The sequence below is a fragment of the Cetorhinus maximus genome, chromosome 21 (genome assembly GCF_964194155.1).
Source record: "Cetorhinus maximus chromosome 21, sCetMax3.hap1.1, whole genome shotgun sequence".
NCBI lineage: Eukaryota > Metazoa > Chordata > Chondrichthyes > Lamniformes > Cetorhinidae > Cetorhinus > Cetorhinus maximus.
In genome coordinates, this window is record NC_135899.1 from 6,024,548 (window position 1) to 6,096,636 (window position 72,089).

General features: G+C 44.1%; 1 protein-coding gene across 1 annotated transcript; it reads right to left on the minus strand.

Moving 5' to 3' along the window:
• Nucleotides 1-14,490: 14,490 nt before the first annotated feature.
• LOC144695593 (zinc-binding protein A33-like) lies at nt 14,491-30,606 on the minus strand. Its single transcript, XM_078566489.1, has 6 exons — nt 30,054-30,606; nt 29,870-29,965; nt 29,543-29,776; nt 28,188-28,210; nt 27,975-28,090; nt 14,491-15,217 (listed from the first exon to the last, which is right to left on the minus strand). The coding sequence occupies exons 1-6, from the start codon at nt 30,459-30,461 to the stop codon at nt 14,628-14,630; spliced, it is 1,467 nt and encodes a 488-aa protein (XP_078422615.1). The 5' UTR covers nt 30,462-30,606; the 3' UTR covers nt 14,491-14,627.
• Nucleotides 30,607-72,089: the final 41,483 nt, after the last annotated feature.

Below are 72,089 nucleotides of genomic sequence, written 5' to 3' on the forward strand. Positions count from 1 at the left end.
TCCCATTGTCTCTCTGTCACAGAGTTGCCAGGTCCAAGACTGTTCATGTCAACTCTGCCCTGAAAAGTGGCGCAAAAGGAGCCACAACGAATTTTTGTTATTGAATATTTTTCATAAATAAATAATAACCTCCATGGAGACAGACATTAATTTCTGTACACTAAATGCATCATATTTATCAAATTCATCAAGAACAAAAGTCATCTCTATAAATTTGTACAATTTCATTCAGCTTTTTCACAGAACAGAAAGGAATTCTGCTGAACAGCAGAACATGCACTGAGTGTGTTTTCAAATCCATAAAAACCACCTCCTCCTCCTCATCATCAGAACCAAATAACACGTCTCAATCTGCTTCTTGAATGGTATCCGCTTATGGAGCATCAACATTATCTTCATCAGCAATCATGTTGGCATCGACCAGATCATTCCACAAATAATCATCTTCTGTCCCATCAAGTGCATTGGATAGCCCACATTTGTTGAATGATTTGATGCCAACCTCCATTCTGATTTCATCCCAGGCCTCCACAACCCATTCACACAGGGTTGCTAACATCAGAGCCCGTATGGTGAATGTCTTCTCTCCTCCGATCATGCAGTCATTTCACTTTTCACTCATGCTCTCCTTGAAGGGCTTGTTTAGAGAGACATCCAATGATTGAACAAGTTTGGTTAGACCACCAGGAATCACTGCAATATCACAGTGTTATGATCTAACTTCAACAACAACATCATTGACACGGTGTGACCTGAATATGTCTCAGATGAGGAAACTTTCTTCTTCATGTAATTCTCCTGGTCGGAAACTCCAAACTTTCCGCAGCTATATTTTCAAACCACATTCATCCATCCATCCTTAATCGTGAACATGGACGACTACTCCTTTGCTGTTTTGGGAGGATTTTTCATTTGAATAACACCATTGGCTCAAGTTTTGTCCTGTCGGACAGACAACTGTGAATCTACCCCTTTCCTGGCCAGTTCTCTTCACTAACACTATTTTCTCTCCAACTTTGCTCACTGCTTGACTGGGGCATGTAAAAATTCACAGGAGGCTCATCCATGTTCCCAATTCAGATCAATCTGTATCCGTTCTTATTTTGATGTTTGACTATAAACTGCTGAAATCTGATAAACCTGTCATTAGGTTCTGCTGGGAGAAGCTGTGAAATCTTGGTCTTCTGTTCCAGTACAAAGTTGTTTCTCTTCATCAACCTGGGAGAAAATCCAGGTCTGGCTTTGAAATCTGTAATGCCCAATTTTCTTGCTTCTTTCAGGGTGAAGATTTGAAAAGTTCTGTGAGAATCTGAGAGTCCATTCTGGTGATTTTCATTGACATATTTTGCAGCAATGCGAGCGCACCAGTGAAGTGGTAGACTTGATATCACATGTTGATGTGTGCAGGCACGAAGAAATGAACAGCCGCCTTCAATGGTGTGCTAGTCCATGATTCTCTCAGTGAATGAGTAGGTTTGCACCAGGGCTAAGATAAAAGCAAAATACTGCGGATGTTAGAAATCTGAAACAAAAACAGAAAATGCTGGAAACACTCAGCAGGTCTGACAGCATCTATGGAGAGAAAAACAGAGTTGACATTTTGAGTCTGTATGACTCCTCTTGAAGAAGAATCATACAGACTCAGCACTTACTCAGCAATAACCTGTTCACCAAAACTTCACCAAGAGTACTCAGGCCTTGACCACATTACAGCCTTGGTCATAACTTGGAGAAAAGAGCTGAATTTACGAGGTGAGGTGAAAGTGATGGCCCTTGACATCAAGGCAGCATTTGACTGTTTGTGGCAGATGGTAAAGTTGAAGCCAATGGGAATCTGGGGGGGAATTCTCCACTGCCTCAAGTCATACCTTGAACAAAGGAAGTTGATTGTTGTTGCTGGAGACCAATCACCCAGTTCCAGGGCAATGGCCTCGGAACAACCATCTTCAGCTGCTTCATCAATAAGCTTCCCTCTGTTATGAGGTCAGAAGTGGGGATGCTTGTTGATGATTACACACTGTTCAATAACATTCTAACTCCTCAGTATTAGAAAGTAAACAGTGGTGTATTGGTAATATCGCTGGACCAGATGCCCAGGGGACATGGGTTCAAATCCCACCATGGCAACTAATGGTATTTAAATTCAATTAATGAATATGGAATATAAAACTAGTCTCAGTAACAGTGACCAGTACTTGTGACTTCAGGTCCACTACAATGTGTTTGACTCTGAATTTCCCTCTGCAATGGCCTAGCATGCCACTCAGATCAAGGGCAACTGGGGATGGGCAACGAATGCTGGCTATGCCAGTGATGCCCATATCCCATGTCAGAACTAAAAAAAAATGAAGCAAACCTTGGCCAATATTCATACTTGGACAGATAAGTGGCAATTAACATTCAGACCACAAAAGTGTAGTCAATGGCCATTTGCTAATTCAGAAAATCTAGCCATCTCCACGTGACATTCAACGGCATTACAACCAATGGGTACCTCATCACCAGCATCCTGGGGTTACCATTGATCAGAGACTTAACTGGATGAGCATCCCAGAGGCTAGGAACTTTGCAGGGAGTAACTCCCCAAAGCCTATGCACCACAAAGGAGGCACAAGTCAGGAGTGTGCTGGAATACACTCCACTTATCTATATAAGTGCAGCTCCAACAGCATTCAAGAAGATTCAACACCATCCGGGGACAAGCAGTCCACCTGATGGGCACTCCCTCCATCACCGCAAGCATTCATTCCCTCCACCACCAGTGCAGTGTGCATCATTTAAAAGATGCACTGCAGTCACTCCCAAGGCTCCGTTGACTGCACCTTCCAAATCTGTGACCTCCAACTCCTAAGAGAACAGGGCAGCAGACACATGGTGACACCAGCATGTGCAACTTCACCTCTAAGTCACACACTATCTTGACCTGGAAATATTTGTCTGTTCATTCAACGTGGCTGTGTCAAACCTTACTACTCCCTCCCTGACACCTTCCGAAGGTGCTGTCGGAAACCCTTGGGTGAGTTGCTATAATGCAGTAAATGGTGCACACTGCTGCCACAGTGCGCTGATGGAGTAAATGTTTAAGATAGGATCCATTTCCCCTCCAACTCCACACGCTATTACACTTCAATGTGACATCAGTTTCCATCATTCTCTGTATCACCTTGAAAGACAGGCATTCTATGTAAATGCAATGATTGGATTAGCCATTTCCAATTGTTCAAAGGGCACATCAATATTCTATTGCAGGTTAGCAGTATTAGAGAGAGGGAGCACAGTCAGGTTATTGCAGCAGTAACATTGAGCAGTTTATGACCTTAATCTATTAACACTGGGTGGAGTTTATATACTATGAATTTAATTGATTCGAATGCTGAATAGATGAATTTTGTCACCAAGTGGAAATGATTGAGAAAACCTTAATACAAAATCAGATGTTGATGTGTTAGCTTGTCTTTACTGGCGTTTCAGTGTCCTCAGAATCAAAATGTTGGTCCATTTGAGCAAACTCTATCTGGCCTTGATGACGATGTCGACATTCCCTTATTTGTTGTTTGAGACGTTGTTATGTAGGAAAACTTGCAGCATGTATGTACTGAACAACAATGACTCTATTTCAGAAGTTACTCATTTCAATGGAACATTTAGGGACCTCTGGAGGTGCTTCTTTCCTTTTTTAGTCTTGTTAACTCTTTTATTCTCGATCTTTTGCTTTTACTTTCAGAACAACAGTTAACATGTACTGCAGCAGTTCAAGAAGGCAGCTCACCAACGCCTTTTTAAGGGCATTTAGGGATGAGTAAGAAATGCTGGCTTGGCCAGCGACGCCCACATCCTATGAATGAATAAAGCAAAAACAAAAGGGGTATTTTTGATTTGAACAGATTTGTAAAAAATGAAAAGTTTATAAATCTGGCCTCTGAACGGGAGCAGCAACAACAAGTTTCATTTAAATAGCACCTTTAACAGTAAAATGTCCCAGGTTTCTTCACAGAATCAATAGCAAACAAAATCTCAATCTGAACCTCCTAAGGAGATATTAGGACTGGTGAACTATCCAAATAAAGATATATTCCTTTCTAAAAGGAAGATTCTATGAGAAGAATAAACTATCCGTCAATAACTAAGGAGGTTTAAGATGTTATCAAATTGAATGGAAAAGCATGGAACATTGTGAAGATTAGTAGGAGGCCAGAAGATTGGGAAAGCTTTAGAAGTCAGTGAAGGATAATGGGAGAATAATAAAGAGGGAGCAAATATACTATGAGAGAAACGAGCAAGAAATATAAAAACAGACAATGGGGCCTCCATATGAAAGGGAAGAGATTATCTAAAGTCATTGTTGGTCCCTCAGAGGATGAGGCTGGGGAATTAATAATGAAAAACAAGGAAAGGCAAAGACTTTGAACAAATATTTTGCCTTCACCGTAGAAGACAATAAAAACATTCCAATGATGGCGGAAAAACAGGAGCAAAAGGGAGAGAGGAACTTAAAACATCATTATCAGTAGAGAAAAAGTACTTGGAAAACTAATGGGGTTAGAATCTGAGAAGTCCTCTGGGCCTGCTGGCCTGCATCCTCGGGTCTTAAAAGAAGTGGCTGCAGAGATAGTGGGTTCATTCTTTGTAATCTTCCAAAATTCCCGAGATCCTGGAAGGGACCCAGCAGATTGGAAAACTGCAAATGTAACATTCCGATTCAAGAAAGGAGGGAGATAGAAGTCAGGAAGCTACAAGTCTGTTAGCCTAACATCTGTCACAGGAAAAGCTGGAAACCATTATTTGGGAAGTAGTAACAAGACGTTTGGAAATTCATAATAAAATTAAACATAGACAATGTAGCTTTATGAAAGAGAATTGGTGTTGGTAAAATTTATATCAGTTCTTTGATAATGTAATGGGCAAGGTGGATGCAGCAAACCCAGTAGATGTTGTTTATTTGGATTTCCAAAAGACATTTGATACTAGCCACATAAAAGTTACAATGTGTGATCTCATGGTGTTGGGAGTTATATATTATCATGGATTGAGGATTGGCTAACTAACAGAAAGCAAAGATCCCAAGGTTTAATATAAGCATGGAAATAATGAAAGGGTGTTAAAAGAAACAGTATGCCTGATTCGGGACATTAAAGGGGACTTGCATGTAGAGGCTGGAGAAATAGCGGAGGTGTTGAACGACTACATTGCATCTGTTTTTACAAAGGAAGAACTTGCTACCCAGACTGAGGTGAAAGAGGAGGTAACTGGTACACCAGAGGAACTTACAATTGAGAGGAAGGAGGTGTTGGAAAGGTTATTATTTACTTAAAATAGACGAAGTATCAGGACCGGATGAGATGCATCCAAGGGTGCTGAGGGAAGTGAGAGTGGAAATTGCAGAGGCACCAGTGATAATCTTCCAGCCTTCCTTAGTCACAGGTGCCAGAGGATGGGAGAACTGCTAATGTTACACCCTTGTTCAAAAATATGTGCAAGGATAAAGCTGGCAACAACGGACCAGCCAGTTTAACTTCAGCGGTAGGGAAACTTCTGGAAACTATAGTATGGGATAAAATCAATAATCACTCAGACCAGTGCAGGATAATTATGGAACGCAAACGTGGATTTATTAAGGGAAAATCATGTTTAACTAACTTGCTGGAGTCTTTTGAGGAGGTAACAGGGAAGGTTGGTAAAGGAAATCCTGTTGATGTGGTGTATATGGATTTTCAAAAGGCATTTGAGAAAGTGCCACACAACAGACTCGTAAGCAAAGGTTCTAGGTCATGGAATAAAAAGGAAAGTAGGCACTTGGATAGGAAATTGGCTAAGGGACAGAATCAGAGAATAATGATGAATGGTTGTTTTTCAGATTGGAGGAAGCTTTATAGTGGAGTTCTTCAGGGGTCAGTGTTGGGACCCTTGCTCTTCCTGACATATATTAATGACCTAGACTGTGGTGTTCAGGGCATGATTTCAAAATTTGCAGATGATATGGAGGTTGGAAATGTCAATTGTGATGGGGACAGTCTTGAACTTCAAAAGGACATTGACATGTTGGTGGATTGGGCAGACAAGTGGCAGATGAAGTTCAATGCAGTGAAGTGTGAGACGATTCATTTTGGCAGGAAAGATGTGGTGAGACAGTATAAAATAAAGGGAGAAACTCTAAAGGAGGTGCAGGAACAGAGGGACCTCAGTGTGTATGTACATAGGTCATGGAAGATGGCAGGGCATGTTGAGAGAGCAGTTATTAATACATATAGTATCTTAGGCTTTATTAATTGGGGCATTGAGTGCAAGAGTAAGGTCATGTTCAACTTGTATAAGACAGTGGTTAGACCTCATCCGGACTACTGCGTCCAGTTCTGGGCGCCATACTTGAGGAAAGACATGAAGGCATTGCAGAGAGTACAGAGGAAATTCACAAAAATGATTCCTGGGATGAAGAACTGGGGCCCTAACAATATGCCGGTAATAGTGCTAAAGATTTGTGCTCCAGAAGTTGCCGTGCTCCTAGCCAAGCTGTTCCAGTACAGCTACAACATTGGCATCTGCCCAGCTATTTGGAAAATTGCCCAGGTATGTCCTGTACACAAAAAGCAGGACAAATCCTACCCGGCCACTTACCGGCCCATCAGCCTACTCTCCATCATCAGTAAAGTGTGGAAGGGTCATCAACAGTGCTATCAAGTGGCACTTGCTTGGCAATAACCTGCTCGCCGATGCCCAGTTTGGGTGCACCAGGGAAACTCAGCTCCTGGCCTCTCTGGTTCAAACAAGGACAAAAGAGCTGAACTCCCGAGGTGAGGTGAGAGTGACTGCCCTTGACCTCAAGGCCACATTTAACCGAGTGTGGCATCAAGAAGCCCTCTTAAAACTGGAGTCAATGGGAATCAGGAGGAAAACTCTCCACTGGTTGGAATCATGCCTAGCACAAAGGAAGATGGTTGTGGTTGTTGGTCAGTCATCTCAGCTCCAGCACATCACTGCAAGAGTTCCTCAGGGTAGTGTCCTTGGCCCAACCATCTTCAGTTGCTTCATCAATGACCTTCCTTCCATCATTTCACCAGGGTGAGTAAGCCTTTAGTGATACTGAGGGACACATAGGCCAGCCAAACTCTACTGTTGGGAAAAGGCATGACCTTCCCACCAGAGTGTGCAGTAAGTGCCAAGGTGCTGGTAAAGGCGATTGAAGGAGGGTAGGTGCCCATCCCCTTATATCGGGAGGATCTGGAGTGTGACCTTGTGTCAGTGGACGACGCACTCCCGTTTGTCTGTGGATGGGGTTGACCTGCTCCTTGGCAATGCCCTGGTGGGATCAAAGGTAATAGCGTCCCCAGTGGTCTCAGAGAAGCCGACTGAGTTCAGGGAGACAGAACAGCTGCAGGAGAAAGTGCCTGGCATTTTCCCTGACTGTGTGGTAACATGATCTATGGCCAGACCCATCTCCGTCAGTGGAACGTGAAGTGCTACAGCAGATAGAAGACCCAACAGCCTGGTTATCTGAAACCTTTCTCAGGAGTCTATAAGACCCTAAGGAGCTGAGCAACTGTTAAAAACATTAGCTCATGCAGCTCACTGAAGCTGAGGCAGGACCAGTCCCTGAATGGTACTACATTAAAAATGAGGTGCTGATGAGGACATGGAGACCCCCTCAGAGACCTGCAAATGAGGAGTAGACAGTGATCCACCAGGTAGTGGTCCCGCCGAGGTACTGTGGGGTAATATTAGGGTGAGCTCACAAAATTCCGATGGCTGAGCATGTCGGTAAACGCAAAACCCAAGCCCGCATCAGCCAGCATTTCTATTGGCTGCACCTCCACAGGGATGTAGTACGGTTTGGCAGAACCTGCCACACCTGCCAGGGTGTGGGAAAACCCCATCCTACAATAAGAGCTGTACCTCGGATTCCTGTGCTGTGAAACTAGCCACTCGTTTTAATCCCACTTTCCACCACCTGGTCCGTAGCCTTGCAGGTTACAGCATTTCAGATGCAGATCCAAGTACCTTTTATAAGATAACAACAAAAAAACTGCGGATGCTGGAAATCCAAAACAAAAACAGAAATACCTGGAAAAACTCAGCAGGTCTGGCAGCATCGGCGGAGAAGAGCAAAGGTGACATTTCGAGTCCTCATGACCCTTCAACAGAACTAAGTAGAAATAGGAAAGGGGTGAAATATAAGCTGGTTTAAGGGTGGAGGGTGGGGGGGGGGTTGTTGGGACAAACAAGCAGTGATAGGAGGAGATAACCAAATGATGTCACAGACAAAAGAACAAAGAGTTGGTGATATTATCTAAAGGAATGTGATAATTAAGAGTGGAGAGAGCAGGACAAACAAGGTAGCTCTTGTGGGGGTGGGGTGAAATAAACAATGGGCAGGATACATTTAAAAATAATGGAAATAGGTGGGAAAAGAAAACTCTATATAAACTATCGGAAAAAACAAAAGGGAGGGGGAAGAAACGGAAAGGGGGTGGGGATGGAGGAGGCAGTTCAAGATCTAAAGTTGTTGAACTCAATATTCAGTCTGGAAGGCTGTAAAGTGCCTAGACAGAAGATGAGGTGCTGTTCCTCCAGTTTTATATGAGTTGAGTGTTTCAGCCTCAAACACCAGCTTAGGCAGTAAATTCCAGACGCCCATCACCTTCTGCATTACCTCACACTTGTCCGAATTCCATTTGCCACTTTTCTGACCACTCATCCAAACCATTGATATAATTCTGGAGACAACAGCTGTCCCCTTCACCATCAACTACATGGCCAATTTTTGTGTCATCTGCAAATTTCTCAATCATATCTCCCACACTTATGTCCAAATCATTAATATATACAACAAACAGCAAGGGCCCCAACACTGAGCCCTGTGGAACACCACTGGAAGCCGTTTTCCATTCACAAAAACATCCATCGACCATTACCCTTTGTTTCTCGTCACTGAGCCAATTTTGGATCTGACCTGCCACTTTCCCCTGTATCCCATGGGATCTCACTGCTCTGACCAGTGTGCCATGTGGAAGTCTTCAGTGTATCAGCTGCAGTCACAGAGGGCACTAGAACTGTACCACCAGACCCTAAAACCAATGATCAGGTCATACTGCCACAAGTACCTCCATGACTGCGATAAAGGACTAGGTTTTCTTCTGTTCGCTGCCAGGGACTCACCCAGTGAATCCTTCAGGTTTACTCTGTTTGAATTAGTTTACGGGCACCAAGTGCGAGGGACTCTGAAACTAATCAGTTGAGATGGAATCTGATAGAGGTGTATAAGATTATGAGGGGCATAGTTGGGTGGATAGGAAGGCACGTTCTCCATTAGTAGAGGGGTCAATAATCAGGAGGCGTAGATTTAAGGTAGGAGGTAGAAGGGTAAGAGTGGAGTTGAGGAGAAATGTTTTCACGCAGAGGGTGGTAGGAGTTTGGAACTCTCTGCCTGAAAGGGTGGTTGAGTCAGAAACTCTCGTAACAGTTAAGAAGTATTTAGAGATTCACTTGCATCACCCTAGCCTCCAGGGCTATGGGCCAAGCGCTGGAAAATGGGATCAGTGTAATCAGATCTTTGTTGACCGGCACAGACATGATGGGCTGAATGGCTTCCTTCTGTGCTGTAAGCATCTATGACTCTATAATCAAGGAGAGGTTTTTCAATAGAAGGAGGAAGTCTCCATGTCGGACTATGTAACAGTGTTCTGAGAGTGACTCGTGAGAGTCTTTGATGTGGCCCAAGAACACTTAAAAAGCAGTTATGAAGAGACAGGCAGACAAACATGCCAGGGCCTGAACCTTTCAGCCTGGAGATTACATGTTAGTGCTCCTACCAACACCAGGTGAATACTTAAAAACCCGCTTCAGTGGCCTGTAGAGAGTAGCAAAGAAGCTCAGGGAAGTAAATTCTCTGACTTAGACCCCGGATTAGTGGAAATAGCAAAAGCTGTGTCATGTCCACATGATAAAGGAGTATCACAGCCGAGAAGGGGACAAGCAGTTAACCATCTGTCCCATTGCCATCGATCAGAGGATGAGGGTAGCAGTGGGGATGAATTGGAGGGAGATGTGGGTGGGGCCCACATTGAACCCCATACTGCCTGACTAGCCAACACGGAGATACTAGTGAACGTAGACTCCTTATTCGCCCACCTAAGCTCAGATCAGTGAGCAGACTTGATGAGACTGCTCACTGCATTTAAAGGCTTATGCAGAGACAAGCCAGGCTGCACCACACTAGCTCGACATGATGTGGGTGTGAGAGAGGCCCCTCCAATAAGGTAACATCCCTATTGTCTTGGCTCAGAAAAGCTGGCCCAGTTCAGGAGGAGGTTAACTGCGTGCTGGAGCACTAACTAATAGAGCCCAGCAGCAGTAGCTGGAGCTCTCCAGTTGTGCTGGTGTCCAAGCTGGATAGCTGCACAGGGTTCTGCATTGACTACCGAAGAGTTAATGCAGTGACCAGAGCCGACTCCCACCCGATACCCCAGCTGGAAGATGGCACAGATAGGGTTGGTAAAGCAGCCTACATTATAAAGGTAGATTTACTCAAGCGATGCTGGCATGTTCCCTTGACTGCCCGCGTGAAGGAAATCTCCGGATAGGTTATACCAGTGTTGGGTTATGCCATTTGGAGTTACATGAATGCAATATAAATAGTTAAAGATATTGTTTCATGTTGTTGATAAAAAGTAGGATAGCACACCTGGGGGGAGGTGTAGTATAAAGGGTTAACGTGTAGTATATAGGATTAATAGATGGGATGTCGTAATGTATGACATAGATGATGATGTGCCACTGACACGAGCCAGTCATGAATTAGACTCTCAAAAGAGAGATTGGAATCATGCCTAAGCTATGTGACTACTCTGTAATCTGTTTAGAAGTAGTACTAATAAACAATTGTTAAACAGATACTAAGGTATGCCTACAGCCTGTCAACGAACCAAGTCCCACGCCTGGTGTCCAAGACAGATAAACCCAATCTCAGAACATGGTGGCACTTCAGAACAGGTGGGTGTCAGTGGCAAAGCCAGTATTTGTTGCCCATCTTAGAATTCTTTGAGGAGGTAGTGAGTAGGTTAGACAAAGGAGAGCTAATGGATGTTATCTACTTGGACTTCCAGAAGGCCTTTGACAAGGTGCCGCACAGGAGGCTGCTCAGTAAGATAAGAGCCCATGGTGTTAGAGGCAAGGTACTAGCATGGATAGAAGATTGGCTGTCTGGCAGGAGGCAGAGAGTGGGGATAAGGGGGTCCTTCTCAGGATGGCGGCCGGTGAGTAGTGGAGTTCCGCAGGGGTCAGTGTTGGGACCACAACTTTTCACTTTATACACTAATGATCTAGATGAAGGAACTGAGGGCATCCTGGCTAAGTTTGCAGATGATACAAAGATAGATGGAGGGACAGGTAGTATTGAGGAGGCGAGGAGGCTGCAGAGGATTTGGACAGGTTAGGGGAATGGGCAAAGAAGTGGCAGATGGAATACAACGTGGGGAAGTGTCAGGTCATGCATTTTGGTAGGAAGAATAGACTATTTTCTAAATGCGGAGAGAATTCAGAAATCTGGAGTGCAAAGTGTCTTGTGAGTCCTAGTCCAGGATTCTCTTAAGGTTAACTTGCAGGTTGAGTCGGTGGTTAGGAAGGCAAATGCAATGTTGGCATTTATTTCGAGAGGACTGGAATATAAAAGCAGGGATGTGCTGCTGAGGCTTTATAAGGCTCTGGTCAGACCACATTTAGAATATTGTGAGCAATTTTGGGCCCCGTATATCAGGAAGGATGTGCTGGCCCTGGAGAGGGTCCAGAGGAGGTTCACGAGAATGATGCCAGGAATGAAAGGCTTAACATATGAGGAACGTTTGAGGACTCTGGGTCTATACTCGATGGAGTTTAGAAAGTTGAGGGGGGATCTGATTGAAACTTACAGAATACTGAAAGGCCTGGATAGAGTGGACGTGGGGAAGATGTTTCCATTAGTAGGAGAGACTAGGACCCGAGGGCACAGCCTCAGAGTAAAGGGAAGACCTTTTAGAACAGAGATGAGGAGAAACTTATTTCGCCAGAGAGTGGTGAATCTATGGAATTCATTGCCACAGAAGGCTGTGGAGGCCAGGTCATTGAGTGTATTTAAGACCGAGATAGAAAGCTTCTTGATTGGTAAGGGGATCAAAGGTTACGGGGAGAATAGGGTTGAGAAACCTATCAGCCATGATTGAATGGCGGAGCAGACTCGATGAGCCGAATGGCCTAATTTCTGCTCCTATGTCTTATGGTCTCGTCCCTAATATCTACACAGACTAATGGAGCCATTCACTGGCACAAACAGTAATTATTTAATGTTAATGAACAGATCGACAGAATCGTCTCGCAAAAAAAAAGACGGTGCACTGCTCCCACCAGGTGACCAACTTCGGTAATGCAGGAGAAAATAAACCTGTGGAGTCCCGGTCACGGCCCGCAGGTGGCGATGTTGCTCCATGCAAAATAGGATTTTAACGTTTAAAAAGTTTTTATTCAGCTGCCTTCATCAACATCGATACACAGGAACCCTGGAGATCTATCATCAGACAGTAGTGACTGAAGTCCTGATATCGTCCTTCAGGAAGTAAATGAAACTGAGTGATCTAATTGAGCATGGAAATAAATTCGAAGGCCTGAATGGCCACCTCCTGTTCTTACTAAATAACATAAATATTCTGAGAAATTACTCGTTTAAAAATAAATTCATAAACAGTTTGTTGTTTAAGGTTTACTGTTTTGCTGACAAGTAGTGTTGTTGCTCCAAAAAACTACATTTATACAATCTAACAATTTGATCTGTCAACTCTGTTTCTCTCCCCACAGACTGGATCTGCTGGGCATTTTTCCTGCACTTGCTGGTTTTATTATTAATTTGATTGGCTGGTGAAAAGAACAGGGAAACTGTTGGATCCCAGTCATCAGTTTGTTGGATTCTGTTCGCACGCTTGTTGTAAGTGGTGGCCGAGTTGGTACTATTGATATAGTTAAACAACAGACACTTCATAGGTGGAAAATCTTGGTTTATTTACGAAGATACTTAGAAGCAACTAATCATTTACTTACTCTATAAAATCTTTCCCGCCGAACATCTCACGACTGACTACAAAGGGAGCCAACGTGACTCTGTTATTGGTATTAAGATCATGTGATCTTCCTTGACAACATTCTTCTTAAAGGTATATTACACCTTATGTTACCACAGAAACATCATGTTGCAGTATCACCAGGGGCCATTAGGTGGTGCCGCTGCACGGTTGATTGATCTTTGTATAGCTCAACATCACCATTTTCTGGCTGCAATTTGCACTACAATGAAATGAAATGAAGTATTTGGATGTGCATTTGCGATGCCATGGCAGACAAGGCTATGGGCCTAGTGCTGGAAAATGGGATTAGAATAGTTAGGTACTTGTTTGACCGGCGCTGACTCGATGGACCGAAGGGCCTTTTTCTGTGCTGTAGACCACTAATGACTCTATGCAAAGGAAAGTTAAACAATGTGGGAGGAATTTTCACTTTGGTCACAGTACACAAAATAGCGTTCGTGGATCAGCCACGTGTTTTACACCCAGCATTGCAGTAAACATGTGATTTCTGCTCTTTAAAACCAGGATTTCTAAACTCCCCGCATCCTTGATGAAGCTAATTTGTGTATTTGTCATTACTCATGATATGAGGTGCTGAATACCTGAGGAATCTTCTCATTTTCACAATACAATATCAACCTGATTTTTTTAATACAAGTAACAGTGGGAGTGATGGGAAAAGGCTGATGGAGCTCTTGCCGGATCCACACATTTCCCTGAAGAATATTAGAAAAATATCAAACAATATTTTCATCCTATAACATTTCAGGGACATTGAGCAGAGATAATGATTAGGGAACAGCTTTGAGCACCTCTGCTCTGCTCTGCCAGTGTGATCCTCTCAGTTGGAAGGTGGAACATGGCAGGAAGTGTTGGAGTTATCAAGTGTGTAGGTGATAGTGGCAGGGGTAAGGCACTGGGTGTGAGCTAGGTGCGGGTGGTGATGGGTGATGTTCCAGAGAGTCATAAGTGAAATAAAGGGAAAGTGGGGAAACGGGAGACAGAGGAGCAGAGAGGGAAAGGGGTAGATGATCGGATTGGTCCTTTAGGGTGTGAGGAAGGAGTGTGTCAGTATTAAACTGAGAGGGAGTGTGGAAAGAGAGTCTCAGCATGAACTCTGGGGAAAGGGTCAGCTTGAAGTGAGGGAGTTGAAGAGAGAAATATGTAAATTCCCAAAGGCCATGGAAATGCAGTATTGTCACCCTTCAATATCTGGATTTCACTCTCAGGTTTTCATGTTCTGGGTGCAGAGTGAGAAATGGAAACACAGAAGAAATCCCAGCTACAAACTGGGAAACAGGTGAAGAGATGGAGGATGGGACTGGGTGGTTTCACTGACTGAAGCAGGGAGTAAATGAAGGAAGGAGAGAGACAAGATATTTAATTTATATTTTATTTTAATCCTCTGACTTTTATATTTGTATTGGTTTTATTTACAGTCTGATTGGGATTTTACAATTTGGAAATTAAATGACACTTTTAGTAACAACCTGTTGTCAATGGTGGTTTCTAACCCCCAGCCCATGACCTCTGACCCTAACCAGGCGGTTAGGTCATTGTGAGGTCAGGGATGATGTAGACCCCCCCCCCAGAGGCCCCGCCCCTTTCCCGGATCCAGTCAGAACCGGAGCAGATTCTCAGAAACTGGTTTTCATCCCGAGTCCAGAAGAAAGGATAAAGTTTCTCAGTGAATTTATTCCCAGTGAAGCTGTGGAGATGGGACTTGGTGTCCGCGCTGTAAAATGAAACTGTCCCAGACTCAAAACTGAGATAAACTCCCACCTTCCCGGGGATCTGACCGACAGGGAGACGGGATCCAGGAGAGGAGTTTATATAAAACTGATCCCCAACCCGCCCAATGGTCCAGAATCCAGTCTCCGGGATCAGACTGACCCCGTCCTTCCTCTCCACAGACTCTGCGGCTACTCCCAGAATCCAGCACCGATTCCCCTTCACCTCCACCTCCCAGTAATGTCTCCCCGATGTGAATCCCTCTGATCCCAGGGCACAGGGACAGTCTATAAACCTCTTCCCGGTGTCAGGGAGACTCCACCGGGTCCGGGTCCATTTCAAACTCTTCAGATCCTCAGACACCTCGAGCCGGGGATTCGCTGTTTCCACATCCAGGGTCACAGAGACTGGGAGAGAAAAGCAGAGAATTAGAGACTCGCTGGGGATCGGGGGGAGAGACTCGCTGGGGATCGGGGGAGAGACTCACTGGGGATCGGGGGAGAGACTCGCTGGGGATCGGGGGAGAGACTCACTGGGGATCGGGGGAGAGACTCGCTGGGGATCGGGGGAGAGACTCACTGGGGATCGGGGGAGAGACTCGCTGGGGATCGGGGGAGAGACTCGCTGGGGATCGGGGGGAGACACTCGCTGGGGATCGGGGGAGAGACTCGCTGGGGATCGGGGGAGAGAATCGCTGGGGATCGGGGGAGAGACTCGCTGGGGGGGGATCGGGGGAGAGACTCGCTGGGGATCGGGGGAGAGAATCGCTGGGGATCGGGGGGAGAGACTCACTGGGGATCGGGGGGTATGTGTGTGTGGATGTGTTTGTGTGTGTGGATGGGCAGGTGTGTGAGTGTGAGTACTACGTTTATGTGTATAGGAATAGTTGCCTGTGTGTGTGCCTGTGTGTGAGATTATGGGGTGAAAGTTACCCACAAATTACTGCAACAAATTCCCCACAAGCATGGAGATATTTTACAGAACAGATGGGAAAGTGTTTTGATGGATGGGACACTGACACCAGCACTGGGGACGGAGGAAGCTGTACCATTGGGACAGCATTCACCTGAACTGCACAGGGACCAGGCTCCTGGTGAATTGTACAAATCGGGCTGCAATGAGAACTTTGGAGGTCTTGTGGCGCAGTGGGCAGTGTCCTTGCCTCTGAGCCGTAAACTCCAGGTTCAAGTCCCACTCCAGGACTTGATGGCCAAGGAATGTGTGTTTGCAACATGGCCAAAGAGGTTGAGAATCAACTTGTAAATCCTGCAAATGGCAGGTGGTAAAAGTGGGAGAGATTCTATGTGATAGAATTAAAATTGGAGCCTTGACCATTACTATTTACAGTCTATTTACAGTTCCAGACTATAACATGAATGGAGAAGAGCATGTTGCCAAAGCAACTTAGCCTCCTTGGGCCCTAGTTGGCTGGATGACTGGTGTGGGTCAGATTGGTGTCAACTGCATGGTGATCAATCCTCATTCCGGTGGGATGGATTTGGGACCTGCATTCTTGCCCTCCGTGTGGTGGAGGTTGCGGTGCTGGGGTCAGACCTGCCTTTGGGCAGAGAACTGAAGAAGAGGATGACACAAAAATGGTGGGGCGGTAAATAGTGAGGAGGATAGCCTTAGATTACAGAAGGATATTGATAGGCTGATCAATGACAAAATGGAATTTAATCCGGATAAATGTGAGGTGGTGCACTTGGGCAGGACAATCAAGGCACGGGAATACACGGTGAATGGTAGGACCCTTGGAAGCACCGAGGATCAGAGGGACCTTGGTGTGCATGTCCACCGGTCCCTTAATGTAGCGGAACAGGTAGATAAGGTGGTTAAGACGGCACATGGGATACTTGCCTTTATTAACTGAGGCATAGGATATAAGAGCAGGGAGGTTATGCTGGAACTGTACAAAACGCTGGTTAGGCCACAGCTAGAGTATTGCGTGTAGTTCTGGAATCCGCATGATAGGAAAGATGTGATTTCACTAGAGAGAGTGCAGAGGAGATATACCAGGATGTTGCCTGGGCTGGAGAGTTTTAGTTTTGAGGAAAGATTGGATAGACTGATGTTATTTTCGAGTGGAGCAGAGGAGGTTGAGGGGAACATGTTTGAGGTGTATAAAATTATGAGGGGCATAGATAGTGGAGACAGGAAGGAACTTTTCCCCTTGGTGGAGGGATCAATAACCAGGGGGCATCGATTTAAGGTAATGGGCAGGTGGTTTAGAGGGGATGTGAGTAAGAAGTTTTTCACCCAGAGGGTGGTGGGAATCTGGAATTCACTGCCTGAAAGGGTGGTAGAGGTAGAAACCCTCATAACATTTAAGAAGTATTTGGATGTGCACTTGCAATGCCATTGCATACAAGGCTTTTGGCCTAGTGCAGGAAAATGGGATTAGAATAGTTAGATACTTGTTTGACTGGCGCAAACTTGATGGGCCAAAGGGCCTTTTCCTGTGCTGTAGACCTTAATAACTCTATGGCCAGATTTTTCGACTCAGTGAGCGGGGGTGCTTGGCGTAAAATGACATGGGGTGACGTCGGGCGTGCGTCCCGACATCACCGCGTGTTATTTTGATTTTAAATTCGGTCGGCGCGCAGCCGACTCGGCTGCACACCCGCCGAACTGTCAAAGGCCTATTAAGGCCATTTAAAAACTAATTAAACCAATAAACTGAGCTGCGTCCAACCATTAGGTTGGCGGGCAGGCGAAGAGTCCAGGCTGCCTTCGCATTTTTCATGGAACCTCCTCCATGGGCGGGATGAGGTTTCACAAAGTTTTTATAAATTGAATATAAATTTTTATAAAAATTCATTGACCTGTCCCAGCTCATGTGACTCTGTCACATGAGGGGGCATGTCTTAAAATTTTTTTTCTTTAATTACCTTTTTAAAACTTAAACCAATCTCCCTGAGGCACCTCTGCTCTTTCGCGCACCGGCCCGGACTCAGGGAATCCCCCTGCCCGCACAGGGAGTGCTCAGCGCTTCCGGGCGCACTGCACGCTGGGTGAGTCTTAATTGGCCCAGCCACGTAAAATGGCGGCACGGACCCAATCGGGGGCCGCCAATCGGGTTCACACCTGCCCCCGCCCGCCCCTGCACAACCACCCCCCCCACCCCCCACCTAATGGAGGGAACATTCCCACCCATGACCCTATGAGGACTGAGAGCTTTAAACTAAATAGTGTTGGGTGGCAGTGTTCACAAAAGTTTAAAAGGAAGGACAAGGCAATGGTGCAGAGTAATGAGAACAAGATTGTGACAGGAAGGGACAGAGATACAAACATAAGAGTGCAACAGTACATAAGGTCAGTGTCAGGAAAATCATAAAAATACAAAATGAAAGGCCCTTTGCACACAGCTTTCATAAGATGATGGATCAATTGATAACATAAATAGGAATAAATGAGTGTGGTATGACCTCCATTACAGAGACATGGCTGCAAAGTGACTGCAGCTGGGACCTGAATATTCAAGGATATTTGACATTTTGGAAGGACAGGAAGTAAGGAAAGGAGGTGGGGTAGCTCTGATAATAAAGGATGAGATCAGTGCAGTATTGAGAAATGACCCACGTTCAGAGAATCAAAATGTCGCATTAGTTTGGGTGGAGATAAGAAATAGTAAAGGAAAGAAGTTACTGGTGGAATGCTTCTCGGCCTCCTGAAGGTAGCTACACTGTAGGATTGAGTATCAATCAATAAATAATGGGGACGTGGAAGAAAGGAATGGCAATAAACGTGGGAGGTTTTCATCTTCAAATAGATTGGACAGTGGTAGACTGGAGCATGAGTTTCTGCTGTATTTGAGAATGTTTCTTTGAACAATATTTTTTGGACTCAACTATGGCACAGGCTATTTTAGACGTGGTAATAAGTATTTAGACAGGATTAATTAATGACATCAAAGGATCATTTTGGTAAGAGTGATCATAACATGACAAAATTTCACATTCATGGTGAGGAATGTAGATCAAAGCTAGAGTTCTAAACTTAAATAAAAACAATCACTAGGTTACGAAGACAGAGTTGGCGAAGGTGGAATGGAAAAATAGGTTAAAAGTAAGACAGTAGATAAGCAGTGGCAGATATTTAATGATATATTTCATAACTCTCAACAAACTATTATTCCACTGAGAAAGAAAGAGTCCAGTGAAAGCATACACTGTTCGTGGATACAAATACAAGTTCAGGATGGTAACAAATTGAACGAAAAGACCTACAGTGCTGCAAAGATTAGTGGTAGCCCAGGATATTGGGAATGTTTTAGAAACCAGCAAAGGATAATGAAAACAGTAATAAAGAGGGAGAAATTAGAGTGTGAGAGAAAAACCACCAAGGAATATGAAATCAAACGGTGAAAGTTGCTACAATGATATAAAAAGGGAGAGAGTAGCTATGGTGAGGGTTGCTCCCTTAGAGGGTAAATCTAGGGAATGAATCATGGGAAACAAGGAAATAGCAGATACTTTGAACAAGTATTTTGTGTCTGTCTTCATAGTAGAAGACAAAAAAGCATCCCAAAAATAGCAGAAAACCCGCAGGTAAAGGGAGCAAGGATCTTAAAACAATCACAATCACTAGAGATAAAGTACTAGGTAAGCTATTGGGACTAAAAGGCTGACAGGTCCCCTGGAACTGAGGGCTTCATCCTAGCATTTTAAAGGAAGTAGCTGCAAAGATAGTGGATGCATTGATTTCAATCTTCCAAAATTTCCAAGATTGTGGAAAGGTCCCAATGTATTGGAAAACTACAAATGTAACATCACCATTCAAGAAAGGAGGGTGACAGAAAGCAGGAGACTATAGGTCAGTTAGTCCAAGTTCTCTCATTGGGAAAATGCCAGAATCCATTATTAAGGAGGTAATAGCAGGACATTTAGAGAATTATAACACAATCAGGCAGAGTCAACATGGTTTTGTGAAAAGGAAAATGTGTTAAACAAATCTACTGCAATACTTTGGGAGTGTAACAAGGGAAACAAATAGTAGTATAATTTGCTTTCCAAAAGGTATTTGATAAGGTGCACAAAATTAGAGCACATGGTGTTGTGCATGAGATATTAGAATGGATAGAGGATTAGCTAACTAACAGGAAACAGAGAGTCAGGATAAATCGGTCATTTTCAGGCTGGCAAACTGTAACTAATGGAGAATCACAGGGATCAGTGCTGGGCCTAAAATATTTATAATCTACTTTAATGACTTGGATGAAGTGACTGACTGTATTGTTGTCAAATTTGCTGATGATACAAGGATAAGTAGGAAAGCAAGCTGTGAGGAGGATACAAAGTTTGCAAAAGGACATATAGACAGATTTAAAATGTAAAAATATGGCAGATGGAGTACAATGTGGAAAATGTGAGGTCATCCTCTTTGACAGGAAGAATAGAAATGTAAAATATTATTTACATGGAGAGAGACTGCACAATGCTGCACCACAGAGGGATCTGAGTGTCCTTGTATATGAATCAGAAAAAGTTAGCATGCGGGTACAGCAAGAAATTAAGAAGGCAAATGGAATGTTGGTCTTTACTAAAGGGGATTGGAGTATAAAGATATGGAAATTTTGCTACAATTGGTGGCATTGGTGACACTGCACCTGGAGTACTGTGTAAAGTTTTGGTCTCATTACTTAATTAAGAATATATTTATATTAGAAGTGGTTCAGAAATGTTTACTAAGCTGATTCCTGGGATGAAGGGGTTGTCTTCTGAGGAAACCATGAGCAGGGTGGGCCAATACCTTTGGAGTTTAGAAGAATCTGGGTTGAAGTTATTGGAAAGTCTAACATTCTAAGGGGATTTGAAAGGGTCGATGCTGAGAGGATGTTTCCCCTCATGGGAAAATCTAGAACCAGCTCGCAGAGTTTAAAAATAAGGGGTCTCCCATTTAAGATGGAGGTGAGGAGGAGTTTCTTTTGGATCGGATGCATCCCAGGATACTGATGGAAGAAAAGGTGGTAATTGTGGATCCTCTGCCCACAATCTTCCAATCCTCCTGGGATCAAGGGGAGGTACGAGAGGACTGCAGGATTGCAAATGTTATGCACTGTTTTAAAAAAGAGGAGAGGGATAAACCCGGCAATTGCAGGCAAGTCAATCCATCATCAGAGGTGGGGAAACTTGTAGAGACAATTTTCTGAGAGAGAATGATTCGGCCTTTCTAAAAGTGTGGGACTAAAAATAAAACAAATAAACACACAAATAAATAATAAAGTCAGTATGAATTTGATAAAGGCAAATGCCTTGACTGAGTTTTTGATGAAGTACTGAAGAGATTTGATGAGGGGAGCGTGATCGATGTCAACTTACAGAAGACATTTCACAATGCCCCACATGAGGCTTGTCAGCAATATTAAAACTCATGGAATTAAAGGGAATGGATATAAATTTCACTAAGAGACAGAAAGCAGAGAATAGTGGTGAATAGTTGTTTTTCAGACAGGAGGGAAGTATACAGTGGTGTTCCCCAGGAGTTGGTATTAGGTTCATTGATTTTATTGATATATATGCTAATGGACAGAACTTGGGGTATTCCGGGCCCAATTTAAAAGTTTGAAGATGGTTCAAAACTCACAAATGTAGTAAACAATGAAAAGGAAAGTAACAGACTTTAGGAAGAAAGAGACAGACAGTGAAATGGCAGACACAGGGCAGATGAAATTTAACACAGACGTGTGAAGTGATACATTTTGGTTGGAAAAATGAGAAGAGGCAATATGAATAAAGTGGTACAATTTTAAAGGAGGTGCAGGAACAAAGAGACCTGGGTGTATACACTCAAATCTCTAAAGGTGCTGGGATACGTTCAGACGACTGTTAATAAAAACTTGGCTTTATTAATAGGGAATAGAGTAAAAAACAAGCAGGTTATCCTAAAATTGGTTAGGCCTCAACTGAAGCACTGTGTTCAATTCTGAACATCACTCTTTAGGAAGAATGTCAAGGCCTTGGAGAGGGTGCAGAGGAGACTGACGAGAATGTTCCAATAATGAGGGCCTTCAGTTATGTGGACAGATGGAGAAACTGAGGTTGTTCTCCTTAACCAGAGAATATTAAGAGAAGATTTGATAGAAGAGCTCAAAATCATGAATACTTTTGATAGAATAAATGAGGAGAAACTGTTTCTGTGGGGAGAAGGTTTGGTAACCAGAGGACGCTGGTTTAAGGTGATTGACAGAAGAAGCAGAGGCGATATGAGGAAATATTTTACTTTTACGCAGAGAGTTGTGACCTGGAATACACTGTTTGAAATTATAGTGGAAACAGATTCAACAGGAACATTGCAAAGAGAATTGGATTAAATACTTGCAAGGAAAAGTTGATAGGACTATGGGGATGATGGAACTATATATAGAGCTGGTTAGGCCACAGCTGGAATTTTATGCACAGTTCTGGTCACCATGTTACAGGAAGGACATAATTACTCTGGAGAGTGTGCAGACGAGATTTACCAGAACGTTGCCAGGGTTTGAAAATTGCAGCCAAGAAGAGAGATTGGGTAGGCTAGGGTTGCTTTCCTTAGAACAGAAGAGGATAAGGAGTGATCTGATTTGAGGTGTACAAAATTATTAGGGCCCTAGATAGTGTAGACAGGAAAGGCTTGAAAGACCCAGGTTGAGAGGTCATTTACCAGGGGGTATAGATTTAAGGTGATTAGTCGAAGGATTAGAGGGGACATGAGGAAAAACTTTTTCACCCAGAGGGTGGTGGGCATCTGGAATTCACTGTCTAAGTTGGGGGTTGAGGCTGAAATGCTCAACTCATTTAAAAGGTATCTGGATCTGCATCTGAAGTGCTGTAACCTGCAAGGCTACGGACCAGATGCTGGAAGGTGGGATTATAATGAGCGGGTAGTTTTTTTTCTCTTTTTTGGTCGGCACAGACAGGATGGGCTGAATGGCCTCTTTCTGCACCGAATCTTTTCTAGGGTTCCAAGGGAAAGAGCAGGGAAGTGGATGATTGGATAACTCTATCAAAGAGACAGCACAGGAGCAATGTGCCGAATGATCTCCGCCTTCTGCGCTACAACTTTCTATGGTCACAAAGAATAAACATTTTTATTAAGAGTATCTAGTTCTGTATCTGTGAGTAATTTGATTGGAAATCCCTGAAAATATCATAAAAATGAACTAAAACATTGATTAGTTTCACTGGTTTACACTCATCACTTCCTTAGCAAATTAAATTTTTTTAATATTTAGAGGTTTTAAACCTGCCTATCAGTGCCTGTACATCTATAAATTTGAAGGGCCTCCTCAAACATGCACCAAGCTCATTATTCTGATCTGGGATCAAGGCCAGATTTGTGCGTAGGGCCAGTTCCCAGCACAATCATTTTCAAACCATCATTCAAGATGGCGGCACTCCAGTTAGACAGCCCACCCCCTCCAAAATGAAAAAAGCACCTGCATAGCAAGCTTCCCAAGCTTCCTCCTGCTTGACATTTTGACAACTGGACAAAGCAAACTGACATCACCATGTATACAGATCATCAATAAAATCATATCCATGAATTGCAACAAATATATTCTTAATAACCTTTGACAGCACCTTAGGCTACACCTTCCAAACCCACGACCATTATCATCTAGAAGGACAAGGGCAGCAGACACATGGGAACACCACCACCTGGAAGTTCCCCTACAAGCCACATGCCATCCTGCCCTTCCTTCACTGATGCTGGGTCAAAATCATGGAAGACCCTTCCTAACAGCATTGTACGTGGACCAACTCCATATGGACCTCAATGGTTCAAGAAGGAAGCTCACCATTACCTTCTCAAGGGCAATTAGTGATGGGCAATATTTGCTGGCCTAGCCAGCGACACCCACATCCCATGAATGAATAAAAAAACATTTGAGACTAGCTTTATGTTCCCAATTCATTCATTGAAATTAAACTCCACCAGCTGGCATGGTGGGATTTGAACCCATGTCCTCACAGAATTCAAATGGACTTGAGGATTACTAGTCCCATGAAATGACCACTACACTACCAATCCCACTGCTGCGACTGCTGTACTTAGATCTCCAGAAGGCATTTGACAAGGTGTTTCAAAGGTTACTGTACAAGATGAGACTACATGGTGTTGGGGATAACATATTGGCATGGATAAAGGATTGGTGTGCTCACAGGAAACAGAAAATAGACATAAATGGGTCATTTTCAGGTTGGCAAGATGTAACGAATGGAGTGCCACAGGGATCAGTGCTGAGGCCTCAACTATTTACAATCTATATCAATGACTTGGATGATGAAACTGAAGGTGTGGCTGCCAAATTTGCTTATGACACAAAGATAGGGAGGAAAGTAAGCTGTGAAGAGGACATAAGAAATCTACAAAAGGATCCATATCAGTGATTTGGCAAAAATTTAGTAAATGGAGCACAATGTGGGAAAATGTGAATTTGTACATTTTGACTGGAAGAATAGAAAAGCAGCATATTATTTAAATGAAGAAAGATTGCAGAATTCTGAAGTACGGAGGGATCTGGGTGTCCTGGTACATGAATCACAAAACATTAGTATGCAGGTACAGCAAGTGATTAGATGGCAAATGGAATGTTGTTTATTGCAAGGGGAATGGAATATAAAAGTGGGGATGTTATACTGCAATTGTGCAGGGCATTGGTGAAACCATACCAGTGTGCTGTGTACAGTTTTAGTCTCCTTATTTAAGAAAAGACATAATTGCAATAGAAGCAGTTCAGAGAAGGATCATCTGACTGATTCCTGGGATTGTGGAGTAGGTTCAGGGGTGCAAGGTGGTTATCATATGAGGAAAGTTTGTACAGGTAGGGCCTATATTCATTGGGATTTCGAAGAATGAGAGGTTATCTTATTGAAACATATAAAATCCTGAGGGAACTTGACAGGGTGGATGTGGAAAGGCCAATTCCTCTTGTGAGAGAGACTAGAACTGAGGCACGCAGTTGAAGGATAAGGGGTCTCCAATTTAAGATGGAGATCTGATCCGCAGAGAGCAGCGGAGGCAGGGTCATTGAATATTTTTAAGGCAGAGGTAGATAGATTCTTGACTAACAAGGGAGTCAAAAAGGGTAGACAGGAAAGGAGAGTTGAGGCCATGATCTTATTAAATGGCAAAGCAGGTTCCATGGGCCAAATGGCCTACTCCTGCTCCTAACTCGTATGTTAGTATGCATGTAACTTTCACCCTCATTTTACATTTCTGGTCGATCACTAACAATTCCCTTCTCTTCCTTGACTTCTCTGTCTCCATTTCTGGGAATAAGATAACCCCTAATATTCACGACAAGCCCATTGACTCCCACAGCTAACTTGATTACACTCCCTCAAACCCTGTTTGCTGTATAACTCTACTCCAGTATCCCAGTTACTCCGTCTCTATTACATCTGTTTGGACCTTGAGTGCTAGGACTCCTGATTTGTCTGCCTTTTTCCTCAGCGGAGGACTCTTCCCACCATGGTTGACATGATCCTCCACCGTGACCGAACTATTTTGCACCCTTCTGCTCTCACCCCTTCCCCTCCCACTCAGAACTATCATAAGGTTCCCAATGTCCTCACCGTCCACCCACAAACTTCTGTATTCAGTGGATCATCCTCTGCCATTTCACCCGCTTTCAGCCTGATTCCATCACCAAACACGTCATCCCCTGCCCTCCCCTTTCAGGATTCTGAAGACATCGCTCCCTCTGTGATACACTGATCCACTCCTCAGTCACCCCCAATACCCCCTCCCTTTCCTACAGCATCTTTCCATACAAGCACAGGAGATGCAATACCTGCCATTTCACCTCCTCTATTCTCATCATCCAAGGCTCCAAACACTCCTACCAAGTGAAAGTGATTTACGTATGCTTCTTACAATACAGTATTCAGTCCACAAACATGACCCCGAGCTTCCTGTCGCTTGACATTTTGCTCCCACTCTGACCTTTCCATCCGCGGCCTCCTGCAGTGTTGTAATTTATCTCAAGAGAAGTTTGAGGAACAGCAGCTTATCATTCGACTCAGCACTCTGCAGCCTTCTCACCTCAACACTGAATTCAACAATTTTAGATGAGATCCTCTGCCTACATTTTGTTTTGGGTTCTCTATCTCCGGTGTGTTTTTTACATTTCTTTCTTTATTTCATTACTTTTCATCCAGACCGCTGCTGTCCAGCCATTCACACATCATCTAGCCACAAATGTTGATTCTTTATGTTACCCATTACCACTCCCTCTGGCTTTTGTACGCTGAGACTTGTCATTTAATCTCTGCTGTCCTCCACCCTATCACAAACCTTGCCTTTTGACATTGTTAAGCCCCAAACCACCCCTTTTAGCTTTCTTTACATTCCTAATTTTCTTCAGTTCTGAATCATTGATCTGAAATGTTAACACTGTTCTTCTCTCCAAAGATACTACCTGGCCTGCTGAGCATTGCCATCATTTTATGTTTTACAGTCAGATTTCCATCACCTGCAATATTTTACTTTTGGCAAAGTCATCACGTGGTTGCAACAAATAATTGCCCTTCACAAGGGCACTTAGGGATGGGCAATAAACGCTGGCCTCGCCAGCAATGCCAACATCCCATGGATGAATAAAAAATAGAGGAATTCCAATCCTGATTGACGGAGCTGTCTCCCTTCCCACTGAAACCCCTATACCATGTGATGGAGACAGGGATCCAGACTCCCTTAGACACTGTCACATTAATGCATATGGACAGAACGAACTTTACCCCTGGTCATCAAAAAAACCCGAATCTCTTCTTCAATGCCAACTGGAAAATTTAGATCAAGCTCTCAACACCAAGGTATTTCCATTCTGGTCCGAGGCAACAAACAATATTTGATACAGGGACACGTGTGGAGTCGGTTATTCAATATAATACTCCACAGTCAAACCTCTACCTTCATACTCTCCCTGGATGTATAAAAAATATACACCTAGAGTGAGTGCAATGTTTCCTCAAGGCAATTGAGAAAATAGGCTTTCCTGGCACTTTCAGGAAATGGATTGCAATCCTGTGCTTGCTCTCCAGGACCACAGTGAACACCAGCTGACTCCATACCCCTCACCACTCCCCCTCCCTCAACCGGCAGACAAAGCCTCATTCCCAGGCTTTCTGTCCTGACCTTGTTCATGGATATGAGTTTGGTAAACAGGAGGATGAGTATTGCAGAGGAGGAAAGATTCAGCTGGGAATAGTGAGGTTTCCACTTGCTGAAGCTTGTAAAGTATCGATGGGTTCTGGAGACTGCGCTTCATCTGACAGTTCCTGTATTGGTGATGTTCAGGGAGCTAACAGTTCCAGCTGATCAGTTGAAGGTGATCCTCTTTAGAAAGTGGACTAAGTGCATGAATCAGACTTTAATTCCATTCAGGGACATCTTTAACCATGTTCCTTTATAACTAACACTTAAAGATACTGGGCAGAATTTAATGCCCTGCTCAGTGGCAAGTTTGGCGGTGGGGCCATTTAATCAGGGAGTGTGTTGGGTTACGACCCTGTCACCTTCCAGCCTCTTCCCCAATTAAGTCCAAGATGGAAAGGTCTGTCGGTGGCCTTCCCGACCAGCTGCCAGTTGACGGCCCAAGTGGATAATTATTGCCCACATTAGGGCCTGATCCTGCCACCACTGACATTGACCCAGCAGCGGGCGGGGCTAATCACCATGTGAGCAGCACGGCAACGAGCCGGTGTGGGGTTTCTTACTATCTCCCGTGGGTTCTGGCATTCAAGTGCCTGATCGAGGGACCCAGCATCGGTAAGGGGAACTGAGACCCCATTGCGCCATTGCGACCAAACTCCCTCCCCCGTGAAGCCTCTCCAGCCATCACTGACCTGTCTGCTGGGCTCCATCCTTGATCCTAGGCCTCAGGCTGGTGTCGTACTGGCAGCAGACACTGCCCCTCTGACTGGCCGTCAGCACTCAGCGGGTGTGATTCCGCCCCCATGGTCCTTGATCTGGGGGAAGGCCCACTGCTGTGCTGTCAAATGTCTGAGTGGCTTTTGATGTGACTGGCCTTCCCTAAAAGAGGCAGCACGAGGCTCTCCCTGACATTCCACCCTGAGGCTGAGACCCCCATTAAATACCACCCACTATCTATGATATTTGTATACACAATGATTCAAATTATAGGATATAAATCAGGATAAAGGAAATTATGAGTTTTACCAGGGTTAATGGCATCCAGCATTTCTCTCCACACAGGGAACGGTAAAGGTCCGTTGAATTTTTCGATGGGCAGGGCATCATCTGCTAGTGACAGCTCATTATCATCACTGCTAATTCTGTAAATATTAAACAGTTGATTACAAATTAACCAAAATCACTTTCCTGAGTAATCTTACCAACGTGCAGTGAGTTTCAGTGAAGTTCATGTCCTACCTCCTCTTCCAAGATGCTTCCTCCTGAAATAAACAAAACACAAATCTGAGTTGACGGAGTCTGACTGTCTATATCCAGAAAGCAGGAATTACACTCACATTGTTACAATATGCTCAGAATTGTCAATTCCCCTTACTGCAGACATGGAAGAGAATGAGGATGTTACACAAAGAATATCGGAGCACAAAAGAAAGTTTAAAAAAGATTTACAGACAAGAACAAAGAGGGTGCAATTAACAGCAAAGGTTGATCAACTTTACTCTAGAAAAGAGAAGACATGATAGAGTCCGTTAAAATTATGAAAGGGGTCGACGCGATCGATTCAGTGAATTTGTCCCCATGAGTAGGGAGTTCAATAATAGTGGCTTTAAACATAACATAGTTCCAAATAAATCCAACAGGGAGGTCAGAAGAAACTTCTTTACCAAGAAAGTGATGAGAATCTGGAACTCACTATCACACGGAATCACTGGGTGGAATTTAACGTGGGTATTGATGGTCTTGTCCACCGGCTGCTGAGCTGGCAAGGACCCCACGCCACCTGTTTTTGGGAAGACCTGTCACATTAAATGGCAATCAGGTTCTTCATTGGGCAGCGGTGGGCCTTCCCTGGGATGAAGAAACATAGGGATAAGCGTCCCGCCTACTGAGAGTTGCTGGCCAATCAGAGGCTGGCACCTCTTCATTGCTCAGAAGCACCACTGGGGAGGGACCTGATCCACAGGCGAGTGATGGATGGAATGGGGTCACCGGTTCTGTGTCGCCGGCAAGAGCAGAGTGGGGGAGCTTGGCTGCATGTGCAGTGGGATAGCTCTCAGTGACCCCTACCCACCTCACGATGCTGGGACCCTCAATCAGGCACTGAGTGCTTTTGAATGTGGGATCCCCCCTGAGAAACACAGCAGCAACCCCGACAGGGTTTATTCATTCAGCTTCCATCATAGCGAGTTCCCTGCCTGCTGCTGGGTGAATACCAGTGACAGTGAGGTCAGACCCTTAAGTGGGCATTAATTGTCCACTTAAGGGGCTTAACTGGCAGTGGGAAGGCAGTTCACGAACTTTCCCGATATGAACCTAAATAGGTCAGAAGCTGGGAGGGGGCAGGGTACCCACCACCCATCATCCACCCACGCACCGTCCTATCCCTCCCACCACCAAACTGGCCTCAGTGGGAACACATTAAATTCCGCCCACTGAGGCAAAAATTGCAGATATATTTAAGGGGAAGGACATGAGGGGGAAAGCAGTTTAAGGATATATTGACAGAGGGAATCAAGTAGGATGGGAGGAGGCTCGTGTGGATCATGTTGTGATTGTGCACTTTCACTGAACTAATCTGAAATATAATCCCTCACCTTCAGAAATATAACTCCGTCTTTTTGTTCCAGCTGTTTTTCCAACTTTGAGAGTTTCTCCTGAATAGAATTTAAATTCCCCTGAATTTCACAAAGATTTTCCTCCATTGTTTTTAGAATTTTTCTCTCTTCTTCCCTGAGATCTTGGATTAAACGCTGCTCTTTCTCAGTGAGAATCTGGTGCATTTTAGTGAACTCGGATGTGATGTGGGTCTGCAGACTGCTCGACTGTTTCTAGAAGAAGAAACGTTAAAAATAATATGTTTCTGTAATAAAAACAACAAAATAATGAATTAGATTTGGAAGCTCAGCACAGGGAGACTTTACTCTAATTTGGGAAATCTTCTGTTTCTGCTGCTGCTCCATTTCTAGAACCGCCGATTTCTTCTCTGTGAGAGAATCGAAGGAAGATTTCACCCGATCCTGGGATTGGGAGAGAAAATCAGAAAATAAAAGTGAGACCATGAAAATGTGATCAAATAATCAGGTAATCAAATCTGTTCCCTTTTACCTTGTACATTCCAACAGCTTCTTTGATCGGCATGAAGTTGTGAGATTTGTGTTCCCGCGAATCTCTACAAATCAGACAGATCAATTTCTTGTCCGTTTCACAAAACAGCTTCAGCTCTTCCTCATGTTCCTCACAGTGAAGTTTACTTTCCACCTCTTTCGGATTCAGCTTTAATTTTCGAGCTTTCTCAGCCAAATTCGCTAAGACCCGACTGCCTCTGAGGTTCCTTTCCGGAAACTCCTGTCTACATTCCGGGCAGGAGTTTATCTCCTTTCCCCAACACTGGGTGATACAGGAGCGGCAGAAGTTGTGTCCACAATCCAGTGAAACCGGATCAGTGAAGAAATCAAGACAAATGGGACAAATTGCCTCCTCGGCCAAACTCTCCTCCGGCTGTCTGGAAGCCATGTTCACACTCAGCACTTCCTGACTCAAAGCACTTTCAGTTTCAATGTTCCTGAGCTGGTGAACACATTCAGCTCAGCGACTTCCTGATGAGGTTCACTGCAATTCTAGGGAATTATTATTGTACACTTGTCTATTTCCCATCCAATTTTACACTGGGCGGCCAACCTATATCAGCCATCAGGAGGACCAGAGTGAGAAAGCTGAAGAAGAAAAATTGAACACAGGCGAGGAGGGCGAAAGTCCCGGCAGTGGGAGCGGCTGGAGAGAGAATGGGAGGAGGTGGAGATTGAACCCTGTGAGTAACAGGAATCCTGCTGCTCTCCTTCATATACTCCTGTCTCATAGCAACTGTGACCACCTCTCCAGGAGTGGATGTTGAGGATGTCTTGCTGAAGTTACCACTGGAGAAGTCTGATCCCAAATAGACAACCTGTGGTAAGACACAACATACTCTGAAACCAAGTGACAGATGCCACCTCAACCAGAGGCTATGGATCTCTCCTCAGCTCCCCCCAGACAATTGTCACATCCTGAGTCAAACGGTCTCACAAAACTCTGTCTTTCACACGAGGGTTTCCAATCTCCACTCTCCAAAAACTCGCTTTGGAGTCTTCTCCCAAACCGACACTTTCTCTCAGATGCTTGCCGCAAGGGTTGACCTCCAGGGTTTTGAATTCTCCTTCCAATGTTCCTCATCCCTGGATCAGCACATGCATTCAAGCTTTCTTCCACACATTGTCTCTGACTCAGCCGACAACAGCACCACTGATTCACACGCTCATAGCAAAGAGTGACAGAGCTTCAGATGTTTATTTGAACCTGATGCCTTTTGTAATCTGTTCTCGCTTTAAATCTGCTTTCTGCAGCTTCTGTCCCTTTACATTTGAGCCTTTCTCTCTGCCCTTCACTCTTGACTTCATTAACAGGACTTTTTCCACAATCCTGTCCTTCCTTTGACTGGAATGTCTGCTTGGGACATTCGCCTGTTTCTGTCTCACTCCTTTGGCTTTGGCACCTCTTTGTTGATTTGTAAAATCTGCTCTCACTCTGCAGTTCCTCCTCCCAGTGTCTAGGCTCTCTGGCACCTCACTTCAAACTCAACTCAAACCTGCAGATTCTTTAGTTTTTCTGTGTGTCTGTTGGTGGGACCGGCCCATCTGGACCCCTGTTGCTAGGCAACAGCACTATTTGTTTCTACTCTTGTTTGTTTGACCTAGCTGCAACAGTCGTAAAACTCTCATTAGAAATGCAGGTACCTTTTAAAGTGAAACTAAAACTCAATTTGACCTTTCCTTAACACACAGATTCAAAAATACAAATCAAACTTAAACATTAAATCTAAAACTCATTCTCAACAATCACAAATACCAATACAACTTACTTAAACTACCTCATTTTCCAAACAATGTCAAAGATGTGCTTAAACATATGGGAAACACAAGCTGAAATGTATTGCACAGTGCATCATTTCCAGTCCCTTTAAATCTGTAATATTGATCATTCTCTCACTGGTCACTTTGGTAGAGACATGTACCTCTGTAGCACTCTGCTGGAACCATCAATGCAATGTATAGCGTGGAATTTATCTCTATCAGCTGTCTATTCATATGCTGTCCTTTTTTTGTGTAAAAGCTGAGTAAGGGGAGCAACTTTAACATGAGTAACATTTTGGAGGGTTTGAAATCCACCTTCTCCCATTGTCTCTCTGTCACAGAGTTGCCAGGTCCAAGACTGTTCATGTCAACTCTGCCCTGAAAAGTGGCGCAAAAGGAGCCACAACGAATTTTTGTTATTGAATATTTTTCATAAATAAATAATAACCTCCATGGAGACAGACATTAATTTCTGTACACTAAATGCATCATATTTATCAAATTCATCAAGAACAAAAGTCATCTCTATAAATTTGTACAATTTCATTCAGCTTTTTCACAGAACAGAAAGGAATTCTGCTGAACAGCAGAACATGCACTGAGTGTGTTTTCAAATCCATAAAAACCACCTCCTCCTCCTCATCATCAGAACCAAATAACACGTCTCAATCTGCTTCTTGAATGGTATCCGCTTATGGAGCATCAACATTATCTTCATCAGCAATCATGTTGGCATCGACCAGATCATTCCACAAATAATCATCTTCTGTCCCATCAAGTGCATTGGATAGCCCACATTTGTTGAATGATTTGATGCCAACCTCCATTCTGATTTCATCCCAGGCCTCCACAACCCATTCACACAGGGTTGCTAACATCAGAGCCCGTATGGTGAATGTCTTCTCTCCTCCGATCATGCAGTCATTTCACTTTTCACTCATGCTCTCCTTGAAGGGCTTGTTTAGAGAGACATCCAATGATTGAACAAGTTTGGTTAGACCACCAGGAATCACTGCAATATCACAGTGTTATGATCTAACTTCAACAACAACATCATTGACACGGTGTGACCTGAATATGTCTCAGATGAGGAAACTTTCTTCTTCATGTAATTCTCCTGGTCGGAAACTCCAAACTTTCCGCAGCTATATTTTCAAACCACATTCATCCATCCATCCTTAATCGTGAACATGGACGACTACTCCTTTGCTGTTTTGGGAGGATTTTTCATTTGAATAACACCATTGGCTCAAGTTTTGTCCTGTCGGACAGACAACTGTGAATCTATCCCTTTCCTGGCCAGTTCTCTTCACTAACACTATTTTCTCTCCAACTTTGCTCACTGCTTGACTGGGGCATGTAAAAATTCACAGGAGGCTCATCCATGTTCCCAATTCAGATCAATCTGTATCCGTTCTTATTTTGATGTTTGATTATAAACTGCTGAAATCTGATAAACCTGTCATTAGGTTCTGCTGGGAGAAGCTGTGAAATCTTGGTCTTCTGTTCCAGTACAAAGTTGTTTCTCTTCATCAACCTGGGAGAAAATCCAGGTCTGGCTTTGAAATCTGTAATGCCCAATTTTCTTGCTTCTTTCAGGGTGAAGATTTGAAAAGTTCTGTGAGAATCTGAGAGTCCATTCTGGTGATTTTCATTGACATATTTTGCAGCAATGCGAGCGCACCAGTGAAGTGGTAGACTTGATATCACATGTTGATGTGTGCAGGCACGAAGAAATGAACAGCCGCCTTCAATGGTGTGCTAGTCCATGATTCTCTCAGTGAATGAGTAGGTTTGCACCAGGGCTAAGATAAAAGCAAAATACTGCGGATGTTGGAAATCTGAAACAAAAACAGAAAATGCTGGAAACACTCAGCAGGTCTGACAGCATCTATGGAGAGAAAGACAGAGTTGACATTTTGAGTCTGTATGACTCTTCTTGAAGAAGAATCATACAGACTCAGCACTTACTCAGCAATAACCTGTTCACCAAAACTTCACCAAGAGTACTCAGGCCTTGACCACATTACAGCCTTGGTCATAACTTGGAGAAAAGAGCTGAATTTACGAGGTGAGGTGAAAGTGATGGCCCTTGACATCAAGGCAGCATTTGACTGTTTGTGGCAGATGGTAAAGTTGAAGCCAATGGGAATCAGGGAGGGAATTCTCCACTGCCTCAAGTCATACCTTGAACAAAGGAAGTTGATTGTTGTTGCTGGAGACCAATCACCCAGTTCCAGGGCAATGGCCTCGGAACAACCATCTTCAGCTGCTTCATCAATAAGCTTCCCTCTGTTATGAGGTCAGAAGTGGGGATGCTTGTTGATGATTACACACTGTTCAATAACATTCTAACTCCTCAGTATTAGAAAGTAAACAGTGGTGTATTGGTAATATCGCTGGACCAGATGCCCAGGGGACATGGGTTCAAATCCCACCATGGCAACTAATGGTATTTAAATTCAATTAATGAATATGGAATATAAAACTAGTCTCAGTAACAGTGACCAGTACTTGTGACTTCAGGTCCACTACAATGTGTTTGACTCTGAATTTCCCTCTGCAATGGCCTAGCATGCCACTCAGATCAAGGGCAACTGGGGATGGGCAACGAATGCTGGCTATGCCAGTGATGCCCATATCCCATGTAAGAACTAAAAAAAAATGAAGCAAACCTTGGCCAATATTCATACTTGGACAGATAAGTGGCAATTAACATTCAGACCACAAAAGTGTAGTCAATGGCCATTTGCTAATTCAGAAAATCTAGCCATCTCCACGTGACATTCAACGGCATTACAACCAATGGGTACCTCATCACCGACATCCTGGGGTTACCATTGATCAGAGACTTAACTGGATGAGCATCCCAGAGGCTAGGAACTTTGCAGGGAGTAACTCCCCAAAGCCTATGCACCACAAAGGAGGCACAAGTCAGGAGTGTGCTGGAATACACTCCACTTATCTATATAAGTGCAGCTCCAACAGCATTCAAGAAGATTCAACACCATCCGGGGACAAGCAGTCCACCTGATGGGCACTCCCTCCATCACCACAAGCATTCATTCCCTCCACCACCAGTGCAGTGTGCATCATTTAAAAGATGCACTGCAGTCACTCCCAAGGCTCCGTTGACTGCACCTTCCAAATCTGTGACCTCCAACTCCTAAGAGAACAGGGCAGCAGACACATGGTGACACCAGCACGTGCAACTTCACCTCTAAGTCACACACTATCTTGACCTGGAAATATTTGTCTGTTCATTCAACGTGGCTGTGTCAAACCTTACTACTCCCTCCCTGACACCTTCCGAAGGTGCTGTCGGAAACCCTTGGGTGAGTTGCTATAATGCAGTAAATGGTGCACACTGCTGCCACAGTGCGCTGATGGAGTAAATGTTTAAGATAGGATCCATTTCCCCTCCAACTCCACACGCTATTACACTTCAATGTGACATCAGTTTCCATCATTCTCTGTATCACCTTGAAAGACAGGCATTCTATGTAAATGCAATGATTGGATTAGCCATTTCCAATTGTTCAAAGGGCACATCAATATTCTATTGCAGGTTAGCAGTATTAGAGAGAGGGAGCACAGTCAGGTTATTGCAGCAGTAACATTGAGCAGTTTATGACCTTAATCTATTAACACTGGGTGGAGTTTATATACTATGAATTTAATTGATTCGAATGCTGAATAGATGAATTTTGTCACCAAGTGGAAATGATTGAGAAAACCTTAATACAAAATCAGATGTTGATGTGTTAGCTTGTCTTTACTGGCGTTTCAGTGTCCTCAGAATCAAAATGTTGGTCCATTTGAGCAAACTCTATCTGGCCTTGATGACGATGTCGACATTCCCTTATTTGTTGTTTGAGACGTTGTTATGTAGGAAAACTTGCAGCATGTATGTACTGAACAACAATGACTCTATTTCAGAAGTTACTCATTTCAATGGAACATTTAGGGACCTCCGGAGGTGCTTCTTTCCTTTTTTAGTCTCGTTAACTCTTTTATTCTCGATCTTTTGCTTTTACTTTCAGAACAACAGTTAACATGTACTGCAGCAGTTCAAGAAGGCAGCTCACCACCACCTTTTTAAGGGCATTTAGGGATGGGTAAGAAATGCTGGCTTGGCCAGCGACGCCCACATCCTATGAATGAATAAAGCAAAAACAAAAGGGGTATTTTTGATTTGAAAAGATGTGTAAAAAATGAAAAGTTTATAAATCTGGCATCTGAACGGGAGCAGCAACAACAAGTTTCATTTAAATAGCACCTTTAACAGTAAAATGTCCCAGGTTTCTTCACAGAATCAATAGCAAACAAAATCTCAATCTGAACCTCCTAAGGAGATATTAGGACAGGTGAACTATCCAAATAAAGATATATTCCTTTCTGAAAGGAAGATTCTCTGAGAAGGATAAACTATCCGTCAATAACTAAGGAGGTTTAAGATGTTATCAAATTGAATGGAAAAGCATGGAACATTGTGAAGATTAGTAGGAGGCCAGAAGATTGGGAAAGCTTTAGAAGTCAGTGAAGGATAATGGGAGAATAATAAAGAGGGAGCAAATATACTATGAGAGAAACAAGCAAGAAATATAAAAACAGACAATGGGGCCTCCATATGAAAGGGAAGAGATTATCTAAAGTCATTGTTGGTCCCTCAGAGGATGAGGCTGGGGAATTAATAATGAAAAACAAGGAAAGGCAAAGACTTTGAACAAATATTTTGCCTTCACCGTAGAAGACAATAAAAACATTCCAATGATGGTGGAAAAACAGGAGCAAAAGGGAGAGAGGAACTTAAAACATCATTATCAGTAGAGAAAAAGTACTTGGAAAACTAATGGGGTTAGAATCTGAGAAGTCCTCTGGGCCTGCTGGCCTGCATCCTCGGGTCTTAAAAGAAGTGGCTGCAGAGATAGTGGATTCATTCTTTGTAAACTTCCAAAATTCCCGAGATCCTGGAAGGGACCCAGCAGATTGGAAAACTGCAAATGTAACATTCCAATTCAAGAAAGGAGGGAGATAGAAGTCAGGAAGCTACAAGTCTGTTAGCCTAACATCTGTCACAGGAAAAGCTGGAAACCATTATTTGGGAAGTAGTAACAAGACGTTTGGAAATTCATAAAATTAAACATAAACAATGTAGCTTTATGAAAGAGAATTGGTGTTGGTAAAATTTATATCAGTTCTTTGATAATGTAATGGGCAAGGTGGATGCAGCAAACCCAGTAGATGTTGTTTATTTGGATTTCCAAAAGACATTTGATACTAGCCACATAAAAGTTACAAGGTGCGATCTCATGGTTTGGGAGTTATATATTATCATGGATTGAGGATTGGCTAACTAACAGAAAGCAAAGATCCCAAGGTTTTTTATAAGCATGGAAATAATGAAAGGGTGTTAAAAGAAACAGTATGCCTGATTCGGGACATTAAAGGGGACTTGCATGTAGAGGCTGGAGAAATAGCGGAGGTGTTGAACGACTACATTGCATCTGTTTTTACAAAGGAAGAACTTGCTACCCAGACTGAGGTGAAAGAGGAGGTAACTGGTACACCAGAGGAACTTACAATTGAGAGGAAGGAGGTGTTGGAAAGGTTATTATTTACTTAAAATAGACAAAGTATCAGGACCGGATGAGATGCATCCAAGAGTGCTGAGGGAAGTGAGAGTGGAAATTGCAGAGGCACCAGTGATAATCTTCCAGCCTTCCTTAGTCACAGGTGCCAGAGGATGGGAGAACTGCTAATGTTACACCCTTGTTCAAAAATATGTGCAAGGATAAAGCTGGCAACAACAGACCAGCCAGTTTAACTTCAGCGGTAGGGAAACTTCTGGAAACTATAGTATGGGATAAAATCAATAATCACTCAGACCAGTGCAGGATAATTATGGAACGCAAACGTGGATTTATTAAGGGAAAATCATGTTTAACTAACTTGCTGGAGTCTTTTGAGGAGGTAACAGGGAAGGTTGGTAAAGGAAATCCTGTTGATGTGGTGTATATGGATTTTCAAAAGGCATTTGAGAAAGTGCCACACAACAGACTCGAAAGCAAAGATTCTAGGTCATGGAATAAAACGGAAAGTCGGCACTTGGATAGGAAATTGGCTAAGTGATAGAATCAGAGAATAATGATGAATGGTTGTTTTTCAGATTGGAGGAAGCTTTATAGTGGAGTTCTTCAGGGGTCAGCGTTGGGACCCTTGCTCTTCCTGACATATATTAATGACCTAGACTGTGGTGTTCAGGGCATGATTTCAAAATTTGCAGATGATACGGAGGTTGGAAATGTCAATTGTGATGGGGACAGTCTTGAACTTCAAAAGGACATTGACATGTTGGTGGATTGGGCAGACAATTGGCAGATGAAGTTCAATGCAGTGAAGTGTGAGGCGATTCATTTTGGCAGGAAAGATGTGGTGAGACAGTATAAAATAAAGGGAGAAACTCTAAAGGAGGTGCAGGAACAGAGGGACCTCAGTGTGTATGTACATAGGTCATGGAAGATGGCAGGGCATGTTGAGGGAGCAGTTATTTAAACATATAGTATCTTAGGCTTTATTAATTGGGGCATTGAGTGCAAGAGTAAGGTCATGTTCAACTTGTATAAGACAGTGGTTAGACCTCATCCGGACTACTGCATCCAGTTCTGGGCGCCATACTTGAGGAAAGACATGAAGGCATTGCAGAGAGTACAGAGGAAATTCACAAAAATGATTCCTGGGATGAAGAACTGTGGCCCTAACAATATGCCGGTAATAGTGCTAAAGATTTGTGCTCCAGAAGTTGCCGTGCTCCTAGCCAAGCTGTTCCAGTACAGCTACAACATTACAGCAGTACAGCTGCCCAGCTATTTGGAAAATTGCCCAGGTATGTCCTGTACACAAAAAGCAGGACAAATCCTACCCGGCCACTTACCGGCCCATCAGCCTACTCTCCATCATCAGTAAAGTGTGGAAGGGTCATCAACAGTGCTATCAAGTGGCACTTGCTTGGCAATAACCTGCTCGCCGATGCCCAGTTTGGGTGCACCAGGGAAACTCAGCTCCTGGCCTCACTGGTTCAAACAAGGACAAAAGAGCTGAACTCCCGAGGTGAATTGAGAGTGACTGCCCTTGACCTCAAGGCCACATTTAACCGAGTGTGGCATCAAGGAGCCCTCACAAAACTGGAGTCAATGGGAATCAGGAGGAAAACTCTCCACTGGTTGGAATCATGCCTAGCATAAAGGAAGATGGTTGTGGTTGTTGGTCAGTCATCTCAGCTCCAGCACATCACTGCAAGAGTTCCTCAGGGTAGTGTCCTTGGCCCAACCATCTTCAGTTGCTTCATCAATGACCTTCCTTCCATCATTTCACCAGGGTGAGTAAGCCTTTAGTGATACTGAAGGACACAGAGTCCAGCCAAACTCTATTGTTGGGAAAAGGCATGACCTTCCCACCAGAGTGTGCAGTAAGTGCCAAGGTGCTGGTAAAGGCGATTGAAGGAGGGTAGGTGCCCATCCCCTTATATCGGGAGCATCTGGAGTGTGACCTTGTGTCAGTGGACGACGCACTCCCGTTTGTCTGTGGATGGGGTTGACCTGCTCCTTGGCAATGCCGTGGTGGGATCAAAGGTAATAGCGTCCCCAGTGGTCTCAGAGAAGCCGACTGAGTTCAGGGAGACAGAACAGCTGCAGGAGAAAGTGCCTGGCATTTTCCCTGACTGTGTGGTAACATGGTCTATGGCCAGACCCATCTCTGTCAGTGGAAAGTGAAGTGCTACAGCAGATAGAAGACCCAACAGCCTGGTTATCTGACACCTTTCTCAGGAGTCTATAAGCCCCTAAGGAGCTGACCCACTGTTAAAAACATTAGCTCACGCAGCTCACTGAAGCTGAGGCAGGACCAGTCCCTGAATGGTACTACATTAAAAATGAGGTGCTGATGAGGACATGGAGACCCCCTCAGAGACCTGCAAATGAGGAGTAGACAGTGATCCACCAGGTAGTGGTCCCGCCGAGGTACTGTGGGGTAATATTAGGGTGAGCTCACAAAATTCCGATGGCTGAGCATGTCGGTAAACGCAAAACCCAAGCCCGCATCAGCCAGCATTTCTGTTGACTGCACCTCCACAGGGATGTAGTACGGTTTGGCAGAACCTGCCACACCTGCCAGGGTGTGGGAAAACCCCATCCTACAATAAGAGCTGTACCTCGGATTCCTGTGCTGTGAAACTAGCCACTCGTTTTAATCCCACTTTCCACCACCTGGTCGGTAGCCTTGCAGGTTACAGCATTTCAGATGCAGATCCAAGTACCTTTTATAAGATAACAACAAAAAAACTGCGGATGCTGGAAATCCAAAACAAAAACAGAAATACCTGGAAAAACTCAGCAGGTCTGGCAGCTTCGGCGGAGAAGAGCAAAGGTGACGTTTCGAGTCCTCATGACCCTTCAACAGAACTAAGTGGAAATAGGAAAGGGGTGAAATATAAGCTGGTTTAAGGGTGGAGGGTGGGGGTGGGTTGTTGGGACAAACAAGCAGTGATAGGAGGAGATAACCAAATGATGTCACAGACAAAAGAACAAAGAGTTGGTGATATTATCTAAAGGAATGTGATAATTAAGAGTGGAGAGAGCAGGACAAACAAGGTAGCTCTTGTGGGGGTGGGGTGAAATAAACGATGGGCAGGATACATTTAAAAATAATGGAAATAGGTGGGAAAAGAAAACTTTATATAAACTTTTGGGAAAAACAAAAGGGAGGGGGAAGAAACGGAAAGTGGGTGGGGATGGAGGAGAGAGTTCAAGATCTAAAGTTGTTGAACTCAATATTCAGTCTGGAAGGCTGTAAAGTGCCTAGACAGAAGATGAGGTGCTGTTCCTCCAGTTTTATATGAGTTGAGTGTTTCAGCCTCAAACACCAGCTTAGGCAGTAAATTCCAGACGCCCATCACCTTCTGCATTACCTCACACTTGTCCGAATTCCATTTGCCACTTTTCTGACCACTCAACCAAACCATTGATATAATTCTGGAGACAACAGCTGTCCCCTTCACCATCAACTACATGGCCAATTTTTGTGTCATCTGCAAATTTCTCAATCATATCTCCCACACTTATGTCCAAATCATTAATATATACAACAAACAGCAAGGGCCCCAACACTGAGCCCTGTGGAACACCACTGGAAGCCGTTTTCCATTCACAAAAACATCCATCGACCATTACCCTTTGTTTCTCGTCACTGAGCCAATTTTGGATCTGACCTGCCACTTTCCCCTGTATCCCATGGGATCTCACTGCTCTGACCAGTGTGCCATGTGGAAGTCTTCAGTGTATCAGCTGCAGTCACAGAGGGCACTAGAACTGTACCACCAGACCCTAAAACCAATGATCAGGTCATACTGCCACAAGTACCTCCATGACTGCGATAAAGGACTAGGTTTTCTTCTGTTCGCTGCCAGGGACTCACCCAGTGAATCCTTCAGGTTTACTCTGTTTGAATTAGTTTACGGGCACCAAGTGCGAGGGACTCTGAAACTAATCAGTTGAGAGGGAATCTGATAGAGGTGTATAAGATTATGAGGGGCATAGTTGGGTGGATAGGAAGGCACGTTCTCCATTAGTAGAGGGGTCAATAATCAGGAGGCGTAGATTTAAGGTAGGAGGTAGAAGGGTAAGAGTGGAGTTGAGGAGAAATGTTTTCACGCAGAGGGTGGTAGGAGTTTGGAACTCTCTGCCTGAAAGGGTGGTTGAGTCAGAAACTCTCGTAACAGTTAAGAAGTATTTAGAGATTCACTTGCATCACCCTAGCCTCCAGGGCTATGGGCCAAGCGCTGGAAAATGGGATCAGTGTAATCAGATCTTTGTTGACCGGCACAGACATGATGGGCTGAATGGCCTCCTTCTGTGCTGTAAGCATCTATGACTCTATAATCAAGGAGAGGTTTTTCAATAGAAGGCGGAAGTCTCCATGTCGGACTATGTAACAGTGTTCTGAGAGTGACTCGTGAGAGTCTTTGATGTGGCCCAAGAACACTTAAAAAGCAGTTATGAAGAGACAGGCAGACAAACATGCCAGGGCCTGAACCTTTCAGCCTGGAGATTACGTGTTAGTGCTCCTACCAACACCAGATGAATACTTAAAAACCCGCTTCAGTGGCCTGTAGAGAGTAGCAAAGAAGCTCAGGGAAGTAAATTCTCTGACTTAGACCCCAGATTAGGGGAAATAGCAAAAGCTGTGTCATGTCCACATGATAATGGAATATCACAGCCGAGAAGGGGACAAGCAGTTAACCATCTGTCCCATTGCCACCGACCAGAGGATGAGGGTAGCAGTGGGGATGAATTGGAGGGAGATGTGGGTGGGGCCCACATTGACTGCCCGACTAGCCAACACGGACATACTAGTGCACGCAGACTCCTTATTCGCCCACCTAAGCACAGAACAGTGAGCGGACTTGATGAGACTGCTCACTGCATTTAAAGGCTTATGCAGAGACAAGCCAGGCTGCACCACACTAGCTCGACATGATGTGGATATGGGAGAGGCCCCTCCAATAAGGTAACATCCCTATTGTCTTGGCTCAGGAAAGCTGGCCCAGTTCAGGAGGAGGTTAACTATATGCTGGAGCACTAACTAATAGAGCCCAGCAGCAGTAGCTGGAGCTCCCCAGTTGTGCTGGTGTCCAAGCTGGATGGCTCCACAAGGTTCTGCATTGACTACTGAAAAGTTAATGCAGTGACCAGAGCCTACTCCTACCCGATACCCTGGCTGGAAACGGCACAGATAGGATTCGTAAAGCAGCCTACATTATAAAGATCGATTTACTCAAGCGATACTGGCAGGTTCCCTTGACTGCCCACGTGAAGGAAATCTCCGTCTTTGTAACTCCGAATCGGTTATACAAGTGTTGGGTTATGCCATTTGGAGTTACGTAAATACAATATAAATAATTAAAGACATAGTTTCATGTTGTTGATAAAGAGTAGGATAGCATACCTGGGGAGAGGTGTAGTATAAAGGGTTAACGTGTAGTATATAGGATTAACAGTTGGGATATCGTAAGATATGACATGGATGATGATGTGCCTCTGACACGAGCCAGTCATGAATTAGACTCTCAAAAGTGAGATTGGAATCATGCCTAAGCTACATGACGACTCTGTAATCTGTTTAGAAGTAGTACTAATAAACAATTGTTAAACAGATACTAAGGTATGCCTACAGCCTGTCAACGAACCAAGTCCCACGCCTGGTGTCCAAGACAGATAAACCCAATCTCAGAACATGGTGGCACTTCAGAACAGGTGGGTGTCAGTGGCAAAGCCAGTATTTGTTGCCCATCCTTAATATCTACACAGACTAATGGAGCCATTCACTGGCACAAACAGTAATTATTTAATGTTAATAAACAGATCGACTGAATTGTCTCGCAAAAAGCAAAAAAAAAGACGGTGCTTTGCTCCCACCAGGTGACCAAATTCGGTAATGCAGGAAAAAATAAATCTGTGGTGTCCCGATCATAGCCCGCAGGTGGCGGTGTTGCTCCATGCAAAATAGGATTTTGATGTTAAAAAAGTGTTTTTATTCAGCTGTCTTCATAAACATCGATACACAGGAACCCTGGAGAGCTATCATCAGACAGTAGTGACTGAAGTCCTGATATCGTCCTTCAGGCAGTAAATAAAACTGAGTGATCTAATTGAGCATGGAAATAAATTTCAAGGCCTGAATGGCCACCTCCTGTTCTTACTAAATAACATAAATATTCTGAGAAATTACTCCTTTAAAATAAATTCATTGTTTGTTGTTTAAGGTTTACTGTTTTGCTGACAAGTCGTGTTGTTGCTCCAAAAAACTACATTTATACAATCTAACAATTTGATCTGTCAACTCTGTTTCTCTCCCCACAGACTGGATCTGCTGGGCATTTTTCCTGCACTTGCTGGTTTTATTATTAATTTGATTGGCTGGTGAAAAGAACAGGGAAACTGTTGGATCCCAGTCATCAGTTTGTTGGATCCTGTTTGCACGCTTGTTGTAAGTGGTGGCCGAGTTGGTACTATTGATAGAGTTAAATAGCAAACACTTCATTGGTGGGAAATCTTGGTTTATTTCCGAAGATACTCAGAAGCAACTAAACATCTACTTGCTCTGCAAACTCTATACTGCCGAACTACCAACTACTGACTACAGAGGGAGCCCGCGCGACTCTGTTATTGGTACTAAGATCATATGATCTCCCTTGACAACATTCTTCAGAAAGATATATTACACCTTATGTTACCACAGAAACATCATGTTGCAGTATCACCAGCGGCCATTAGGTGGAGCCGCTACACGGTTTCTTTCAGAAATTTGATTTTATTTCTGCAATACCGTTCTGAGCCAGGCGGTGGTGGTGTTGCACCGTCTAATTTTACTTTCATCCTCACATTCTAACTATCCACCCATGTCCCCAGTTATTTAACTGTGAGGGAGTTCTTATCCTCTCTGTTAAAAGCAAAATACTGCGGATGCTGGAAATGTGAATCTCCTCTCTGTACTCGGAATACAGGCCCAGCTTTTTGAATCTGTCTCTCTTGACACACATCAAGATCCCAAAATGGGAAATTTCACACTCCCAACCTGGGCTTTTGAACAATGTACAGACCGGCAGTGTGGAATTTCCCAATAGGGACTCGGTGTGTGACAGGAACATGGAAGTGGGAAGTACAGGCTCATGTTTATATCTCCTTTTTTTCTGTTCCAATTCTCTTTCAGTTGTGAAGAAAGGTTCTGCCTGAATTATCTGATCAGCCGAGGTTTGCAGCATTTTCTGTTTTTGGTGTCGCCGCCAGTCCCATGTATCCAGCAGCAGGTGGCGATACTGCGCTGTAAAACTTTACTGATCTTTGTACAGCTCAACATCACCATCCTCTGGCTGCAATTGGCACTACAATGAAATGAAATTAAGAAGTATTTGGATGTGCATTTGCGATGCCATGGCAGACAAGGCTATGGGCCTAGTGCTGGAAAATGGGATTAAAATAGTTAGGTACTTGTTTGACCGGCGCTGACTCGATGGACCAAAGGGCCTTTTTCTGTGCTGTAGACCACTAATGACTCTATACAAAGGAAAGTTAAACAATGTGGGAGGAATTTTCACTTTGGTCACCGGACACAAAACTGGCGTTCGTGGATCAGCCACGTGTTTTACACCCAGCATTGCAGTAAACATGTGATTTCTGCTCTTTAAAACCAGGATTTCTAAACTCCCCGCATCCTTGATGAAGCTAATTTGTGTATTTGTCATTACTCATGATATGAGGTGCTGAATACCTGAGGAATCTTCTCATTTTCACAATACAATATCAACCTGATTTTTTTAATACAAGTAACAGTGGGAGTGATGAGAAAAGGCTGATGGAGCTCTTGCCGGATCCACACATTTCCCTGAAGAATATTAGAAAAATATCAAACAATATTTTCATCCTATTACATTTCAGGGACCTTGAGCAGAGATAATGATTAGGGAACAGCTTTGAGCACCTCTGCTCTGCTCTGCCAGTGTGATCCTCTCAGTTGGAAGGTGGAACATGGCAGGAAGTGTTGGAGTTATCAAGTGTGTAGGTGATAGTGGCAGGGATAAGGCACTGGGTGTGAGCTAGGTGGGGGTGGTGATGGGTGATGTTCCAGAGAGTCATAAGTGAAATGAAGGGAAAGTGGGGAAACGGGAGACAGAGGAGCAGAGAGGGAAAGGGGCAGATCCTCGGATTGGTCCTTTAGGGTGTGAGGAAGGAGTGTGTCAGTATTAAACTGAGAGGGAGTGTGGAAAGAGAGTCTCAGCATGAACTCTGGGGAAAGGGTCAGCTTGAAGTGAGGGAGTTGAAGAGAGAAAAATGTAAATTCCCAAAGGCCATGAAAATGCAGTATTGTCACCCTTCAATATCTGGATTTTACTCTCAGGTTTTCATGTTCTGGGTGCAGAGTGAGAAATGGAAACACAGAAGAAATCCCAGCTACAGACTGGGAAACAGGTGAAGAGATGGAGGATGGGACTGGGTGGTTTCACTGACTGAAGCAGGAAGTAAATGAAGGAAGGAGAGAGACAAGATATTTAATTTATATTTTATTTTAATCCTCTGACTTTTATATTTGTATTGGTTTTATTTACAGTCTGATTGGGATTTTACAATTTGGAAATTAAATGACACTTTTAGTGACAACCTGTTGTCAATGGTGGATTCTAACCCCCAGCCCCTGACCTCTGCTCCTGACCCTAATCACGGGTTCCAGAATCCAGTCTCCGGGATCAGACTGACCCTGTCCCTCTCCACAGACTCTGCGGCTACTCCCAGTCTCCAGCCCCGATTCCCCTTCACCTCCACCTCCCAGTAATGTCTCCCCGATGTGAATCCCTCTGATCCCAGGGCACAGAGCCTGTGTGTAAACCTCTTCCCGGTGTCAGGGAGACTCCTCCGGGTCCGGGTCCATCTCAAACTCTTCAGATCCTCAGACACCTCGAGCTCGGGACTCGCCGTTTCCACATCCAGGGTCACAGAGACTGGGAGAGAAAAGCAGAGAATTAGAGAGACTCACTGGGGATCGGGGGAGAGACTTTCATCGATTTGACCATTTTTGATTTGTTTTCCTGTTGCTCAACATGAAAAAGAGCCGCCCTGAGGGGAGGAAACGAGAATCTCACAACAGCAGAAAACACTGGGACTTCCACAGAGGGAGGTCACAGCTTCTGGAAATATCAAACATTACACCCACCCTCCTCAGCTCTGTGGGATTGTGTGGGGATAGAAATAAGAAAATGAACAAAAGCTGGAAGTGGAGCCTCAATGTAAAAATAAATCCTGTTCCCAGTTTAATGCATCACAAAAGGGATTTACAATATCTGGGATTCAAACACCCACCACACTGCTGAGCTGATGCAAAAACCAAAAATGCTGGAAAGCTCAGCAGGTCTTACAGCATCTGTGGAAGGAGAAACCGAGTTAACACTTCGAGTCTGTATGGCCCTTCTTCACAGCTAAAGAGAAGTGGAAATGTGATGAAATTTATACTGTTTAAGGGTGGGGTGTGGAGCAGGTGTAGCTGGATAGAAGACCAGCGATAGGTGGGGGCAAAGGAGGGATTGACAAAGATGTCATGAACTAAAGGACAAAGGGAGTTAATGGGAGTGGTTAGTGCTAAAAAAGGTGCTGATAGTGGTGTAAAGGTAAGAAAGCAGAATGTGATAATAGCAGAACAAGGGTAGCATTGTGTGCAAGAATAACATGGAACAAGTGACAGCTGGCCCTGTGGGGGATGGGGTGAGGGGATGGGGTGGTGGTGGGGGAAAAAACGGATAGAACATGGGGTAAAAAAGGGGATAAAACTACAGATAAATGAACAAAAATATAAATAAGTGGATAAAAAATAAAAATGAATGCATATTAAAGGGGACTAAAAAAGGGGTCAGGATGGAGGACAGAATTCATGGTCTGAAGTTGTTGAACTCAATATTCAGTCCGGAAGGCTGTAAGGTGCCTATTCGGAAGATGAGATGCTGATTCTCCAGTTTGCATTGGGCTTCACTGGAACAATGCAGCAGGCCAAGGACAGATATGTGGGCATGAGAGCGGGGTGGAGTGTTGAAATGGCAAGTGACAGGGAGGTCTGGGTCCTGCTTGCAGACAGACCGAAGGTGTTCTGCAAAGTGGTCACCCAGTCTGCGTTTGCTCTCTTCAATGTAGAGGAAACCGCATTGGGAGCAGCGGATGCAGTAGACGAAATTGAAGGAGGTGCAAGTGAACACTCCTGAAAGGAGTGTTTGGGCCCTTGGGCAATGAGGAGAGAGAAGGTAAAGGGGCAGGTGTTGCACCTTCTGCGACTGTCGTGGGAGGGGAATGAGATGTTGGGGGTGATGGAGGAGTGGACCTGGGTGTCCCAGAGGGAACGGTCCCTACGGAATGCTGATGGCCAGGGGGTGAGGGGAAGATGCATATGGTGGTGGTATCATGCTGGAGTTGGCAGAAATGGTGGAGGATGATCCTTTGAATGTGGAGGCTGGTGGGGTGAAAAGTGAGGATAAGGGGGACCCTATCATGGTTCTGGGAGGGAGGGAAAGGTGTGAGTGCAGAAGCACGGGAGATGGGTCGGACAGGGCTGAGGTCCCTGTCAACCACTGTGGGTGGGAAACCTTGGTTAAGGAAGAAGGAAGACACTCCAGAAGCGCCGTTTTGGAAAGTGGCATCATCATGGAACAGATGCGACGGAGGTGAAGGAACTGAGAGAATGGGATGAAGTCCTTACAGGGCGGGGTGTGAGGAGCTGTAGTCAAGGTAGCTGTGGGAGTCTGTGGGCTTGTAATGAATATTGAGTTCAACAACGTCAATAGCTGAGCAGATTACTGATTGAGGAAACTCACTCTGTAGGACTGGGTGTGTGTGTGTGTGTGTGTGTGTGTGATGTATCTACATATGGGTGTATGTGTATCTGGTAGTTGTGTGCATGGGCAGCTGCATCTGGCTGAAAATTACCCACAAATTACTCCAGCAAATTCCCCACAGGCATGGAGATATTTTACAGAACAGATGGGAAAGTGTTTTGATGGATAGGACACTGACACCAGCACTGGGGATGGAGGAAGCTGTACCATTGGAACAGCCTTCACCTGAACTGCACAGGGACCAGCTCCTGCTGAATTGTAGAAATCGGGCTGCAATGAGAACTTTGGAGGTCTTGTGGCGCAGTGGGCAGTGTCCTTGCCTCTGAGCTCAAAACTCCAGGTTCAAGTCCCACTCCAGGACTTGATGGCCAAGGAATGTGTGTTTATAACATGGCCAAAGAGGTTGAGGATCAATTTGTAAATCCTGCGAATGGCAGGTGGTAAAAGTGGGAGAGATTCTATGCAATAGGATTAAAATTGGAGCCTTGACCATCACTATTGATAGTTCCACACCATAACATGAATGGAGAAGAGCATGTTGCCATAGCAACTCAGCCTCCTTGGGGCCCAGTTGGCTGGGCAACTGGTGTGGGTCAGATTGGTGTGAACAACACGGTGATCAATCATTGTTCCGGTGGGATGGATTTGGGACCTGTCTCCTTGCCCTACGCGTTGTGGAGGTTGCGGCGCTGGGGGTCAGACCTGCCTTCGGGCGGAGAACTGAAGAAGAAAGAGACTGAGAGCTTTAAACTAAATAGTGTTGGGTGGCAGTGTTCACAAAAGTTTAAAAGGAAGGACAAGGCAATGGTGCAGAGTAATGAGAACAAGATTATGACAGGAAGGGACAGAGATACAAACATAAGAGTGCAACAGTACATAAGGTCAGTGTCAGGAAAATCATAAAAATACAAAATAAAAGGCCCTTTGCACACAGCTTTCATAAGATGATGGATCAATTGATAACATAAATAGGAATTAATGAGTGTGGTATGACCTCCATTACAGAGACATGGCTGCAAAGTGACTGCGGCTGGGACCTGAATATTCAAGGATATTTGACATTTTGGAAGGAGAGGAAGTAAGGAAAGGAGGTGGGGTAGCTCTGATAATAAAGGATGAGATCAGTGCAGTATTGAGAAATGACCCTCGTTCAGAGAATTAAAATGTCGCATTAGTTTGGGTGCAGATAAGAAATAGTAAAGGAAAGAAGTTACTGGTGGAATGCTTCTCGGCCTCCTGAAGGTAGCTACACTGTAGGATTGAGTATCAATCAATAAATAATGGGGACGTGGAAGAAATGAACTGAAATAAGCATGGGAAATTTTCCTCTTCAAAGTGATTGGACAAATCAAACTGGCGATGGTAGACTGGAGCATGAGTTTCTGCTGTGTTTGGTGTGTGTGGGCAGAATTTTCTACGTGCACTGGCAGCAGGCATGATGGGTGGCGTGCACAGAAAATATGGCTAAACCTGCTTTACGACGGTGTGAAGGCAGGTTGTGATCGTCTGTTCAGCCCGCCAACGGTGGGCCACGTTTCCCGCCATCAGTCGGCAGGGAGCTAATTGTAATACATCAGTATGTAATTAAAAGGCCATCTCGCCAGGTACTTGGAATCTCACCGTATCATCCGTCCACATCAGCAGGAAAGCAAGTCGACTTTTTTCACAACAGCACGTAGGCGACGTGCACTTGGTGGCCTTCACTTTGGGGGAACTGAGGTGAGTGAGTAGCAGTGTTCTCCACAGCACGCCCGTTGTTTACAGGCCTCAGGGGTGCTGGGGGCAACAGATGCCTGGCCCTGGAGGCAAGTGCTGAGGGGGGCGGGGGGGCTGTGCCTGGCAGTGCTGGCCAGCCTCAGAGACGACTGGTAGGGCGGGGCGGGGGGGAGGTGTGTGGGGCCAAGTGCTCCCCTGGCGTTGCATCCCGCGCATAGGCAATCGAGGTGGTGGGGGACAGGGTAAGCGAAGGAAGTGGCCACGCATTAGGGACGCCTGTATAAACTGACCAGGCCTCTGCAACTGAGACAGATCAGGCGCAGCTACAGTGATATGATTGGGGTCAGGCTCCTAGCCTGCCCACCCACGCAAGAAACATGGAGGCACCAAGTGCTCTATAACTTACACCTTCCCACACCCCACCTCACCAACACAAACTTCGAGTCCGCCACCACTTTATTGAACTGCAGAGCAGTTGGGCTGCACACGTTGTACAATCTCCTCACCAATGCTGGCCATGTAGCAGTCACTGCTGGAGGTGCTCACAGTCCCTTCCAATCTCAGCATCCCGGTTTGGACCAATGTCCCCCATGTCGCAGGTTGACAGGGCAGCCATGCAGCGCACTCACCTCTAGCTATCTGAACACTCACCAGGAAGGGTTAAGGGGCAATCACACAGGGCCAGGAAAGCTGCTAAGTACAACCATGATAACCATATCTCTCTCTCTCACGCTGCAGGAGGACCACATCGGGATCATGGATCTTGGTGACCTAGCTGTATGCCTGATGGCCTATATAGACCATAGAAGACTAGGAGAGAGCGAATGAGGCTCATGGCTGCGCAAAGGCACGAGTAACAACCTCATGAAGTAGAGGCAGCAGGGGCTCCCGCACTCGCTGCCCAGGAGAGATAGCAAGTCATAGCTGGTCGGTGCCTAGCAACACCCAGGGTCTATAGATGCCACCTGCCATTCCTGCAGATGACTGAGAACCAGTGTTGCCGATGGCTGCGCATGTCTAGAGACCTGGTGGCTCACATCTGCCACTTACTGCAGGGCTTGGTGCCAAGGGGACATGGTGGGCATCCACTGCCAGTGGCTGTGAAAGTGACCGTGGCACTCAATTTCTACACCAGTGGCTTCGTTCAGGGCTCCACAGGTGACCTCCGTGGGATTTCACAATCCGCCACCCACAAATGCATCCATGAGCTCATGGATGCCATCTTCTCCATGGAATTTTGCCCGGGACCAGGACAGCCAGAATGCAAAGGCCATCTCGGGATTCCCACAGGTGCAGGGTGCGATTGACTGCACTTATGTGACGCTCAGGTCTCCATCGCTACACTCATCAACCGCAAGGGCTTCCAATCACTCAACGTGTGGCTGGTGTGCGACCACCAGAAACACATCCTGCAGGTGTGCGCACGGTTTCCTGGGAGTGTGCACGACGCCTACATCCTGAGTTGCTCGCAGATCCCTGCAGTCTTCCAGGGTCCACAGAGGCTCCTCGGGGACAAGAGCTACCCACAGAGGCTGTGGCCTATGACACCCATGTGGTGGCCTCAGACTGCAGCAGAGCGACGCTATAATGAGGCTTATGCTGCAGCTTGCAACTTGGTGGAGCAGATGATCAGGATGCTGAAGATGCGGTTCTGGTGCCTGGACCGGTCTGGTGGAGCCCTGCAATACAGTCCACAGAGGGTGTCACATATCGTCATCGTCTGCTGCACCCTTTACAACCTGGCGCTGCATTGGGGAGACGAGCTGGCTGAGGAGGAGATGGAGGAGCTGCACATCTCCTCTGCTGAGGAGGGCGCTGACAGGGATGAGGATGAGGGGGTCCTGGGTGATGACGATGATGAGGATGAGGCTCTTGCACTGGCTAGGCCAGTCAGGTGCACTTGCGAGGTCCTCATAGCTGCCAGATTTGTGAAGGATGATGACGACATGCAGTGAGGTGACCCCATAGATTCTCACGTTGTACTTGTGAATGTTTGACTCCAGTCCGGCTTATGGCAGCGCCAATACCCTCTGTAAGAATGCTTCTGTCATGGAGATGCCTTGGAGGCCCTAATAGTTGCTCGGTCGCAGGACAATGACAACATTAAGTGAGGACACTCCATAGATCTTCACACAGCCTCTGAGAATGTCTGACTCCTGTCTGGCCGAGGGCAGCTCGCTTGCGCTCCGTGATCAGGGCCATCTCAGAGATGTAGCCATGAAACTTTAGACGCATCTAATGCTCTGTCCACCTTCAGCCCCTCAGTCCTTCAGGAGCTGGTGCACAGCATCACTGGTCACAGATGCTGGTGTGATCGGGGCCAGCCCCATCTTAAAGGTGCTGAGAACACACAGAGACGATGAGAGAACTCTGTGGCGCCGGCCCACTACATTCTGGCAGCAATGACCAACACTGCCAAGGTGCAGGCATCAGTAATGTTTCCAGGGAGTGTGAGGCTGGACCATCACTGTGGTCTGAAGGCTGCACAGAGCACAGGGAAGAGGCCCTGGACTGAGACACCTGCCTTTTATCTTGTGCAGAAAGGTTTCACATCTGAGTGACAAGAACACTGCTCATCGGAACAAGCAGCCACAGGCAGGGAGACATTCTCAGGAGTTTATTGACAATAGTGAACAGTGCAGTGATCAACACCCGTGGCCAGGCTGTGCAACTACTTTTACCTAACTTTCCTAACCCTGCCGCTACGTCTTGCTGCTCCCCGGACATCCATAGCAGAGGAGGAGGCAGCCTGCTGACTGTGACGCCCTGTCTGTGATGACTTTGGCAGGTTTCCTCTGCAGGGCCAAAGTATCGTGGGCCCTGGCCTGCTTTCGGGGTCCTGATGTGTGGCAGTGACACCCTCCTCGGCCTGTGAAGCTGAATCTGTGAGGTCACATGGAGATGGGGTTCAGATGGGCCAGTCACTCCCAGAGTCACCTGGATGGATGGCCCCAGAGTGTGCACCTGCTGATCCTCCTCCCTACGGGTGCCCGAGGGCCCCTGGCTGACTCGTGAGTGGAAGGGGTAACTGGAGTAAGATCGAGTTGCCAAGTACCCCTCTCACGTGCACACTGTTGGAGGCCGACCATGGCATCAGTGATGGAGTTAAGCCCATGCTGCAGTGCAGGAGTGACATCCTGGATCAAGGTCTCCATGGAAGCCGCCATCTTGCCAGTGTTGATCTCGGTGCATTGCAATGTTGATGCTATCACCACAGCCTGAAGACGGACGGAGTCCTCCGTTGTGCCTTGCAATCTGAGGAGTGCAGTGGACATCCCTGATGTTCCCTAGCTTGCCTTTGCAGCTCCAGCAACTGTGACGTGACTGAGTCCAGAGGCTTGTCATCTGACCCGGACTTAGCAACGTTCTGGCCTCCAGCAGTCCTCTGAGTACCGGGGACTTGGGAACTCCCTGCCTCCGCCTGCTGTGGATCAGAAAGTGTGATGTGCTCACCAGATTGTGGTCCCGAGGCTAATCTAAAGCTAGGTCCCACCGAGGTGTGTGTGTGTCTCTGCACTGGTAGAGGGTGTGGGTGAGCGCTATGATGGGACTTCAGGGAGGGAGCCTTCAGATTCCTTTTCAGAGGTTTCTTTGGAGCTTGCTTGGAAGCCGTGGGTCATGGACTCTGTCGGCTGTTTGGCAGATGTGCCTGCGAAAGCAAGGGGAGATCATTAGTGCATGGCAGTGGCCTGTAAAAGAGGACACATCACTCACAGCCTGGTTGTCTGATGGATGTTGCACTGCTGGATCGTCACTTGGTAGAGCAGCGCCGACCTCACCGTCAGCACAGGACCGGTCCTGGACATCGCCGGCCAGCGGATGGCTCTGTTTTCGAATTCTGTCAGAACTCCGGCATCCCTCCACCTGTCTGCAACCTTTCCCTCCTGTTGTGAGCCAGTTTGTCCTGCATGAATAGAGATGGGGAGAATGTATCAGGATGCCTGCTGGACCAGATGATAAGTATGCCTGGCCTGTGTGGTGGATGGGATGAGAACAATGATGCTGTGTGTCAAAGAGTGAATGGTGATGTCCCTTGCACTGGCAATGAGTGAGAGCCCTGTGGAGATGTGATGGGTTTGTGAGTGTGAGAGTTGGGAGTGATGAAAAGAGTAACTTGCCCTGTTGGAACGGAGGAGATCATTCATCTTTTTGCGGCACTGGGTGGGTGCCCTCCTCTGCAGAATGTTCGCGCTGACCACCACTGCTACCCGCCTCCCAAGCCGCGTTGGTGAATTTGCTGCCCATCCTGCGGCCAGAGCGGGGGTTGAGCAAATCCCGTTGGGCCTTGACAGCATCCAGCAGTCGCTCGAGAGACCTGTCGTTGAAGCGGGGGGCTACAGTCTTTGTTCCTTTGCTGGCCATGTCTCCCGGGCAGCAGTGGTGAGCTGCTGGCAATGAGCTCTTTGCTGGTGGCTGCCTTTTAAAGATGGCGGCTGGCATGATGCAACAGCAGGCTGATGGCGAGCGGGTGAATGAGAGCCCTCCCGCCATGGAAATGGTGTGTTTCCCGGGAATGAATAAATAATGAGGCGGGCTTGGGAAGGTACGGCGTGAAAACCCGCCATTTTCGTCAGTGAGTAGGACTCCATTTTATTCACCCGCTACCATACTTAGTGCAATACTGGGAAAATCCTGCCTTGTTTCTTTGAACAATATGTTCTGGAACCAACTAGGGCACAGGCTATTTTAGCCATGGCAATAAGTATTGTTTGGAAGGCATAATAGGTTTCATAATATTTTTTCTGGTTTATTGTAAGGTAGATTTAAGGCTGTGAGTTTAATTGGGTCTGTCTGTGATTTAATTCCATTTGAAGTCAGGTAGATTGCAAGCTTAGAATTATCAAAAGAAGCCAGGTATAGAAATGTGCTTGAAATGCTAACGATTAAACTTGGATGCTGGCTTAGCATGTAAGGTTTGAAGGGAATTTGCATTTTTAGATAAGTGAAGGGATTGTCTGGATTTCAAAGGGATGTTTGTCTGTTTTGCAACCAACCAGATGTGCGAGGCTAAAGCATGTGATTATTTTCCCAAAAATTACTGACAATATTGACAACATGAAAGTTTTTATATTATGGTAAAGGTACCATTCCAAAGACATAAGGAACAATAACATTTACATATTGGAGACAGAGAAACATATAAAAAGGAAATAAAAGGCCATGTGAGGAAGGGGCCATGTAAGATCTAACAGGAAAATGTGAAACAGCCTTCAAGATGCCTCCAGCCATTTGTGCATAAGTCTGCTGTGTAAAGTAGCTGAAGTTGGGGAAAATCCATTTGGAATTCCACTGTCAGGTGTGTATTGTGTTAACTTGCTGGTTTTGTTTTAAATCTAAAATCTATTTTGGACTGTTGCTTTAAAGGGGGTGTATAACTGGAAGCCAGGTTAATTAGGAATTTGTTATCATATTAGTAAATGTAGTCTTATGTATGTGCTTGAAATCTTTTATTTTGTTAATAAATATTTTAACTTAATTTTTAAGATCTCTTAAGGTCTTGGTGGACTCATTACTTCTGAATTCAATGCACATATCTTCTTGTAATAAATACAAACTGCAAAACCATTGTGATAGCGTGGCCAAGTTTCTCTTGTGGATTTGGTTTGCCTGGCACACATCATCTACCACGTCATAACAAAATTGGGGTCTCGTCTGGGATATTTGAAATTCCTTGATTGACTTGGAGTTGGTGAATCTTAAGGCTATGAGTACAAGAAGCACATTGAATTCAGGAGCTGGTCTGAGGGATTTTAAAGTGGTGAGACTGCAAAGATGGCTTTATCCATGGCTAAAACCTTTCTGGGTGTAGAAGATATAACTCTGATTGGGTTACAAAAGGTATCTAAGGGTAAGTTAACAGAATTGATGGATAAGTTGCAGTTAAGGTTACCTTTAGGGGCAAAGAAAGCAGACATAGTTGAAGTAATAGCACAGCATTTGAAGTTGGAAGTGACACATGAAACTAGTGACTCACAGCTGGAGGTGGTGAGACTTCAGTTACAAATGAAGAAGCTTGAACTCGAACAAGCATGGAAATGAAAAACCTGAATAAGAGGCAACAGAAAAATAAAAGGAAAAAGAGAGAGTTTCAAAGAGAAATGAAAATGCGAAAACTTGAGCTCCAGAGGGAGAAATTAGCAATGGAGGAAAGAGAGAAGGAGACAGTGAGAGAATATCGGCTTAAAAAGCTGGAAGTTAAAAAAGAGATATCAGATGCTGAGGAAGGTTCTGATGTGGAAACAATCACTTCCAGTCTAAAGCCCAATGGGGAGATATTTAAATTTGTACAAGTTCTTCCAAAGTTTGAAGAAAGAGATGTAGAGGCATTCTTTACTTCATTTGAGAATATAGCTAAACAGATGAAATGGCCACAGGAAATCTGGACATTGCTTTTATAGTCTAGGTTAGTGGGTAGAGCTCATGAGGTTTATGCTTCACTGTCGGAAGAAGAGTCAGTGGATTATGATGCAGTAAAAAAGACTATTTTGAGTGCATATGAGTTCGTTCTTGAGGCGTACAGGCAGAAATTTATGGAATGTAAGGAAGTAGCCTGGGCAAACCTATATTGAGTTTGAGAGAGTAAAGCAAAGTAATTTGACTGGTGGATATGGGCATTAAAGGTAAAGACAACATATGTAGCTCTTCGAGAAGAAATTCTTTTGGAAGAATTTAAAGATTCAATTCCTTTCGTAGTGAGAAATCATGTGGAGGAACAGAGGTTTAAAATGGTAAGACAAGCAGCAGAGATAGCTGATGATTATGAAAAATTAGTTCCTAGATCTAAACCATTTGTTTTCATCACCTGTTTAAATCAGAGATGGATAGAAAGTGGTAAGGTGAAAGGAAGGTAGGTAGCCAGAGAAGAGAAGGACTAGTTGGAAATTCTTGGGAAGTTTTTCCTCTAAAAAGGAAGGTGCTGAGGGTAGAAGTGACACTCAAAAATTGACCTGTTTTCATTGTAATAAAGTTGGGCACACAAAGTCACTGTGTTGGAGGTTATAGGGAGAATCTGTTGCAATAATAGGAATGCAGAAAAGTTCCAGAAATAAGAGTACTGTGGGTTCTGAAGTCCAGGCAGAGAAAAACCAGTGGTTTGTGCACAGTTAAAGCAGGAAGAAACAGTGATCAGTAAAGTTCACAATTTATACTAGGAAGTTCTGAGGAGCAGGTTGCAGAAATGTTTAAAGATTTAGTATGTGAAGGGGAAATCTTTCCATGTGTACAGGGTGGAGCAGGTAAAGATGTTAAAATTTTAAGAGATGCAGGGGCTAGTCAATACTTAATGTTATGGGATAGTAATATTTGTTGTTCAGAGGGAGTATTGCAGGAACAGATGATAATAATGGGGTTCATGGAGATGCTAAACCTACTCCATTGTGGAAAATAAATTTAAAGAGCAAGTGGTAAACAGGCAAGGTGATTGTTGGAGTTGTGGAAAAATTGCCCACTAGGAGTTCAATTAATGTTACATCATGATGTAGCTGGGTTACAGATGTGGGTAATGCCTATGGTAGTTGAGAAGTCTGTGGAGGTGCATTCAACAGAGGTGTTGCAGAAAGAGCATCCTGGATTGTGTAGTAACGAGATCACAAACTCACAGGTTAAAACAGGAAGAGGGAAAAGTTAAAAGTCAGGGGAAAGGTGACTTTCCTGGCCTAGCCAGCAAAGCCTACATCCCGTGAATGATTAAAAAAAAGCTAACTTTGACAATTTTGTTCAGAAATAGAGAATGGAGGAGAATGAAGTTTTTTAGGTCAGTTCAGTAGGTAGAAATACAACAAAAAGGGTCCATGAATGAAGCAGTTATATCACACAGCTTTTTAAAATTCATTCATAGGATGTAGACTTCGCTGGCTGGGTCCGCATTTTTGCCCATCCCTAGTTGCCCTTGAGAAGGTGGTGGTGAGCTGCCTTCTTGAACCGTTGCAGTCTATGTGGTGTAGATACACCCACAGTGCTTTTAGGAAGGGAGTTCCAAGATTTTGACCCAGTGACAGTGAAGGAATAGCCATATATTTCCAAGTCAGGGTGGTGAGTGACTTGGAGGGGAACTTCCAGGTGGTGGTGTTCCCATCTATCTGCTGCCCTTGTCCTTCTAGATGGTAGTGGTCATGGGTTTGGAAGGTGCTGTCAAAGGAGCTTTGGTGAGTTGCTGCAGTGCATCTTGTAGATAGAACACACTGCTGCCACTGTGCGTCAGTGGTGGAGGGAGTGAATGTTTGTGGATGGGGTGCCAATCAAGTGGGCTGCTTTATCCTGGACGGTGTCAAGCTTCTTGAATGTTGTGGGAGTTGCATTCATCCAGGCTAGTGGGGAGTATTCCATCACACTCCTGGCTTGTGTCTTGTAGATGGTGGACAGACTTTGGGGAGTCAGGAGGTGAGTTACTCATTGCACGATTCCTAGTCTCTGACCTGCTTTTGTAGCCATAGTATTTATATGGCTAGTCCAGTTCAGATTATGGTCAATGGTAACCCCCAGGATGTTGCTAGTGGGGAATTCAGATGGTAATGCAATCGAACATTAAGGGATGATATTTGGATTCTCTCTTGTTGGAGATGGTCATTGCCTGACACTTGTGCAAGGCGAATGTTACTTGCCACTTGTCAGCCCAAGCCTGGGTATTGTCCATGTCTTGCTGCATTTGGATCTCAGTATCTGAGGTGTCGCGAACATCTGAACATTGTGCAATCATCAGCGAACATTCCCACTTCTGACCTTAGAAGGTAGGTTATTGATGAAGCAGCTGAAGATGATTGGGCCAAGCTTACTCAGGAATGGAGGCAGAATGTATTCCAGAATGCTATTACCTTAAAGATAAAGTGTTAATGAGGAAGTGGGGGCCATATCAAGTTTCAGCAGATGAAAAATCAATGGAAGTGTATCAGATAGTTATACAATCTGGATATAGAAATAAGATACTGAGAGTAGCTCATGAAATTTCAATAGGGGACATTTAGGAATTTGGAAGACTCAGGTGAAAATAGAAAAATATTTCTATTGGCCTGTATTTCATAAAGATGTAGTCAAATTCTGTAGAACATGTCACACATGTCAGTAACAGGGAAAACAAAAGGAATAATTAGTTCCAATTGAAACATTTGAGGAACATTTTACTAGGGTCATGATTGAATGCGTAGGACCTCTCCCTAAGACTAAAAGTGGAAATCAGTACTTCCTGACAATAATGGATGTGTCTACAAGGTTTCTGGAGGCAATACCTTTGTGAAATATTTCAACAAAGAGAATTGTGAAAGAGTTAACTAAATTTTTTACTAGGTATGGTTTTCCAAAAGAAAAACAATCAGATTTGGATTAAAATTTCATGTCACAGCTGTTTAAGGGAGTAATGAAAAGTTTGGGGATAAAAGATTAACAGCTAACCATCCCGAATCACAAGGGGCTTTGGAAAGATGGCATCAAACTTTAAAAACCACAGGATTGGGATTGGGGAATTCCATTCTTGTTATTTGCTATTAGGAATGGTCCTAATGCATCAACTGGATTTAGTCCTTTTGAATTAGTCCAAGATCATGAGGTAAGGGAACCACTGAAGTTGATTCGTGAGAATTTGGTGGGTCAAAATTCGGAAACTACTCTCCTGGATTATGTGACAAGCTTCAGGGAAAAATTGAACAGAGCTTGTGATTTAGCTAGGGAACATTTAAAGATATCACAGCAAGTGATGAAAGTGAAAGCAGATAGGAAAGCCACAGCTCATAGTTCCGTTGTGGGGGAAAAAGTATTAATTTTGTAACCAATATTGAGTGAATCATTGAAGGCAAGGTTTAGTGGGCCTTACAGGATTGAAACAAAACTGAGTGAAGTAAATTATTCAATAAACACTCCAGACAGAAAAAATAAGCACAAGGTGTGTCAAGCCTACAAAGTACTTTGACAAGGTAAAGGACCAAAAGGAGGTATTAGTGGTGATAGATAAGGGGAAAGAGGTAGAAATGAAGGGTACTGAAATTGATTTTCCTCTAATAAAATTGGATAATGAGGGTGTCCATGAAAATTTAAATGTAATATTGAGTTACCTTCCAGACAGGTCTCAAAATGATTTGGAGAAGCTACTGCAGTCACGCAAAGCTATTTGTGGGAATAAGCTGGAGAGGATAAGGCCTTTGATAAGGCAACATCCTTGTATATTAAATTCAGCTTCAAAATGACGTAGTTGCAGTAAATGGGGTTCACCTATTATGATGGTATTGAAATCGGATGGAACACAAAGAATTTGTGTGGATTATCGAAAGGTGGATGCAGCAACAAAGCAGATTCAAATCCTATAGAACGGCTAGACGATTGCATTGAGAAAGCGGGACAATCAAAGTTTATCACAAAGATTGACCTGCTGAGAGAGTATTGGCAAGTAGCGTAATTGGAGAGAGCAATGGAGATATCGGCTTTTGTGACACCAGATGGGCTATATCAGTTTAATGTTATGCCGTTTGGTATGAAAAACGTGCCAGCAACATTTCAAAGACTGACAAACAAAGTAATTGCAGGGCTGAACAATTGTGCTTTTTATACTGATGACTTGAGAGTTTTCAGTCAAACATGGAAAGAGCATTTACAACATCTGGAAGAATTATTTATTCGACTGTAAGAAGCAAATTTGGTGATGAACTTGGACAAAGGTGAATTTGCAAAAGTGCAATTTACATATCTAGGCCATATCATTGGACATGGTAAGGTGGCTCCGAGAGATGTGAAAGTCAAAGCCATTGTAGATTTCCCGCAGCCTACAACAAAGTGAGAAATTTTGAGGTTTCTGGGCATGAGTGTGTTTTACTGGAAATTTATGCCAAATTTTAGCAGTGAGGTTGCTCCATTAACTGAACTATTAAAAAAGAACAAGAAGTTTGAATGGACACAGAAGTGTCAGAAGGCATTTGACAGTTAAAAAACTGTGTTTACTACAACACCAGTTTTGACAGTATCTAATTATGCCAAGCAGTTTAAGTTGGCTGTTGATTCAAGTGATGTAGTCGTTGGTGCTGTACTGTTGCAAGAAGATGAAACCGGAATTGAAAAACTTATAAGGCAGAATTTTGCCATCGGCGAGCAGGGAGCGGGGCCCGCTCACTGACTTGTAAAATGATACGGGATGAGGTCGGGCGGAACCCCCAACGTCATCCCACCCCATTTAAATTTTGAGGAAGGCAGGCCCGCAGCAAAATCAGCTGTGGGCCCGCCGACCTGTCAATGGCCAATTGAGGTCATTGACAGGATCATTTAAACAATTAAAGGACCTACCCGTCCAACCTTAATGTTGGCGGGCAGGCCAGGAGCCCCGTTGGCAAATAGAGAAAACATGAAACCTCATCCACAGGTGGGATGAGGTTTCATGCAGGATGTTAAAAATTTTAATAAAGTTAATATGTAAATTATGAACATGTCCCATCTCATGTTAGGGACTTTTTTTTCTATGTTTAATATTATTCAAAGTGGAAGCGATCTCCCTGAGGCTGCACTTAGCCTCAGGGAGATGTGCGCTTTCTCGTGCGCATACGCAAAAGAGCCCACTCTCACTTTGAGGGAATCCCCCCCGCCCACACAGGAAGTGCATAGTGCTTCCCGCCGGATGCCACGCTGGTCGGGCCTTAATTGGCCCGCCCATGTAAAATGGCGGTGGGGCCCGCTTCATTGGCGGGGATCGGCTCCCCGCCCGCCGGAGATTGGGTCCGGCCCGCCCGTCCGACAAGCAGAAAATTCTGCCCATAGCGTATTTTTCATGAAAGCTGAATGTACAACAGAGAAGATATTCAACGATCAGAAACAAGACTCTGGGTCTGGTGTTAGCGTTGCAGCATTTTGGGGTTTATTTTGCAAATAATTCATAAGAAACAATTCTTTATGCAGACCACAATCCCTTAAAATTTCTGGACAACTTTCGAGACCGAAGTGGAAGGCTGTTCAGATAGAGTTTATTACTGCAACCATTCAATTTACAGATTATACATGTGGCTGGACAAGAATATCTAACTGCAGATGTATTGTCGGAGTTTAAAGTTCAAAGGGAAATTGGACATTTAAAACCTGGACACTGGACTGAAATGACTTCTGTTGATACATATGGAACAATAGAATTCACATATTAAAGAGAGAGAAGTATATATAATGGAGAATGTAAGGCTATATGAGTGGAGGGCCATGTAAGACCTAACGAGAATGTGTGAAACAGCCTTCAAGAAGCCTCCAGCCATTTGTGCATAAGTCTGCTATGTAAAGTAACTGAAGTTGGGGAAAATCCATTTGGAATTTCACTGTCAAGTGTGTATTGTGTTAACTTTCTGGTTTTGTTTTAAATCTAAAATCTATTTTGACTGTTGCCTTAAAGGGGTGTGTTTTTAAAAAAATCATTCACGGGATGTGGGCTTCACTGGCTGGGCCATCATTTATTGCCCTTCCCTAGTTGCCATTGAGAAGATGGTGATGAGCTGCCTTTTGAGCTGCTGTAGTCCATGTGGCGTAGGTACACCCACAGTGCTGTTAGGAAGGGATTTCCAGGATTTTGACTCAGCGACAGTGAAGAAATGGTCAAAATTCTGCAACGCTAACACCAGACCCAGGGTCTCCTTTTCGATCATTGAATATCTTCCCTGTTGTACATTCAGCTTTCATGAAAAATACCCTATATGTTTCTCACTTCCAGTTTCATCTTCTTGCAAAGGGACAACACCAACACCAACATCATTTGCTTCAATGGCCAACTTACATTGCTTGGCATAATTAGGCACTGCAAAACTGGTGTTATAGTCAATACAGTTTTTTAAACTGTCAAATACCTTCTGATACTTCTGTGTCCATTGAAGCTTCTTGTTCTTTTTTAATAGTTCAGTCAGTGGAGCAGCCACTTGGTACAAATTTCTGGTGAAACCCACTGTTGCCCAGAAATCTGAATTCTTCTCGTTTTGTTGTAGGCACGGTGAAATACACAATGGCTTTGACTTTCACACCTCTCGGAGCCACCTTACCAATGGAATGGCCTAGATATTCAACTTGCACTTTCTCAAACTCACTTTTTGGAAAGTCCATCACCAAATTCGCTTCTTGCAGTTGATTAAATAATTCTTCCAGATGTTGTAAATGCTCCTCCCATATTTGACTGAAAACTATCAAGTTGTCAATATAAACAACACATTTTCTCAGTCCTGCATTTACTTTGTTACTCTTTGAAATGTTGGTGGTGTATTTTTCATACCAAATGGCATGACTTTAAACTGATATATTTCATCTGGCGTCACAAAAGCCAATATATCTTTTGCTGTCTCTGATAACGGTACTTGCCAAGATCCTCTCAGTAAATCAATCTTTGTGATATCTGATTGTCCCACTTTCTCAATGCAATCTTCCAACTGTGATATAGGATAGGAATTTACTTTTGTTACTGCATTCACCTTTTGATAATCCACACACAGTCCTTGTGTTCCATCTGGTTTTGGTACCATCACAACAGGCGGACTCCAGTTACTGCAACTAGACTCAATGATCTCATTTTGAAGCATGAATTCAATTTCTTTCTGTACTTGTGATAACTTTGGTGGACTTAATCCATAAAGATGTTGCCTTATTGATCAGGTGTAGCTAAATCTATCCTCTCCAGCTTATTCCCACAAATAGCTTTGTGTGACTGCAATAGCTTCTCCAAATCATTTTGACACTTTTCTGGAAAGTAACTCAATATTACATTTAAATTTTCATGGACCTCCTCATTATCCAATTTGATTAGAGGAAAATCAATTTCTGTATCTTTCATTTCTACCTCTTTCTCCTTATCTATCACCACTAATACCTTCTTTCAAGTCCTTTTCCCTGTCAAAGTACCTTTTAAGCATATTTACATGACACACCCTCTGTTTCTTTCTTCTATCTGGAGTATTTATTAAATAATTTACTGCACTCCTGTAAGGCCCACTAAACCTTGCCTTCAATGATTCACCCAGTACTGGTAACACCTTTTCACCCACAACAAAACTATGAGCTGTGGCTCTCCTATCTGCCTTCGCTTTCATCACCTGCTATGATATCTTTAAATGTTCCCATAATCCAGGAGAGAAGGTTACGAATTTTGACCCACCAATTTCTCATGAATCAATTTCAGTTATTCCCTTACTTCATGATCATAGACTAATTCAAAAGGACTAAATCCAGTTGATGCATTAGGACCATCCCTAATAGCAAATAACAAGAATGGAATTCCCCAATCCCAATCATGTGGATATTCTTGACTATAAGTCCTCATCATGGTTTTTAAAGTTTGATGCCATCCTTCCAAAGCCACTTGTGATTCAGGATGGGTAAGCTGTTGATTTAAACTGTTTTATCCCCAAATTGTTCATTACTTCCTTAAACAGCTGTGACATGAAATTTTAACCTTGATATGACTGTATTTCTTTTGGTAAACATTATCTTGTAAAAATATTTAGTCAATTCTTCCACAACTCTCCTTGCTGCAATGTTTTGCCAAGGCATTGCTTCAGGAAACCTTGTAGACAAATCCATTATTGTCAGGAAGTACTGATTTCCACTTTTACTCTTAGGGAGGGGTCCCACACAATCAATCATGACCCTAGTAAAAGGTTCCTCAAATGATTGAATTGGAATTAAAGATGCCAGCTTAATCACTGTTTGTGGTTTCCCTATCACCTGACATGTGTGATATATTCTACAGAATTTAACCACACCTCTATGCAGTCCAGGCCAATAAAATGTTTTTGTATTTTCACCTGTGTCTTCCTGATCCTGAAATGCCCCTCTATTGGAATTTCATGAACTACTATCATTTTTGACCCCTATTGGTATAACAATCTGATGCACTTCCATCCATGTTTCATCGGCTGAAACTTGATACAGTCTCCACTTCTTCATTAACACATTACCTTTAAATAATAAAATTCTGGAATACATTCTGCCTCTGTTTCTGAGTAAGCTGTTTGATATAACAGGTTTATTCATGGACCCTTTTGTTGTAACTCTACCAACTTCCTTGAGCTAAATACCTCAGCTTCATTCTCTTCTATTTGTTCTCCCTGAACAATCATATCAAAGATCATATCATCTAATTGAACTTCAGCACCTTTTCCCTGCCTTTTAATTTCCTCTTCTTCCTGTTTTAACCTCTGAGCTTGTGATCGCATTACTACACAATCTGGAAACAATCCAAGATGCCCTTTCTGCAACACCTCTGTTGAATGCACCCCTACAGGCTGATAAACTACCATAGGCATCACCCACATCTATGACTCAGCTATACCATCACTAAAAACAAGGGGCAATTTTTCCACTACTCCAACAATCACCTCGCCTGTTTTCCACTTGCTCTTTAAATTTACCTTCCACAATGGAATAGGTTTAGCATCTCCATGAACCCCACTTATTATCACCTGTTCCTGCAATATTCCCTCTGAACAACAACTACCACTATTCCATAACATTAAGGATTGACTAGTCCCTGTGTCTCTTAACATTTTAATATATTTACCTGCTCCAACCTGTACATATGGAAAGGCTTGCCCTTCATGTACAAAATCTTTAAATACCTCAGCAACCTGCTCTTCAGAACTCCCTTGGGTAAATTGTGAACACATTCCCACTTCTTTACCTATCATGATTCTTTCTGCTTTACCTGTACACAAACCACTGGTTTTCATGTACCTCAATCTCAGATCCCACAGTACTTTTACTTCTGGAACTTTTCTATCTTCCAATTCTTGTAACAGATTTTCCCTGTAACCCCCAACACATTGACTTTGTGTGCTCAACTTTAATAAAATGAAAACACATCAATTTTTGAATATCACTTCTACCCTCAGCACCTTCCTTTTTATTCCAAGAAAAAAGCTTACTGAGAATTTCTAACTACTCCTTCTCTTCCCTGACTACTACCTTCCTTTCACCTTCCTGCTTTCTATCTATCCTTCTCTGGTTTAAAAAGGTGACAAAAAATGGTCTAGATGTATGTACTAACACATGATCATCAGCTATCTCTTACTCTTGCTTGTCTTACCGCTTGAACCCTCTGTTCCTCCACACGTGTTTTCACTACCGAAGAAACTGAATCTTTAAATTACTCCAAAAGCATTACTTCTCCAAGAGCTGCATATGTTGTCTCTACCTTTAATGCCCATGTGCACTGGTCAGTTACTCAAACTCAATATAAGTTTGCCAAGGCTGCTTCCTTACATTCCTAAATTTCTGCATGTATGCCTCAGGAACCAATTCATATGCACTCGCACTTTTTTGCTGCATCACAATCTACCAATACTTTCTCTGACAGTGAAGTATAAACTTCATGAGCTCTACCCACTAACGTAGACTGTAAAAGCAATGTCCAGATTTCTTGTGGCCATTTAATCTGTTTAGCTACCCTCTCAAATGAAATAAAGAATGCCTCTACATCCCTTTCTTCAAACTTCAGAAGAGCTCACACAAATTAAACATCTCTCCACTGTGTTTTATGTTGAAGATTTTTTTCATCATCAGAACTTTCCTCAGCATCTGAGATCTATTTTTTAAAATACAGCTTTTTAAGTATTGTCTTTCCTCCTCTCTCTCCTCCATTGCTATATTCACAGAATCACAGAACTTTAATGACACAGAGGAGACTGAGAGGAGGACCCCAAGCCAGGCAGACAGCAACACCTAGAGGAAAGTGTGAGAGGAGGACCCTCGGACAGGCAGTCAGCAGCGTCTAGACGGGAGACTTCGGAGTATAAATCAGCATGAGAAAGGGAGAGAGAGCAATGAGACTTTGGAGTATAGGAGCACAGGAGCGTAAAAACCGCGCGAGAAGCGGTGAGAGTTCGAGAGAAGAGGTGACAGGGAATTTGGTGAGAGGGAGGAGGTGTTCCTTTCTTCAGAGAGAAGAGCAATGGCTTCCTTGGTAAGTGGGACCTGGTGAGTAAATTAGAAAAGTGTAATATTTTTAAACAAGTAGCTATACTTGGATTTGACTGAGAAGAGCCAGGAATAAGGGAAATTTAGGGCCAATATAATAAAGTAATGTAAATAACCCAAAGTAGAATAAAGTTGACATAAGGGAAGTAGAGTTAAGACTTGGCTGGGCAGCTTGGTCGAGTGGAATGCATGTCCTACAATATGTGCGAAGTCATGGATGCTACGGTGTCCTAGACAACCAGCTACAAAAACTTGAGCTCTAGGTTTCAGGGCTCGAGTGGTGGATGGAGGCACTGTAGTGCATCCACGAGGCTGAGAGCTACATGGATAGCACGTTCAGAGAGGTGGTCACACCGCAGATTAAGGGCCCGGAGACAGAGAGGTAATAGGTGACCGCCAGCCAGCCCAAGAGAAGTAGGCATGTAGTGCAGGAGTCCCCTGGGGTCCCGCTTACAAATTGGCTTTCCGTTATGAAGCTGGTGATGGTGCTGGTTCCTCAGTGGAGTGCTGTCAGAGCCAAATCTGTGGCACCACGATAGGCTCGGCTATACAGGAGTGGAGGAAGAAGAAAGGAAGAACAATTGTGATCGGGGATTCAATGGTTAGGGGAGCACACAGGCATTTCTGTGGCTGTAGATGTGACTCCAGGATGGTATGTTGCCTCCCTGGTGCCAGGATCAAGGATGTCACAGAGCGGCTGTAGGACATTCCTCTGGGGGGGATTAACAGTCAGAGGTCGTGATCCACATTGGTACCAATGACTTAGGTAGGAAAGGGGATGTGGTCCTGCAAACAGAATTTAGGGAGCTAGGGAGAAAATTAGCAAGCAGAACCTCAAATGTAATTATCCCCAGATTACTCCATGTGCCACATGCCAGTGAGTACAGAAATAGGAGGATAAGGCAGATGAATGCATAGCTGGTAAGATTGTGCAGGAGGGAGGGCTTAACATTCCTGGGACACTGGGACTGGTGCTGGGGAGATGGCACCTGTACAAGCCGGATGGGTGGCACCCGAACAGAGCTGGAAATGAGGTCCTTGCTAGTGCTGTTGTGAGGGCTTTAAACTAACTCAGCAGGTGGATGGGAACTAGGAGAAAATATTAGAGAGGAATACCAGGGTGCACAAAATACTGGGAGAAACAGCTAACACTAGAATAGAGAATAGTAAGTTAATAGGTCAGGGTTAGGGGTTCAAATTATTCAGGGTAATTATGTAGCTGGATCATGAATGTGGGTGATGCATATGGTAGTTGAGCAGCCTGTAGAAGTGTTTTCAACAAAGGTGTTACAAGGGGAGCATCCTGGATTGTTTCCAGATTGTGTGATAACGAGATCACTGTCACACTGGTTGAAATAAGAAAAACAAGAAGGACGGGAAGTTTAAAAGCAGGAAGAAGGTATTGAAATCCAATTAGCAGGCACCGTGTTTGATAATATTGTTTAGAAAGACACAGGAGAGGACAACTCAGCTGAAGTATTTAACTCAAGGCAGCTAATTGAATGGAGGCAAAATGATTTGCAATTAAAACAGTTATATCAGACAGCTTACTCAGAAACAGAGGCAAAATATATTCCAGAATGTTATTACCTTAAGGGAATTTTAATGAGAAAATGGAGGCTGGATCATGTTTCAGTAAATGAAAGCTGGAGGGAGGTACATCAGATTGCTATCCCATTAGGTTATAGAAATGAGATCATGAGGATTGCTAATGAAATTCTAATGGGGGAACATTTAGGAATTAGAAAGAAACAGGCAAAAGTACAGAAACATTTTTATTGGCCAGGATTGCATAGGGATGTAGTTAAATTCTGTAGAACATGTTACACATGTCAGGTGATAGGGAAACCACAAGCAGTAATAAGACAGCACCTTTAATCCCAATACCAGCATTTGAAGAACCTTTTACTAGGGTCATGATTAATTGTGTAGGACCCCTTCCTAAGACTAAAAGTGGAAATCAGTACTTACTGACAATATTGGATATTTTTGACAGATGAGGAAACTCTGTCACTCGAAGGGTTTAACATTGATAAGGAGAAATTGTTGCATAGACTGTCGGTACTTAAAGTTGACAAGGTTCCGGGACCAGATGAGATACTTCCAAAGACACTGAAGGAAGTCAGAGTAGAAATTACAGGGGCACTGGCCATAAATTTTCATTCTTCTCTAGACAAAGGGGAGGTGCCAGAGGACAGGAGAGCTGCAAACATTACGTCTTTGTTCAAAAAAGTTTGTAAGGAATTACAGACCAGTCAGTTTAACTTCAGTGGTGAGCAAGATTCTAGAAACAGTTATTCAGGATAGAATTAGTAGTCACATGGAAAAATATGGGTTGATAAGGAAGAGCCAGCATGGATTTCTAAAGGGGAAATAGTGTTTCACTAACTTGCTAGAGCTTTTAAGAGGTAACAGAAAAGGTCAATGAGGGTAATGCTGTTGATGTAGAGTACATGGACTTCCAAAAGGCATTTGATACATTGCTACACAACAGACTTGTGAGAAAAGTAATTGCTCATGGAATAAAAGGGACAGTAGCAATGTGGATACAAAGTTGGCTGAAAAATAGGAAGCAGAGTTCAAATCCCACCATGGCAGATGGTGAAATTTGAATACAACAAAAATTTGGAATTGAAAGTCTGATGATGACCATGAAACCATTGCCGATTGTTATAAAAAAAACCATCTGGTTCACTAATTGTCCTTTAGGGAAGGAAATCTGCCTCCCTTACCTAGTCTGGCCTGTATGTGACTCCAGACCCACAGCAATGGGTCTTCCTCTGAACAAGGGCAATTAGGGATGGGCAATAAATGCTGGTCTAGTCAGTGACGCCCACATCCCATAAAGGAATATAAAAAAAACTCAACAAAGTAACATGCTTCACCAGGCCACACTTCTGGCTGCATCTTCAGTCAAGGTTCTTGGGTTCATTTTGCCCACATGCTCATCTCAATTTGGTTCTGCGCACGTGGAGAATCCCACACTCGGAATTTGCTAATAAAGCTTTACTGATGCTAATAAACCTTACTAGTATTAATAACCCTTACTAATATTGATAAATCCTACTAATACTTAATATGCCTTACTAGTGGTAATAAACCTTACTTAAAAATAGAAGGTAAAATTCAGCAACTACTTACTTGTTATTAATAGCTAATATTTTAAACATTTTTTAAACTCAGTCCCTAAGCAGCAATACTCACCAGTGTATCACCTTATGACTTTCACTGATGTCACTTCACTGTTTCTTCCAACTCAGGCTGCCTCTGGACCTCTTTCCCAGAAGGTAATGCAATAGACCTCCCACCTGGGGTTTTATTTATCCGCCCCCAACTATGAATCTCCCACAGGTTTACCTCTCTCCTAGAAGGTAAGTGCTGTAGGCCTCACTCCATAGGCTTTATTGATCTGCATCTGGCTATGTACCTCCCACAGGTCCGCATCTCTCTGCATCTCTTCCAGAAGATAAGTGCTATAGGCCTCGCTCCTCGGGCTTTATTTATCAGCTATGTTTCTCCCGCAGGTTGGCCTCTCTCCGTAAGGTAAATTATTTTGCACATTTATTAGTTTCATTACAGGTGTATCATTAGGAATTTCATGACCTGGTGGGGACACAATTTAAAAAAAACAGTCTCAGAGGTCATCTTTACATCCTGTCATCACTGGGACTGATGACAATTTTCAAAGTGCTGGCTGGACTGAGGTCACAGGGATCCTGCTCACTTTCAAATGATGCCCCATTATGCTCCTTATGGGATTTGTTATCAGGCTGGGAAATGTAAGGATGGGATTTTCAAAGGGAAATCCTGAACAGTTTGGCACACAGTGCTACCCAGCTGTCAGGTTAACTTTGGGAATATCTTAAAGTTTTGTTTAATTTGTCAAAAATCAATGTTTCATGGACCGAATTGCACCTGGTTAAATGCAGTGCCTTTATTTTGCCTGCAAGGTCTTTTTCCTCCACATTAACACTGCTGGCCCTGTGAGGAGTCGCCTGCTATATTTGACAAAGTAGAAGCAGACCCCATCATGGCTGCCAGCTGTCTTTACTGCTGGCGCCAAACAGGCAGCTCCTGCCTCCTTGAGATGCTTGGTGCCCCAAAATGGGTGCTTGCCTCCAGCCCAATTAGGGCATTAAAAATAGTGTTGCATGAGCTTTACTGTTGAACCGCCAGGTCAGGACTCAGAATTCATCCAGATGTCAGGTTCCTGGGGCAGAATCTTCTATTTGGCGAGCAGGGAGCGGGGCCCACTCACCGACATGTAAAATGAAGTGGGGTGACGTCACTGCGCGTCATTTAGATTTTCAGTTCGGCAGGCACGCAGCGGAATCGGCTATATGCTCGTCTAACTGTCAAAGGCCTATTAAGGCCATTATTAAAGTAATTAACATGATTAATGGACCTGACTGTCCAACCTTAAGGCTGGCAGGCAGGCCGGGAGCCCAGGCGGGCTTCTGAAAAACATGAAACCTCAACCACGGGCAAGATGAAGTTTCATGAGGGTTTTAAAATTTTTATAAAATATTTAAATAAAAGAAATTGACATGTCCCAGCTCATGTGACAGTGGCACATGAGTGGACATGTCAATAATTTTCCTTTTTTGAAATTTTCAATCCAGAGCCGATCTCCCTGAGGCAACACTTTGCCTCAGGGAGATCTGTGCACTCTTTCGCGCGCATGCGTGAAAGAGCGCACTTCCGGCTCAGGGAAACCCCCTTCTCCCCCCGGCACAGGAAGCGCATAACGTTAATTGGCCTGCCGACGTAAAATGGCAGGGCCTGTCCACTCACACCCACTCCCACATATCCCCCCCCCCCCCCCCCCCCCCCCAAACGGGGGGAAAATGTTGCCACTGCTTCCAATTTGAAAATCCGGCCCATCCATTTTGGATTATATTGAATTGTCTAATTTAATTAGTTCACGTTGCAAGGTATTGCTCATGGATTGAAAGAGCAGGACTATGAAAGCAAACAGGTATGAAGAGCTGAATAATCTGCTCTGAGATTAGAAGCGTTCCCAGCTTCATGGAGAGTATTATGGGACATGATGATGTCAGGCGCGTTTATGACATCATCACGCCGGTTGCGTGATGGCTCTTTTGTTCGTTACCCAGGGGTGAAAAGTCTCTGAGACAGATGGCATTGTGGTCTCAGTTGGAGACATATTCTCCAGTGAGGAGGAGAGAAGGATTGAGATGAGGAAGAGGAGGG

Bases quoted from the DNA above. Each gene is read 5' to 3' on its own strand.
- LOC144695593 (XM_078566489.1), bottom strand. From the start codon at position 30,461: ATGGCTTCCAGACAGCCGGAGGAGAGTTTGGCCGAGGAGGCAATTTGT. The intron at 29,966-30,053 runs GTAAAAGGGAAC...TCCCAATCCCAG, and splicing joins AAGCTGTTGGAATGTACAAG to GATCGGGTGAAATCTTCCTT. The intron at 15,218-27,974 runs GTAAAACTCATA...TTTCTCTCCCAG, and splicing joins GCTGGATGCCATTAACCCTG to TCTCTGTGACCCTGGATGTG.